Genomic DNA, 72089 nt, shown 5'->3' with positions numbered 1-72089 from the left:
ATTTTCCATTCGTGAAACAGATTTATTTGCTTCTATCCATTATGGTGGTGAAGCAGCTCTATCAAAAGATCATGCGGCTAGTCTGCTGCAAGCTACCAAATTGGTTTATTTTATTTGGGCATGCACAACTTGCACTGAATACGTGGACTAAAAAGGCTTTTTGTCCAGTGCAGCTAGCCACTCAATGGGTTCAACCCTGATTTTTGTTGGGTTCAGGCATCGAGAACCTGTAAAGCGCTACTTTATCAGCTAAATTTTGTTGGTGTCATCTGCACCAAATGTTTCTATGCTAGCTACGCCCCTGGTACTTACCCTTAAGAGCACGGGTGATGAGGATGATTTCTCATATATTCGGCGTAGCGGTTTACCCTGCAAAAAGAAAAAAGAAAAAAAGAAAGAAGAAAAGGTGGTTTGACACATTATTACGGAGATTATGGAACGTGCATGTAGGTCACATGTACAATGCGGTGCTGGGACAATATCTTATGATAGCTTTGTTTGGTTTTAGGATATCATCCCGGGATCCCCGTCGTTTCCCTGGGGTGGGAATGCCTTGAGTGAATTTGGGAATGGGTTCACTAAGAATTTGGGAATGAACTAACTATTGTTTGTAGTGGCAGAGGCTGCTAATAAATCCAGGCTCTCCCAAAATCCTTCACAACTTATGCAAGGTGGGGGCCAATGCCCCCCACACACACACCGACGATATGTACATATCTCTACCTTAGGTTATTTTTACAACCTCATACTAACACTCAAAGGAAAACATAAGGAATCGAGATATCATGCCACATATAATTGTTACATAAACTACATGATGAATAAATATCACTTGAATGAAAACATAAAACCCATTTTCACATGTTTCAAATAAAGTATTCAAACGCACAACTTTGTACTTTCATGGGAAGTTAGATTAGGTATTCCTTGTAAAAAAGAGAAATGACATGTTAATTTCGTACGTTGTAAATAAGTACTATTAAGCGGAACATGTAGAGTCACCATCATTTCTAAGTTTCTTTGATCGATCCTTCATGTTCTTACAAAGATCGGTCACATCATCGTTACTACTTACTAATGGTAAAAAAACTCCCATCCGTTAGCAAATTAGAAAATCACTCTTGGATTGATCACCCATTTTAATGCATATTTTATTGACAACAATTATATATCAAAAGCACCGGTCAATTAATTCCATGGAAACCGGCGATATAATTACTAGCTTTACATGTTGATAGACCAAAGTAAAAATAGTAAGTTTATTTGCCTTGCACCATTAATTTAGCAAGATCGGTAATTCCATCAGGACCACCATCATGTCGTTTATCTGAATCAAAATCATCTGGATAAAACTCAGATAGCTTCAGTAAGCTCCTCAATACATAACTCTTCTCCCAAACCCAATCTTGCTTTATTAAGACTGTATTCTGGAATTCCCTTCGGATTAGTCGGAATATGACAACTAATTTAAACATGTTTCTACCTGAATAAAGGCTATGTGGGACTAGCAGTAGCACATCATTTGTTTTCGTGCGTATAAGGGTGGCTGCTTTATTATCTTATCTTGATATAATGATTGTTCTTTTTGCAAGAAGATAATTAAGGTTGGATGAGATTTGTACAAGAGGGACAGGATATGCTATCGCTGGTAATAATATTTTGAGTAGCAATTGTTGGCTTGCCGCTGTTGGTTGCCAGCATGAGGGCGGTGAGAGAGATGATACCAATATTTTGATGTCAGCTTGCCGCTACCGTCTGCCAGCGTGAGGGCGATGAAAGAGACAAGAGTATTCAGATTTATTTTCCATTCGCAAAAAAGATTTATTTGCTTCTGTCCATTATGGTGGTGAAGCAGCTCGATCAAAAGATCATGCGGCTAGTCTGCTGCAAGCTACCAAATTGATTTATTTTATTTGGGCATGCACAACTTGCACTGAATACATGGACTAAAAAGGCTTTTTGTCCAGTGCACCTAGCCACTCAATGGGTTCAACCCTGATTTTTTTGTTGGGTTCAGGCATCGAGAACCTGTAAAGCGCTACTTTATCGGCTAAATTTTGTTGGTGTCATCTGCACCCAATGCTTCTATGCTAGCTAGCTACGCCCCTGGTACTTACCCTTAAGAGCACGGGTGACGAGGATGATTTCTCATATATTCGGCGTACTGGTTTACCCTGCAAAATGAAAAAAATAAAGAAGAAAAGGTGGTTTGACACATTATTACGGAAATTATGGAATGTACACGTAGGTCACATGTACAATGCGGGTGCTGGGACAATATCTTATGATAGCTTTGTTTGGTTTCAAGATATCGTCCCGGGATCCCGTCGTTTCCCTGGGGTGGGAATGCGATGACTGAATTTCACCTTGGTTTTGTGGAAGGTGCATTTGGGGCTAGTTTGGTTCATATCCTGGGCATGATATGTCTGGCCTAGGGCCTCCCTGGAAGTTGCCTGGGCAATGTTTTGTTCGAGTCCTGAGCCGTCCCCTACTAGCCTGGCTTGGGAAAGGGGATTAGTCTAGGCAAGTGATTAGCCAGGGCCAGGCCTCCGATTCCTAAGCCTGGACGCCTAGCAAGTGCTGCCTGGAACCTAACCACTCCCATATATATTACTCCCACCATTCACTTTTATAAGTCGTTTCAGACAAGTGAAATTGAGCTGTTTTGCACAGTGTCTGAAATATCTACAAAGCCTTAAAAATTGAACGGGGGAGTATTTTATTTGACTCACAACACATATAACTCATCCTAAGCATGTTACCACTCAGGCACCAACCGAACGCCCACATCCCAGGCCAGCCTTACTAGGAAAAAATCGTGAATATCTCAAGCTGTGGCCAGGCACTAGTTTTTCTCAGGCAGGGTACCCAGGACACAAACCAAATTAACCCTTGGTGCCGACCAGCAAATGCGTTTCCATCACCGAGCGCCGGCTTCTCACGTCAGAAAAATTCTCCCCGTTCTTCCCACGATGCGCTGCTCGCGACATTTTGCAATTGAGCTCCACCTTGTGACCTTCTCTGCTTCAAATCAACAGTGCCTCTCTCTCCTCTGCTGACCTCCTCGACCCTCCCAAGCAGACGTCGCCTCCTATCTGCCTCCTCGAGTAGTGATATGGCATCACAGGGCACTGGATGGTCATGGTCACCACCTCCGTGTACTGCGTCTTCCGTGCGGTCATTGGGCCTCTCTGTGGGTGAGCTTTGCACGTCGGCAAGAGCGGTGCACGCGTTCATCTTAGTTGCGGTGTAGTCCCAGAGCTCCCTCACGAGTCCAAAGATGTTGGTACTGTGGTTCGAGCTCCAGATGTGACGTGTGATCTGGGGAGATGCGATGTCGCTCAACCGCTCGCCGACGAGAGCGAGATGTGGTGGAGCGAGGCCTGGTGTGTCTAGATCGGCGGGCCCGCAGCTCGATCTGGATGTTGGTTCACCTCTCCAACAATGGTGGCTGCATGCTTTCACCAACAACATAAAATCGATCTCCTCCCATGCGATAAGCACACATCCAGCTCAGCTGGTCATCCCAACGCACCAAAAACCAGGAGATCATGGGATTGAGTCTCAGGCCGCCTAGTTTTGCTCTGTTTCCCATTTTTCTTTGCATGCACACACACTGTGCACTTGGGCTTGATCCCACTACTGGGCCGCCGCACTGTGATGCTTCGGGCCCATGTATGTTTTTTTCTGCCTGTAGATTTTAGCATTTTTCCGGAGCATTACATAATCACATAAATGCCCGTACTTTAACATGCCAATAATTAAATGTTCATGCATTGAAATAAAACATGTCTTATATGTAAAATGCTTAGAATTTTGTGTAGTTTCATAACATGCAACTTTCATCCATGTTAAAAAATGTTTAAAATTGTTGTTTGCATTAATTTTGCTAAATAACATGCTAAAATATTTTATTCCATAACTAATTAACTGTAGCTCCGATTTAAATAAATTATATATGTAAATAGCCTAGAAAAATGTGTAGATAAACATGGTGTATTTATTTTCCCTGTTTAAAACAATAAATATGGTTTATGACAGAACAATAGCAAATTCTAAAAATTATACATGAGGATTTTCCGGAATTGTTATTTGTTATTAGTGGCCTCATTTAAAATTGCCTAGATAGGTAGTTTATTCATGCTTCACCCCTTGTCATGTTTAACAACATTTAATATTTATGAGTAGCATAAACGGGAGTGAACTAAATAAATTGATGTGGAGTTTCGTCTATATACAACCTGTTGCATATTGATCTTCACTTAATGTGTAGTATTTGATTGTTGCATTTGTGTCGTGCATAACTCATTAAATCAGACATGCATCGTACTTGAATCATACCATGATTATGTGATGTTTGTTCACCGTGTTGTTTGCTTCTTTTCGATTGTGCTTCTTCTCGATAGTTCCCGGTAACATTTCGGAGTTGTGAGGATTCATTCGACTACAATGGTTCGACTACTTCATGGATTCGTTCTTCTTCCTAGCGGGATTCCTGGCAAGATGACCATTACCTTGGATATCACTATTATCTTTGCTTGCTCGTTGTCTTGATGCCTACCACTTGTTTGTCAGCCTTCCAAATTGCCATGATACGACCTCTAACCTCCACTACCCAACAAACCATTGTTTCGCTATGTTACCGCTTTGCTGAGCCCCTCTTATAGCGTTGCTATTTGTAGGTGCAGGTTATTCCATGGATATCTTGGGATATCACAATATCTCTTATTAGATTAATGCATCAATATACATGGTTGTGTGTGGAAGGCTCGTCCTTTTGCATGGTGTATTGTTACACTCATGCCCCCCTAGTTTCCGTCATACCGGTGTTATGTTCCTTGCTTAGTGTTCCTAACATGATTGGGGTTTATGGACCCCCCTTGAAAGTTCACTTTGAATAAAACTCTTTCAGCATTGCCCAACTTTGGTTTTAAATTTGCCTAATAACAACTAAAACTTGCATAGGGACTTGCCGGCCCCCATGGATAATTAATCAACAACCCGGCCCAGTGCTCCTCATGAGTGTTGGTCCAAACTGGGCGATGTCCGATGCCCCCGGGCAACCAGGGTCTTAGCCAACCCGACTGCCTGGCCCGTGGGACTAGGGTACCCAGGCCCGTCTGCCTGCGGCCCATCGCGTGGTGCATTGACTGGGCCCCTCACACGGACCATCTTCAGACTCATGGGCAAGCCCTCGAGAGGACCCCCTCCTTGCGAGGCGCGCATCTTCAGGCCTCACTGGTGGCCTCGCGAGGACCTCTCGCAAGGCAGCTTCCCGATGTCGGTGTCAAAACCGGCGGATCTCGGGTAGGGGGTCCCGAACTGTGCGTCTAAGGTCGATGGTAACAGGAGACAGGGGACACGATGTTTACCCAGGTTCGGGCCCTCTCTATGGAGGTAATACCCTACTTCCTTATTGATTGATCTTGATGAATATGAGTATTACAAGAGTTGATCTACCACGAGATCGTAATGGCTAACCCCTAGAAGTCTAGCCTGTAGGACTATCGTAATGAGTATCTGTCCTTTCCGGACTAAGTCCTCCGGTTTATATAGGCACCGAGAGGATCTAGGGTTACACAAGGTCGGTTACAAAGGAAAAGAATCTACATATTCGGTCGCCAAGCTTGCCTTCCATGCCAAGGAGAGTCCTATCCGGACACGGGTGCAGCCTTTGGTCTTCGTATCTTCACAGCCCATTAGTCCGGCCCATGGTTAACAGGCCGGACGCCCGAGGACCCCTTAGTCCAGGACTCCCTTAGTAGCCCCTGAACCTTGCTTCAATGATGAGGAGTCCGGCGCGCAGATTAGTCTTTGGCATTGTAAGGCGGGTTCCCTTCTTTCCAAACTCCAAGGTAGTCTCCAAACGCAATGATTATATCTGGACCTGTCACACACCACACACAGCCGTAGAGAGAATATAATACTCCGCGAGTCCAATCCACTGACAACTTTTTTACAAGGTGACATCACGTCTGCTCGGTCATAATTTCGGACCGTTTTGTTCTACTGTTCCATGTTTCGAGACGCGGTTGCCATTGACACGTCTTGTCGAAGCAGAGATCATGTCCCCTTATTGCGGAATTCTTTTATCGACACGGTCGTGGGTAACCCAACCGTCCTCAGGGTACAACTCCTTGGGAATAGGCAAATTTTAAGGCCTGGGTGATGAGGACATGTACCTAGGGTAGGGTCACAGGCCTGACCTAAATACCTTCCCCAAGGGCATCACTCTAAAGCCAGAAGCATTCGAGGGGTACCATCACCCACTCGACCAGAAACGTTTCCACTCGGAGGAATCAAGATCACTCGACCGTAACAAGAAACACTCGACGGACAAAAGACCTAAAGTCACTCTACACATCAACGGTCAAGCATTAACTCCTAGACTTAATAGCCATTTATAACACTTTATTACGGACGTTACCAGTAACGCCCCCCTCTTGATGTACCTTAAATCCCTTGTAACGTGGGCTGGCCGGGGTCCTGGCGCACTCTATATAGCCACCCCCTCCACATGCACAAGGGTTCGCACCCCCTGTAACACACACGCATATAATCCAGTCGACCGCCTCCGGGCTCCGAGACGTAGGGCTGTTACTTCCTCCGAGAAGGGCCTGAACTCGTAAAACTCGTGCGTACAGCTTCTCCATAGCTAGGATCTTGCCTCTACATCCCTACCCCCCATTCTACTGTCAGACTTAGAACCACGACAGTTGGCGCCCACCGTGGGGCAGGTGTCTTAGCGACTTGTTGGAGAAGTTGCAGTTTTTCCGATCCCCATCAGCATGGTTTCAGGCGGAGGATTGGCCGAGGGCCGCGAGATCCGTCTCGGCGCGCTCGTGTTCGTCGCCGACGACTCCGCTTGGCTCCAAGAAGCTCCACTCGACGTCGAGGCGCTCCCCGTCCTCGGGGCAATGCACTTTCGCGTGTGCGTCCGCGGCGTCCTCCTGCGGCAGCCGTCGACCCAGTATCGGTCGGCTCCGGTGGCGTCTTCACTCCCTGCTGCCCGCCGGCACAAGCGTTCCGGTCGGTTGAGGCTCCAGCGGTGGGTGAGGCACGCGGTGGCTCGCCAGTCGGCCACCCCCCAAGTCACGGCAATCGAGCCCGACGAAACTCTCTACGGCCTGTTCGACTGGTTCCGTTGAGACCGCATCCGAGTGCGACAGCAGTGACCCTGTGGCGGAAGTCCTGATGGTCAACGGACCGCGCAGTCCTCCTGGCTTCCCCCGCGATGACGGTGGTGATGGCGGAGGCGATCTGTCGCGTGTCCACGAGGAGTACCGCCCCGAGCCCCTCTCTTCGCGGCAGAGGGAAGAGCTTCGCCGCCGTAACATGGATACACTTCACACTCCTATCGTTGGAGAAACCCCCGAGGCCCGGGCCTTGGAGGAGGTGCGCCTGGCCAACTTGGCTGAGCGCACTCGACTGGAGAATCTCCAGCACGCACTCGACGAGCGTGCTCGGCAGCGAGTTCCTGAATCCAGTCGACGACAACTTTTTCCGCCTCCAACCCAGGTGTATCGAACTCCGATCCAGAATCTCACAGCTGCTGCCCGAATAGCAGAGTCGATTCAGCCTTCCCAGTCGGAGGCTGGTAGGGGTTTGATGCAGATCCGGCTTTGCTCCGGGCGGCGGGGGAGCAGAACACAGCAGTGTCACAGTCTCGGAATAGGATTCATAGTAGATCTGTAATGGCAGACACAGTTCAGTCGGCTCACAGCCCAAGATCACCTCCAAGGCGTGAAGGACGTGGAGATCGATAGGATTAGTACAGAAACCGTGAGCAGTATGATCGTCGTCGAGTACCCACGCCTCCCCCAAGGAGTGGGTCATACGCGCCTCGGCAACACGATGACAGGCGCCCTCACAGTGGTGGGCGAAGGATTCCAGTCGACCCCCGGGAGCCGGGCTTTGACGCGAGATCCATTCTCGTTCAAGGTCTGGTTGACAGGAACAGAGCACACAGAGATGGCCACGATAGGGATTACCCAACCGGCAGCAGGGTGCATGTTTCAGGTCCCGAGTGTTTCAGTAGAGCCATCAGAGCAGTAGTGATTCCTCCCAACTTCAGGTTGGCGACTGGAGTCAGCAAGTTCACTGGTGAGTCCAAGCCTGACACTTGGCTTGAGGACTACCGAGTGGCTGTGCAGATTGGTGGTGGCAATGATGAAGTGGCCATGAAGCACCTTCTTCTGATGTTAGAGGGCTCGGCCAGAGCGTGGTTGAATCAGTTAGCACCTGGCGGTATTTATAGCTGGGAAGAGCTTGCCCGAGTGTTTGTCAGAACATTTGAAGGTACATGCAAATGGCCAGCGGGGCTAACAGAGCTACAGTCCTGTGTGCAGAAGTCGAATGAAAATTTGAGAAGTTATATCCAGAGATGGATCACGTTGCACCACACGGCGGAGAATGTGTCTGATCACCAAGCAGTTGGTGCCTTCAAGGAAGGCGTCAAGTATCGAGAATTGAATCTGAAGTTCGGTCAGACCGGAGATATGTCTCTGAGTCGAATGATGGAAATTGCCACCAAGTATGCTAATGGTGAAGAGGAGGATCGGCTCCGGAGTGGCAAGCACAAAACAGTCACCCACGAAACCGGGGGAGGGAACTCCAGTCGGAAGCAGAAGCGTAAAGCCGAGCGAGCTGCTCCCGGAGAAGCCTTAGCCGTGACTCAAGGAAAGTTCAAGGGGAAGCCCAAAGGGCCATGGAACCCCAAGAAAGTAAAAGATCAAGATGGAAATGATGTGTTGGATTTACCATGCCACATTCACAGCAAAAAGGATGAGGAGGGTAATCTCATTTATCCGAAACATACCACTCGACAATGTCGGCTCCTAATCCAGCAGTTCCGAGAGAAACAACCCAAAGAAAAGGAGAAAGAATCGGACAAAGTTGAGGATAAGGAAGAGGACGATGATGGTTACCCCCACGTCAATTCCACTCTGATGATTTTTGCTGATGTTGAGAGCAAGAGTCGACTGAAAGTCATCAACAGAGAAGTGAACATGGTCGCTCCGGCGACGCCCAGTTATTTGAAGTGGTCCCAGACTGCCATTACATTCGACCAGTCTGATCACCCGACACACATAGCCACCCCTGGGAGGCAAGCGTTGGTGGTCGACCCAGTCGTCGAAGGCACTCAGTTGACTAAGGTTCTGATGGATGGTGGCAGTGGCCTGAATATACTGTATGCGGAGACCTTGAAAGGAATGGGCATTCCGATGTCCAGACTCAGTGAAAGCAATATGAGTTTCCATGGGGTTATTCCTGGCAAGAAGGCTGAGTCACTCGGCCAGATCACCCTCGATGTGGTTTTCGGTGATTCCAAGAATTACCGCAAAGAAAAGTTGACGTTTGAAGTCATCGATTTCCAGAGTGCTTATCATGCTATTCTGGGCAGGCCGGCTTATGCACGTTTCATGGCTTTACCATGTTACGTTTACCTCAAATTGAAGATGCCTGGTCCTAAAGGAGTGATCACTATCACTGGCAATCGGAAGAAGGCAGAAGAGTGCTTCTAGAAGGGCTCAAAGATCGCCAATGCGCAAATGGCAGTAGTGGAATTGCAGGAGTATCAAAAAAATGCAGATCCGAATGATTTGTTGCGAGCTAAGAAGCCTGCCACGGATTCAGCATTTCAGTCTTCTGGTGAAACGAAGCCGATTCATATTCACCCGACCGATCCCAATGCTGCTACGACTAACATTTCGACAACACTCGACTCCAAATAGGAAGAAGCGCTCATCCAGTTCCTCCGTGAGAACTGGGACATCTTTGCATGGAAACCTTCTGACATGCCAGGTGTTCCCAGGGGGCTGGCTGAGCACCGTTTGCAAGTCGACCCAAAAGTGAAACCAGTCAAAGAACATCTTCGACGGTCCGCCGTACAGAAGAGAAAAGCAATCGGTGAAGAAGTGGCTCGGCTCCTAGCAGCTGAGTTTATCCGAGAGATTTACCACTCCGAGTGGCTAGCTAATGTTGTCATGGTCCCCAAGAAGGACGACTCACTTTGCATATGCATTGACTTCAAGCATATCAATCGGGCCTGCCCGAAAGATCACTTTCCTCTTCCCCGCATCGATCAAATAGTCGACTCGACTGCAGGGTGTGAGCGCTTGCCCTTTTTGGACGCTTATTTCGGGTATCATCAGATCCGACTGTATGGACCCGATGAGATAAAAACAGCTTTCATCACTCCGTTTGGGTGCTTCTGTTATGTCACCATGCCATTCGGCCTGAAGAATGCTGGAGCCACATTCATGAGGATGATTCAGAAGTGTTTACTCACTCAAATCAGTCGGAATGTGGAAGCATACATGGATGACATTGTGGTCAAGTCACGTAAAGGTTCCGACCTGTTGGCTGACCTTGCTGAAACTTTTGCCAACCTCAGAAGGTATGATATCAAGCTTAATCCATCAAAGTGCACATTCGGAGTTCCGGGCGGAAAATTACTCGGTTTTCTCGTTTCCGAACGAGGGATCGACGCTAACCCAGAGAAAGTTGGTGCCATTCTCCGAATGAAATGCCCTGTGCGTGTGCATGGTGTCTAGAAGCTTACAGGTTGTTTGGCCGCCTTAAGTCGATTCATTTCTCGCCTCGGTGAAAAGGCATTGCCTCTTTACCGACTGATGAAGAAGTATGATAAGTTCGAGTGGACTCCTGAAGCTGATGCAGCATTTGCAGAGCTCAAAGCCCTGCTTTCCACCCAGACGGTGCTTGCTGCCCCAATCAGCAAAGATCCTTTACTGCTTTACATTGCAGCCACTGGACAAGTCGTCAGTACAGTACTTACGGTCGAGTGGGAAGAAGAAGGAAAAGCCTGTAAAGTTCAGCGCCCAGTATATTATGTTTCTGAAGTTTTGACTCCATCAAAGCAAAGATATCCACATTATCAGAAGCTTGTTTATGGGATTTATATGACCACGAAGAAGGTTGCACATTATTTCTCTGACCACTCCATTACAGTCATCAGCGACGCTCCATTATCAGAGATTCTGAACAACAGAGATGCAACTGGTCGAGTGGCAAAGTGGGCGATTGAACTCCTTCCCTTGGATATTAAGTTTGAGGCAAAGAAAGCTATCAAGTCCCAAGCAATAGCAGATTTCCTCGCCGAGTGGATCGAACAGCAACTGCCGACTCAAGTCCACTCGGAGCACTGGACCATGTTCTTTGATGGTTCCAAGATGCTGAATGGTTCCGGTGCTAGGGTGGTACTGGTATCCCCCCGAGGAGACAAGCTCAGATATGTTCTCCAGATTCACTTTGATTCCTCCAATAACGAAGCGGAATATGAAGCACTCTTATATGGGTTACGTATGGCCATCTCGCTCGGCGTCCGTCGCCTCATGGTCTATGGTGACTCAGATTTGGTAGTCAATCAAGTGATGAAGGAGTGGGAAGAAGCCCAACTATGACTGGTTACTGCAATGCGGTGAGGAAGTTGGAAAACAAGTTTGAGGGGTTAGAGCTCCACCATATACCCCGACTGAAAAATCAAGCAGCCGATGATTTGGCAAAGATAGGCTCCAAGAGGGAAGCCATTCCCAGCAACGTGTTTTTGGAACACATTCATACACCTTCAGTTCAAGAAGATCCTTTCACTGAAGAGCCCCCGCAGCCTAAGAGTGCCACAGATCCGACTGAAGTCGAAGTCCCAGCCATGGTCGACCTGATCATGGAGGTTTTGGTCATCACTCCCGACTGGACAGTGCCATACATTGCGTATATCCTTAGGAAGGAACACCCAGAGGATGAAGAAGAGGCTCGACAGATCGTCCGTCGATCCAAGGCCTTTACTGTGATAAGAGGACAACTGTTCAGGGAAAGCGTAACCGGAGTCAGCCAAAAATGCTAACACCAGAAGAAGGTCGAGTGATCCTCAACGACATCCACTCGGGGACCTGTGGTCACCATGCGTCCTCTCGGACCATTGTGGCCAAAGCATACCGAGCTGGATTTTATTGGCCACGAGCAAATGAAATGGCGAAAGATATAGTCGACAAATGTGAAGGCTGCTAGTTTTACTCCAATATGTCCCACAAGCCTGCGTTAGCCCTGAAGACTATTCCACTCGTCTGGCCCTTTGCTGTTTGGGGATTGGATATGGTTGGACCCCTGAGGACTGGTAGGAGCAGCTTCACTCATGTGCTTGTAGCAGTCGACAAGTTTACCAAATGGATGAAGCCAAGCCTATCAAGAATCTTGAAGCCAGTACTGCCATCAGCTTCATCAGAGAATTGACATTCAGATATGGAGTTCCGCACAGCATCATCACTGACAATGGGTCGAACTTCGATTCTGATGAGTTTAGAGCCTTCTGTGCTTCCCAAGGCACACGAGTCGACTATGCTTCAGTCGCCCACCCCCAGTCGAATGGACAAGCAGAAAGAGCAAATGGCTTGATTCTCAAAGGACTGAAACCCCGACTGATGCGTGATCTCAAGCACGCATCAGGCGCCTGGGTCGATGAACTTCCATCAGTTCTTTGGGGATTGAGGACAACTCCCAATCGGTCGACTGGCCGAACTCCATTCTTCTTGGTTTATGGAGCTGAAGCTGTTCTACCGAGTGACTTGCTTCACAATGCACCCCGAGTCGAGCTCTTCTCTGAAGATGAAGCAGAACAGGCCCCGCAGGACGCAGTCGATCTCCTAGAGGAGGAAAGAGAGATGTCCTTAATCCGGTCGACCATTTATCAGCAAGACTTGTGTCGATTCCACGCCAGAAACATGAGGGGCCGAGCCTTTCAAGAGGGAGACTTGGTTCTTCGAGTGGATCAGCAGAAACCACACAAGCTCACCCCTGCTTGGGAAGGTCCCTTCATTGTCACCAGAGTTCTCCACAATGGAGCATACCATCTTTACAATGTCAAGCATCAGAAAGACGAGCCACGGGCTTGGAACGCGGAGCTGCTCCGCCCCTTTTATACTTAAGTACTCATTCGGATGAGATGTAATAAGAAATACCTTTGTAGTTTGTTCATCAAAGACAAGAGCTTTACAGTCTTCCTAAATGGTTGTTGTTGCTTTTGTTTGCGTCTGAAATCCCCCAGTGGGTGACTTTGCCGTGAATCCGTTTCGCCTAAAGTTTGAAAAATCCTACCGAGTGATGAGCAAGCCTCTCACTCGGGGGCTTAGCCGCGAATCCGTTTCGCCTAAGTTTGAAAAATCCTACCGAGTGATGAGCAAGCCTCTCACTCGGGGGCATAGCTGCAGTCCAGTACTCGCCTAAGTTTGTAAAATCCTACCGAGTGGTGAGCAACCCTCCCACTCGGGGGCTTAGCTGCAGTCCAGTACTCGCCTAAGTTTGTAAAATCCTACCGAGTGGTGAGCAACCCTCCCACTCGGGGGCTTAGCTGCAGTCCAGTACTCGCCTAAGTTTGTAAAATCCTACCGAGTGGTGAGCAACCCTCCCACTCGGGGGGCTTAGCTGCAGTCCAGTACTCGCCTAAGTTTGTAAAATCCTACTGAGTGGTGAGCAACCCTCCCACTCGGGGGCTTAGCTGCAGTCCAGTACTCGCCTAAGTTTGTAAAATCCTACTGAGTGGTGAGCAACCCTCCCACTCGGGGGCTTAGCTGCAGTCCAGTACTCGCCTAAGTTTGTAAAATCCTACCGAGTGGTGAGCAACCCTCCCACTCGGGGGCTTAGCTGTAGTCCAGCACTCGCCTAAGTTTGTAAAATCCTACCGAATGGTGAGCAACCCTCCCACTCGGGGGCTTAGCTGCAGTCCAGTACTCGCCTAAGTTTGTAAAATCCTACCAAGTGGTGAGCAACCCTCCCACTCGGGGGCTTAGCTGCAGTCCAGTACTCGCCTAAGTTTGAAAAATCCTACCGAGTGGTGAGTAACCCTCCCACTCAGGGGCTTAGCTGCAGTCCAGTACTCGCCTAAGTTTGTAAAACCCTACCGAGTGGTGAGTAACCCTCCCACTCGGGGGCTTAGCTGTAGTTCAGTACTCGCCTAAGTTTGAAAAATCCTACCGAGTGGTGAGCAACCCTCCCACTCGGGGGCTTAGCTGCAGTCCAGTACTCGCCTAAGTTTGAAAAATCCTACCGAGTGGTGAGCAACCCTCCCACTCGGGGGCTTAGCTGTAGTCCAGTGCTCGCCTAAGTTTGAAAAATCCTATCGAGTGGTGAGCAACCCTCCCACTCGGGGGCTTAGCTGTAGTCCAGTGCTCGCCTAAGTTTGAAAAATCCTATCGAGTGGTGAGCAACCCTCCCACTCGGGGGCTTAGCTGCAGTCTAGTACTCGCCTAAGTTCGAAGTCCATCCCCATCCGCAAGGACGACGAGGTGCGGGTCGACTGCAACTTTCTCCTTTGGAGCTGCGCCACAAGTACAACGTGTGCTCCACCCTTATCCGCAAGGACGACGAGGTGCGGGTCGACTGGAGCATCAACCTCAGAGCTGCATCTCGAGCACAAAGATTATTCCGTGTGAAGAACAAATTCCACTCGAAGACAAATACAAGCATATTCAGAGATAAATCAAGTTCAGATAAATCCTAAAGTTCAAGACCACGGATCAAAGTACTCGGGCATTCAGCCCGAAGGAGTTTAACGGTTACAAAATCACTCGGCATTCCGAGGCAAATTTAAGGCAGAGCATAAAAGTTTGTTCACTCCGCAGGAGGAGGGCTGGCTGGCTCGACGAATTCGTCCAGGTCGATCCCGTCAGCAATCCGAGTGGCGGCAGCAATGAAAGTCTCCATGAAGGACTGGAAGTCGTGTCTCTTGGTGTTAGCAACTTTAATCGCCGCCAGCTTCTCTTCCCGAGCTTCTCGACAGTGGACGCGAACCAGAGATAGAGCCACATCAGCGCCGCACCGGGCAGAAGACTTCTTCCATTCTTGAATTCGACTGGGAGCTTCATTGAGCCGAGCCATCATAGACTCGAAGTCATTCTGAAGTGTTGCCATGGGCCAGAGAGCTGTGTCAATCCGCGACATCGCGACTTTCAATCGGGCGAGATAATCAACAACACCAGTGATGCGGGATTCCAGTCGGAGTACGTTCATGGCAGCTTCATCCTTCACTGGAGAGTTGATGGGGTCCAAGCTTGGTTCAATTCGCCCGGTCTCTTCCTCGAAGTCCAGGCAAAACTCTGCATACACAATTCAAGGGTAAGCCAATGATCATATATCGAGTCGACAAGAACAAACAAGTCGGATCAAAGGAAACACCTTCAAGCATGACGAACAACTTCTTAGCAAGGCTTCCCAGATAATTCTCCAGATCGTTCCTCCTGCGGGCAATACCTTCCATATTCTCATTCAGATTTTCCTTGTCCTTCTTCAGGCGAGTCGCTTCCTTATTGGCTTCGTCAAGGGCAGTTTTCAGCCTGGAGTTTTCTTCCTCCAATTTGCCGACTGAAGCCAACTTCTGTTCAGCGAGCACGGTTTTCTCATCATCTTTTTTCTGCGCGGCCGCCAGATCTTGATCCTTTTTTGCCAGAGCTTGGTTCAGTTTCTCTGAAAGAAATAATGTTGGATTCAGAAAAAGCAGAATGAAATCCGGTTCAGGGAAAACTCAGTCGACAGGTCTTCCTTACCAGCGGCGTCATCCTTGGCCTTCTGCAGTTCTGTCTTGGCCAGCTCCAGATCGAGGTTGAGCTGAATCTGCTGCTTCTCCAGGTCAGCAAAACGAGCTCCAAGGTCACAAGATTTCTGCAACCAAAGAACAGGTCAGTCGACTGGTGAAAAGATTGGTTATTTCGGAGAGGTAAAAAGATAAAGCCAACAAATTCTAAGACTACTGCCGAATCAAACATCCAACAGTAGTCTCGGGGACTACACCCAGTGGGTGCACTTAGCGTGCCCCCACTGGTTCAGTTTACACTTGACAAGGCCTGTCCAGCACGAGTGCAAAAAGAAGAGTCTCCAGACCATAGTCGACTGCCAGCAGCCGACCACAGTCTCGAGGACTACACCCAGTGGGTGCACTCAGCGTGCCCCCACTGGCTCAAAGTTCCACTCGACATGGCCCGACCATACCGAGTGAAGAAATTCAAATTCTGATGCTCAGACCATAGTCGACTGCTCACAGTCAATTATGGTCTCGGGGACTACACCCAGTGGGTGCACTCAGCGTGCCCCCACTGGTCAAAAGATTCAATCGACAACAACATTATCAGCTCAAAGTGCGAATCTGTTCAGTGACAAATCAAAACACCTAGTGGGTGTACAGATGCAAGGCACAGACAGATGCAAAGATTCTTGGAAAGAAAGTTTTTAGGTACCATATCCTAACAGAACAAGCCAGAAGAGTCAGTCGATGATCTACTAACCTGGACGTTGCTCTGGAGAGCGGAGCTGGCATCATAAGCAGCTTGGCTGGCTTCCCGCACCATCTTCATCTTCTCCATCATAATGCCCGCCTGGCGTATAGCCTCCTTTGCAGCACCCACTTGGTCCTCTGGGACATGATGTGTAGCAAAAAGTGAAGGTGGATCGGTGGGAGTCTGTGCAGCTGACGAGGAAGGCCGAGCACTCGACAGCGGTATGGCGAAGGAGATGGAAGTCTGATTGGCATCGCCGGTGTCCTGAATTACCGGCTCCGCCACCGGTGTCGATTGAAGCGTCTTGCTAGCGGAAGTTTTCCTGTTTCTTCTCCCCAAGGGCCTCTGTGGCTCGTCCTCGTCGTCGTCGGGGAGGTCAATGACGTTGAGGGCTGTAAAAAGATCAGTCGCCAAAGTTTCATCACCCGATTGGATATATCGCAGTTCAATCAACAAATCAAAGCCAAAATCACGAGGATTGTACCCGGATTGGAGGTCACCGCATCTTCCATTTCCTCATCCTCGTTCTTATAAGCAGAGGTCCCAGAGGTAGCGGCATTGCCAGTTTCAAGATTCATTCGGTCAAACCAAGGGAAAAATAAACAACACAGAACGTCGAGTAAAAGCGAAAGAAGAACACTCACGCAGAAGCAACAGGAACGTCAATTTTGATTCTCGGCAGCGCCTTCCGAGTCTTCTGCACTACAACCTTGGACTGCTTTGGAGCTTTTTCAGTTGGTGCCGGAGAGGACGTCCGTGGACGCTTTGACGACTTCTCGGTCTGAACGGTCGCCTTGTCACGGGCGCTCGCCAGGTCGTGAGTAAGTTTGGATTGCCTTTCCCTGCGGGGAGCAGAGTCGACCTCTTCTTCGTCACTCGGGTCGTCGCTCTCCTCGTCCCCCTCTCCGTCGGAATGCCACTCGCCGCTTTCACCTCCGCTTGCCTCCCCCTCCGGGTCCTACTCCTGCTCTCCGTTGGGCATCGAGTACATTTCAGTAAGGGCCTAGAAGAAAACAAGCAAGACAAAGTCAGTCGGTGAAGCATAAAGAGTTGCATGTCAAATCAAGATGACACTCGGTAATTCAGAATCGGACCTTGTCTGGTTCATAGGATTGGTCAAGTGGAGGGATTCTCCTGGCCCCTCTGGGGTTATCCTTGTTGCCAGTGATACTCCTCAACCACTTCTCCACCGTATCCTCGTCGACTTCTTCTGGGTGCACCCGAGTGGAATCTTCAATGCCTGAATACATCCACATCGGATGATCGCGGGCTTGAAGTGGCTGAATGCGTCATCTGAGGAAGACTTCCAGCAGATCCATTCCAGTTACACCCTCACGGATGAGATAGACCACTCGCTCAACCAGCAATTTCACCTCCGCTTTCTCCACTGAAGTCACTTTCAAGGCGGAGGGCTTCTCTACGCGAGCCATAGAAAAAGGAGGAAGTCCAGTCGACTGACCTGGAGTCGGCTGGTCTTTGCAGTAAAACCAGGTCGACTGCCACCCTCGTACTGACTCAGGAAGAATTATGGCTGGGAAAGAGCTCTTACCCCTCATCTGAATCCCAAGACCCCCACACATTTGGATCACTTGAGTCCTCTCGTCACTCGGGTTGGCCTTTTTGACCGACTGGGAGCGACACGTGAAAATGTGCTTGAAGAGACCCCAGTGTGGTCGACAACCCAAGAAGTTTTCGCACAGAGACACAAAAGCAGTAAGATATATGATGGTGTTGGGGGAAAAGTGATGAAGTTGTGCTCCAAAGAAATTCAAGAAAGACCGGAAAAAAGGATGCAGAGGCAGAGAAAATCCACGGTCGACGTGAGTGGCGAGGAGGACGCACTCACCCTCCCGCGGTCGAGGTTCGGTCTCATCCTCCGGGAGCCACGCCGATCCGTGAGGAATCAGCCCCTCCTCCGCCAGATCGTCGAGGTCATCCTGACTGATCGTCGACTGGATCCAGTCGCCCTGGATCCAGCCGCGCGGCAAGCCGGACCGCGACGAGGATCCGCCCCGGCTGGACTTTTTCCCCTTCGCCTTCGCCGTCGCCTTCTTCGCGCGCTCTAGAGCCATCGTCTTTTCCTTCCCCATCGCCGCGGACGGAGCTCGAGCGGAGCGGCGGCCCTGGAGGAGGAGCAGGCACAGTGGGGAAAACTGAGAAGAGAGAAGAAGAATGAGGATGCACTGTTCAAAAACCCCGGTCCGGTGCCTTATATGGGGTTGCTTCCGAGTGACTGACCTGTAGGCCCGGGCAATCTTATCAAATCCCACAACAGTCACGCACGTGATACGTGGCAAAAAAGGCGGCACGGGAATCGAGGTGGCCTTGCCTTATCCAGCCCGATTACTGCGGCCTCCTCCGCCCCGCGCGCTTCCCGAAATTCGAATCCCGCGAGATCCGCGGGCAGCAGAACAACTTGTCAGACGGAAGATCTCCACCACATTAGCACTCGAACCTCTTCCAGCAAAAGTTCACTCGACAAAACCAGGAATGGATCAAGGCGACTGAAAAAGAAGTTGGTGTCACCACCTCGGTTCGTTGATCCAAAACAAGACACACCTGATCGAAGCGTGAAAAATGAGTCGGAAGTATTTTCAACTCCTTCTCCACTCAAACCCTGATCCATTCAGGGGCTAATGATGAGGACATGTACCTAGGGTAGGGTCACAGGCCTGACCTAAATACCTTCCCCAAGGACATCACTCTAAAGCCAGAAGCATTCGAGGGGTACCATCACCCACTCGACCGGAAACGTTTCCACTCGGAGGAATCAAGATCACTCGACCGTAACAAGAAACACTCGACGGACAGAAGACCTAAAGTCACTCTACACAGCAACGGTCGAGCATTAACTCCTAGACTTAATAGCCATTTATAACACTTTATTACGGACGTTACCAGTAACGCCCCCCTCTTGATGTACCTTAAATCCCTTGTAACGTGGGCTGGCCGGGGTCCTGGCGCACTCTATATAAGCCACCCCCTCCACATGCACAAGGGTTCGCACCCCCTGTAACCCACACGCATATAATCCAGTCGACCGCCTCCGGGCTCCGAGACGTAGGGTTGTTACTTCCTCCGAGAAGGGCCTGAACTCGTAAAACTCGTGCGTACAGCTTCTCCATAGCTAGGATCTTGCCTCTACATCCCTACCCCCCATTCTACTGTCAGACTTAGAACCACAACACCGGGAGGAGGCGTTCGATATTCTCGGCCTTTATAAAGGGGCATAGACCCGCCTTTCCTCTCCATGCTTGCTTCTTCCTCGACTCTTACTACCTCGAGTTCCAACACCCAGGTTTCACCCTCCGTAAGCCTCAGTCATGTCCGGATCCAGCCGTCAAGGCCGGTGGGTGGCTTCTTCTGTCATAGAGGAGGATATCGCAAAGCTTCGGGCGGCAAGATATCTGACCGCAGAAATCCTCCATCGGCTTCCCGTGGAGGGGCAGGTTATCCCTACCCCCAGATCCGGCGAGAGGGTCGTGTTCGTTTCCCACTTCCTCCAAGGATTAGGGTTCACCCTCAATCCCTTCGTCCGGGGCTCATGTTCTATTACGGGTTAGATTTTCATGATCTCGCCCCAAACTCTGTTCTTTTCATCTCGACGTTTATCGTCATGTGCGAGGCCTTCCTCCGAACTCCTCCACACTTCGGCTTGTGGCTCAAGACCTTCACTATGAAACCGCAAATGATAGAAGGGGAGCAGGCGGAGTGCGGTGGTGGCTCAGTGAGCAAGCTTACCAATGCTGTCTGGCTAAAAGGATCTTTCAAAGAATCTTCCGACTTATGGCAGTAGGAGTGGTTCTATATCACCGAGCCCCGTGGTTCCAAGTGGGTAGCTGCGCCTGCGTTTCGATCCAGCCCCCCAATTCAGCTTGCATCGTGGATCAATAAGGGGTTGTACTGGGGGTCAGTTGACGAGGTGCGGACTCTGCAAAGTCGCATCCGAAGCCTCATTGAAAAGGATATCAATATTGTCAACGTTATTCAGGTAATGCTAGTCCGCCGGACCCTGCCGTGCCAGCGACAGCCTCTCTGCTTGTGGGAGTTTAACCCAGAATGGTCGCGGACTCTTTAGCACTTCTTCGGCACTACGCACGAAGGAATGTGGAAATTATTCTTCGGGAGACGAAAACAATGGCCGGACACCACCGAAGATACTGGCCTAGACTGTAACCATCCGGACACCCCGGTAATTACTCGCCCGCCGAACACCTCATAATCAGATATTCTGTGGTAAGACACTGAGCAAACCATCTTCTTCCGGGGCTGGATAAAGAAAGCGGAACGGATTAGGTGTCCGTCCCCTCTTCTCGAAGACTCAGCGGACCCCGTGTTAACAAGGATGCTGGCACCGGCACCGTACGAGGCGCCAGCAGGGGAGGGCAAGGTGGAGAGTGAGAAGACCCGGGGTGACCTTCGTTCCGGAGGTAAATTAGATACTGAGTCCGGAGAAATCGACATTTCCTCGCCCGAAGATGAAGGCAAAAGAGAAGCCAGTATCCCTTCTCCATTCAGGAGGAAAAGGGACGCCTCCGAAGGTTGGGAGGGGCGGTCTCCTAAGAGAGGCAAGATGCCACCGTCGAGCGGCTCGGGATTGGAAGGCGACGCCAGTGAATAGCTTCGGACAAGCCCTCAACCCAACCGTAAGTGAATTCGGGGTACTTTAATAGCATCCCGCTTCTTTCCTATTACCGAAGAGATACGTAACGTGCCTATGTATTTTTACAGTCCGGCACAGAGTTTTTCTGGGCAATCCTCTTCTTCGGGAGATCTCCTCCCAGAGATGATGGAAAGCGAGATGCCTCCCCCGACCTCCTCGCCCAATAAGGCGAACGACTCCGAAGTGTCATCTCGGAGGGTTCTTCTTGAACAAGCGGTGCAGAGGATGAAGGAGGCAGTACCCGAAGGTGGACCTCCAATTGTTCGAGATTCAGGGGCCGATAATGAAGGCCCCGGACTGTACGGTTTTCAGCCAACGATGATTCTGGAGACGGGTGAACGGGTTCCTTCAAAGGATGGTCGTGCTCCTTCAGCGGCTTCCGGAGATCCGGCGGCGCCGGATATCTTGAGGGATATGCTGCGAAAAGCATCTGTCTCGGGGGAACAGCATACCTTGATGGGTACGATGGTTGAGAAGATTCTGTCCGCGAAGAGCGGATTGAATGAAGCCTTCATGAGCCCGCTAAGAGGCTTCGAGGTTTGTAATGTAATGTTTTCGACTATATTTTATTTGCAAAGATGCACCTGTGTATAGGTAGTAGCCCCTGAGACTCGGGTTGGCTTCCCATGGGAGGCGAACGGAGGATCAACAACAAATACTCAAGGACTAATCTGATTAACTGGAACACAGGCTGCTTCCCCCCTGGCTACTTCCCAGACTACGGATATTGCCGAGCTGCAGCGGAAGCTTGATGCGGCAGGGGATGACATTGCGTTAATCAATATGCGTCTTGACGAGTCGCAAGGTATGTATTTAGGGCAGTCCCTTCACATACATTTTTGTGATATAAGCATGACGCTGAAGGTTATATACTGGAATATGCATGGCTGCAGATGGTGCTGCCGCCGTTGAAATTCTTCGGGCGGAGCTGGCCCGGGCCAAGGAGCAGGCCCGGTTTAGTAATGCGGCTGCCGAAAAGGCATCGGCTGAGTTAAAAGCCGAACAAGCTGCTCGGCGCCAAGACGAGGAGAAGATATCCACGATGGCGCTCGAATTAAAAAATGCTGCTAGCCGCTGTGAATTACTTGAGAAGGAAAATGAAGCCAAAACGGTTGAACTTGACAAGGCCTTACAGGAGGCGAGAGAAGCGCGGTCTGAATCCAGAGCAGCCTGTGAGGAGATCCGGCAAGCTGGGGGGGGGGATTGCGACCAGTAAGCCCTTTTTGCTACAGACTAAGTTCGGCGATCCGAACTATGCTCAGATGTCCCAATGGGCCGAGCTGAATGAATAGATGTCCCAATGGGCCGAGCTTCATAGGATATCCGGCTCTGCCATGAAGAACGTCATAATCCGGCTGTGGCCGACTGAGCCTGTTCCGAATAGCTACTTCGGCCTAGTGCAGCGGCTCGTTGAGGCGGTGCCACACATCGACGCTGTGAAGCGGTCGGCGTGCATTGAGGGTGCACGGATGGCCTTTGCCCGTGTCAAGACATTCTGGGGGAAGATGAAGGCCATCGATGTTGCGGCGAAGAGTCCACCCAAGGGCAAGGACCGTCACACACTGGAGCTTTATTTTTAAGACGTCCTAGAGGCCGCCCGCTTGATAGAGGGTCAATGCTCGAAAGACATAATATTCGAGTGAGGTGTATGAGAATTGTAAAAGATAATTTTATAGTTAATCTAATTTTATGTTTTGCTCGAAAGCTTATGTTCCTCCTGTGCGGCCGTTTTAATATAATCTGAAAGTTTTCCAGTCGTCGGCTTCAGCCCCCTCATAGGAAGTACGGGGGTGTTCGGAAAAGCATTTAATCACTCTTGATCCAACGTCTCGGTCCATGAAGGAGGTTATAATACGGCGAACCAGGCAATCAGACTATAGGGCGTTAACACTTTCACTTAGCCATAGAAGTTTTATAGGGGGGACTACGATATAGCCCCTGGTATGTGTACGACTTATTCCAATATGGTGCGTTACATATATGACCTGGAAAAAAAGGTCCTTCGTGTGATATGGAGGGAATCGCGACAGATTCTGATAAGTCATCGAGTGGTTGACCAGCTCTCGCAGCATCATGACAGTCGGTTTTCGGCTTTCTCTACTGAGGTGCTTGACTAGATGAACCGGAAGCACAATCGTAGTAGTTCTCCCTTTACTACCCTAGCCGATAGAGCAGAACATAAGGTAGCAAGCACAGGAGCCGGGCAACCCAACCATTGACCCAAGACATGATTCGGAGCTGATGCATATAAGGCCAAACTCGCGACGCCGAAGTACGCTGTAAAGCTGTTCGGACTTTGTTGGCAACTCATTTGTTCACATACCGAGCCCCTGCAGGATATGCTGAGGTATATCTGTGAAACAACCATAGGAGCCATATTCATTGGCGAAAAGACACGAATGATTAATTCGGATAATGTTTACTGGGACCTGAGCGATATGCCAATGATTACTTTATATATATAAAGGCCACAACCCCGGCTATTTGACATGCTCGGGGTCGAAGGCGGAGGAAAAAGGCATATTACAGGCTCGAAATAAAGAGTGCGGTCTACAAAAAGTTATTTTGGACCTCCTGTCGCACGTCTGCGCCGCCTGTCCTCGTCGAGGGGGGATCCTTGACGGAAGTAGCCCCTTAGGTGAGTGTATGGATCCGAACTCTGATAGAGTCAGTTTTAGATGTTTGCCCTTTGCGTCACCTGTTTTTAAGAGATAATGAAGAAAGAAGTAAAAAAGAAAGTAGATAAAAAATGTTACGGGAATGCTTGCAGGCTTATCCGTATTGTGCTTCTGCCAATGCCCATGGTATCTTGAGTGCGTAGTGATGTATGCGCGGTACAAATTTTGCGGGTATGTGAGGTGGGCGGCGGAAGCCGAACTGCTATTTCCGCTCTGGGATTGGTCGATCCTCGGGGGAAAATTGCTCTTGACCTCCGGTATTTGGTTGGTGAACCTCTCCGTCGTCCCTATCTCCTGGCGGCCTCCTCCCCTTGTGTTCGGCGTTGAGCTTGCCGGCCTGCTTGAAGACCCAACAGTTTCTGTTGGTATGATTAGCTGATTTATCGGGGTGGCCGTGAATCTGGCAGGGTCGGTCCAATATCATGTCTAGGTTGGATGGTTTGTATCGGTTCGCCTTGAATGGCTTTTTCCGTTGACCGGGTTTGGGATTGCTAAATCTGGCGTAGACCGCTGTGTCGCGTGATTTTTCATTATCATTGCGACTGTTGTGTTTGCTTCGTCGTGGCTTGCCGTTGCCGTCTCGGATTTCGGAAGTGCCCGAGTCGCCGGCGATGTTGCTTCTACGAGCGATCCATCTGTCTTCTCCCGCGCAAAAGTGGGTCATTAGAGCGGTAAGGGCTGTCATGGATTTAGGTCCTTCTTGACCGAGGTGGCGTGCTAGCCATTCATCCTGGACGCTGTGTTTGAAGGCCGCAAGGGCTTCCGCGTCCGGACAGTCAATGATTTGGTTCTTTTTAACTAAGAACCTAGTCCAGAGCTTCCTGGCTGACTCTCCGGGCTGTTGGACAATGTGACTTAAGTCATCGGCGTCCGGTGGCCAGACATATGTTCCTTGGAAGTTGTCGCGGAAGGCGTCTTCCAAATCTTCCCAGCTGCCAATAGAATTTTCCGGCATTCTGTTTAACCAGTACCGAGCTGGTCCTTTGAGTTTTAGTGGTAGGTATTTGATGGCATGAAGGTCATCTCCGTGGGCCATGTGGATATGGAGGAGGAAGTCCTCAATCCATACCGCGGGATCCGTTGTCCCGTCGTATGATTCGATATTCATGGGTTTGAACCCGTCTGGGAATTCATGCTCCATTACTTCGTCTGTGAAGCAAAGAGGGTGTGCGGCACCTCTATGCTGGGCCACACTGCGGTGTACCTCCGATGGAGTCCATTTGCGGTTTTCTGCCCGGGCGTGGCTAGGTTTGTCACGTCCGAATAGGTAGCCGTCGTCGTGTGTCGAGGCACGTCCTCGCGATCCGTAGATCGATCTTGCGTGTCCTGCTCTACTGTCCAAGTCCTGTCGAAGGTCGTATGTACAACCCTGAGCTGTTTTATTCTTGCCTTTACAGCGAGGTGGGGCGGTCTGGTGTTCGGCCTGAGTTGCCGCTTTATCCGGACCAAGTTGTGGTCGGCCTGCCGCATTGTGCGATGATGGTACGGGCTCTAGTGCCTCGTCATCGAACTAAGGTAGCAATCTACGCTTCGGGTAGCTTTTGGCTGGGCCACTAAGGCCGTATTCTTCGGCGGCCAGGACTTCGGTCCATCTATCATTGAGCATATCTTGGTCCACTTGAAGCTGCAGCTGCTTCTTTTTCAGGCTTCTTTCAGTGGCTATTTGCCGGCGTTTGAAGCGCTCCTGCTCGAGAGGTTCCTCGGGCACGATGAAATCCTTGTTGCCGAGGCTTTCCTCTTCCTCGGAGAGCGGAAGATAGTTACTGTCCTCCAAGTCTTCTTGTATGGCCTGTTCATCCTGTTCGGAGGTTGCTCCAACAGGGTCTTCATTGTCTTCGGCATCGTCCGGAGTATTGTTTTCTCCGGTGCCGGTGTTGTTGTCTTTTGTACGACGTGACTTAGAGCGGCGCCGCTGACGCCCGCGACTGAGCTTTGACTTAGGAGGTTTGTCTTCAACTGGATCCTCTTTGTCATCGTTGTTAGTTTCTTTAGGCGTATCCACCATGTATACGTCGTGGGAAGAATTGGCCGTCCATCGCCCAATGAATGGCGGGTTTTGGCCCTGCTCCTCGTCGGCATCGTCGTCCGTACTGACGATGTCTTCAGAGCCGTAATCAAGCATGTCGGTTAAGTCCTCGACAGTGGCTATGGAGTGGGTGGCGGGTGGGAAGCAAAATTCCCCATCATCAGCCCCTAGTTCGAACCGTACATAGTCGGCTGTGAGTCCCCCGCCAGGGACAAGTTCTTTAATGAGTTCAACACATCGCCCAAAGGCGAGTGCTGGAAGATGTCTGCGGTGCTGAACTCGAAGATCGATAAGCGATCAAGTTCGGTATCCGCGGACTCACATGGTTCGGAACTTATACCCAGAGAAGAGTCCGGAGTTCCGGTGACACGAGTATTGCATGAGGTTAAGTCCATGTGCGGCTCCAACGCCGGAGAATCTGTAGCCTCCGTGGTGGGGTTGAACCTCCAATCCTTGGATGCCCAGTGTGCTCTGGATCTAGGGGTGGACTAACGAGCAGCTCGGCTCGTTAAGCTCGTACACATTAAGCTCGTGCTCGTTAAGGCTCGGCTCGTTAAGCTCGTTAAGATTAACGAGCAGAAAACCCTGCTCGGCTCGGCTCGTTTGAAGCTCGTTAAGCTCGCGAGCGCTCGTTAACAGATCATAATGTGTTATGATATACATGATGAATGTGTAGGTGTGGTTTTCAAGATGAAATATGGTGACTATAAAAAAATTGCAGTAGTTTGTTGCCTCATATGTCGATTAGATTGAATAGATGCGCTGAGGTGCTATAAAAAGTTTGTCATGCAAGATGAAAATATGTGTTATGTTGTTACTAACGAGCTACTCGTGAAACTCATTAGCTCGCTTGTTAAGCTCGTTAAGCTTAACGAGCTGAAATCAATGATTGGCTTTGTTCATTAAGAAGCGAGCTACGAGCTAAACGAGCCGAACTATCGAGCGTTCATTAAGCTCGCGAGCTACGAGCTTTTGGTCCAGCCCTATCTGGATCTAAGGCCGGAGTGGTCACAGGAGCTATCTCCTGGATGCGGTCCGACGACAGATTTAGGTCATGTTCGTCAAGGTGACCGGGAGCGGTCGCCGTGGTCTTGAATCCGGCGAAGATCAAATCTCCACGGATGTCCGCGACGTAATTCAAGCTCCCAAATCTGACCTGATGGCCAGGGGCGTAGCTGTCGATCTGCTCCAGGTGGCCAAGCGAGTTGGCCCGCAGTGTGAAGCCGCCGAACACGAAGATCTGTCCGGGGAGAAAGGTTTCTCCCTGGATACCGTCATTGTTGACAATTGAAGGGGCCATCGAACCTTTCGTCGACGGCACAGTGGAACTCTCAATGAAAGCACCAATGTCGGTGTCAAAACCGGCGGATCTCGGGTAGGGGGTCCCGAACTGTGCGTCTAAGGTCGATGGTAACAGGAGACAGGGAACACGATGTTTACCCAGGTTCGGGCCCTCTCTATGGAGGTAATACCCTACTTCCTGCTTGATTGATCTTGATGAATATGAGTATTACAAGAGTTGATCTACCACGAGATCGTAATGGCTAAACCCTAGAAGTCTAGCCTGTAGGACTATGGTAATGAGTATCTGTCCTTTCCGGACTAAGTCCTCCGGTTTATATAGGCACCGGGAGGATCTAGGGTTACACAAGGTCGGTTACAAAGGAAAAGAATCTACATATTCGGTCGCCAAGCTTGCCTTCCATGCCAAGGAGAGTCCTATCCGAACACGGGTGCAGCCTTCGGTCTTCGTATCTTCACAGCCCATCAGTCCGGCCCATGGCTAACAGGCCGGACGCCCGAGGACCCCTTAGTCCAGGACTCCCTCACCCGAGGCCATCTCCTGAGGTCCCCTAGGGAGGCGTATATTCCAAGGAGCGAGCGGAGGAGTCGCCCTGCCCCGCGCCTTCACGTGGGTGACACGCGTGGCGACGAATGGAGCCAGAAGGGCGCCAATGGGCGCAGATGAGGAGGATTACCTCTTTTGTGCTAAGGGAGCAAGGACAGCGCACCGGTTCCCAAGGCATCCCCAGATGTTGCCTCTTTGGTGCAAGAATACCAAGACGACGGGCTCGCCAGGATGGAGGCCATCACCGAGCCCACCCATACGTCACGGTAGGAAGCTTTGGCAGGTGAAGACCACCTTTAGTTAGGATAAGCTATACTCTTGCCCCCCTTCAAAATTGGCCATTGTGGCAACCCTTCGCGCCTAGAGTTTTCGGGGGAAGAGGACCAGGGGCATTATAAGTATAGGTAACGCTCCACCATAGAGGAGGGCCGGATCCAGGAGTCATTCTCTCTCTTGTACTCTGATGTTCTTCCTCCCTCGCGAGGCAATCCACCCACCAAAGCAGGAGTATGGTTTTACACCGCAAGGTGGCCCGAACTTGGGTAAACTGGTGTGTCAGCCGTTTTTCTTCTTCCTCTCTCGAGCATGCCGGAGCATCGCCGTGAGATAGCGTGTAGCTAGAAAGGGTTTGCGGGAGATTCGTGCGCACACCCCAATGTTCAAACCTTTCTTGGGTCCCTGAAGCCCCGATTCCGACATTTGGCGCGCCAGGTAGGGGTGTGCCACAGTCCTTCCGCTTCGCTCTGGTTCCTGTTTCATCGCTTCCACGGCCGCCGCTCGCCGTGCTCGGGCCGAGCGCTGGGCGGCGCGCGTCGCTCAGATGGAGCTCGCGGGCCGTGGCGACCGACGTCGCTTCGCCTCCGCCGCGACCCATGTTGCGACTGACCCTTTGCAAAACTTGCATGTGTGGCTGCTCTCTCTGTACCTTGTCGGGGGAAGTTCTCCTTGTACTTGTGCTCATATACATTCAATAAACAAAGTAGGAGTAGGGTTTTACACCTCACGGTGGCCCGAATCTGGGTAAAAGCTTTTGCGTTCTCTGCTGATTCTGCTCTCTGTGCTTGTGCATTTCCCTAGTCGAATCGCAAAGGGGCAAGATGGCCCCATAGATAGTCGTCCGCACGACAGAGACGTAGCAGGGCCATAGGTTCACTAGAGGTATACCTCTTGAAAAGAAGGCAAACGACATGGTCACAAATTATAGTTGGATAATTGACAGAATAGCAACGAGTATGACTATGATCATTCAGGGCATAATCTCATATATGCATTACGTCCGAGACAAGTAGACTATTAATCCAACAGCATATACTACTATTACTCCATCCCAAGACCGCTATCCTGTATGCATCTTAAAGTTTTAAGTTTAAAATAAACGGAGTAACACTTTAAACAAGATGACATAATGTAGAGAGGAAGAAACCTAGCAATAAGATAAAACCCCATCATTTTCTCCTCAGTGCCAACAATATAAAAACGTGTCTTGTCCCCATTCTGCCACTGGGATATAGAAATCACCGCAAGATTGGATCTACTACTATGCACCACTCCCTCTGAAGATCTACAAATCAATCTTGGACAGAGAATGACCGGAAAGAATACGTAGCTACTTAATTACACATCAAATAAATCTCAAGAGATTCAAAGAAATAGATTCAATGAACAATCTGATCGTAAACTCACAATTCATCATTACATCGGATTAATCCCAATTAAAGAAGAAATAAGGGGAACATGGTATGGAAGATCCAAAAGATATATATATATATATATATATATATATATAGAGAGAGAGAGAGAGAGAGAGAGAGAGAGAGAGAGAGAGAGAACCATCTAGCTACTACTATGGACTCGTAGGTCCTAAAGGAACTACTCACCAGGGGCGGAGCCAGAAAATTTAGCCATTGGGTTCACTCATTAAATAATGTAAAGTCTAATTTTACAACATCTTACAACGCGAGTACAACACTCAAAACCAACATAACGAATAGAAATGTGTCACTCAAAACCATCATAACGAATAGAAATATGATAGATGACATCTATTGTCTTACATTAAAGACAGAGCATGGCGGGACATACTTATTGGATTAAATTGTAAAATCACATGTTTACATAATAGAGTAGTACTCAAATTACTTCGTAGCTTGAGGTGTAGCTTCTCATCTTCTTGAAAACATTGAAAAATGTCAACTTAGTCACTTTGGAAAATATTGATCTATAATCTAGATCAATCAAAGATCTTATAGAAAAAACAATTAAAAAATTAGGGAAAAGAAATAAAAACCATTACCGTCTTATGCTGGATAGATAGAAAAATGTGCAAGGGAGTACTCCAAGATGTGGCAATGTAATCTCACTACCTCAAATTTAAGTTACAATTGTTGGCTTGCCACTGTGGTCTGAAATTATCTACTTGCCATTGTGCGACGAAGCGATCGGAACAGGAGAGATGAGAGAGAACCGAGTTGAGAATCGAATAGGAAAGATCAAGGGTGAGCAGCTGCCGTGTATAATACATCTCGTATGAGAACAGGTCACTAACAATCAAGGGCGCGAGACAATTAGCTTGTGGGCTTGTAGCCTTTTGATGGGGTCAGCTACGATTTTCTACTGGGTTCACGCCACTAAATTCTTGTACTTGTGTACTGTACGTAGTAGACAAAAGTCGTTGGGTTCAGCTGAACCCAACAACAATAAGCTGGCTCCGCCCCTGCTACTCACACATGGTCATGAAAGGGACAAGGTTGATGGAGAACCACCCGATAATGGCTTCCCCCTCCGGCAGAACTCCAAAACAGGGCTCAGATGGGATCTCTTCAGAACAAAGACTTGCGGCGGCGATAAAATTCTTCTAGACGTACGACAGATGGTTTACGTATTTATAGAAAATTACGACGGCAAAATTGGACTAAGGTGGTATCCAGGGGCCCCACAGGGTCAGGTGGCGCGGCCACTCTTTGGTCGCGCCATGTGTTCATGTGGGAGCCTCGTGGCTCCTCCCGTTGCTTCCCGAAGCTTTCAGTGTTTCTTGTTGCCCAAAGAAAAACGTGTTAAATCAACAACGTATTTTGATCTCGGTAGATATTGTTTTCCCGCTAAACCAAAAACAAGAAGAAAAGAGGAACTGACACTGGGCCTTAAATTAATAGGTTAGTCCGGAAAAATAATATGAATTGATATAAAAAGTATATGAAAGTGATAGCATAATTGCATTTAACAATAAAAAGTTACATATACATTTGAGAATTGTGACGTATCAGATTCGTCAAAAACTCAATCTACCAGATTTAGCTCCATCAGTATTTGCATATCGCCGGAAATTCTGAAATAAATTCAGGATAAATGCGAGCACCAGGACTTGAACCCTAGTGGACTGAGGATACCATTATCCATCTAACCATCCAACCATAAGTTGGTTCACGATTTTTGTTGTTGTTGTAAGAGTTATTTAGAGTGATCAACTCCTAGTTTTTCTCTCCCCCCCCCCCCCCCCCCCCTCTCTCTCTCTCTCAAAAAGCCCTGTGTAGATGATCGACTCCACTTTAGCCCTTAAAATAAGCATACGAAGTGTAAGAAAGAAAGCGAAGGTTTAAAACGCAAAAGCTACACGCTGCCAAGGAAGGACCGCGACCGCCCGATCCCGCGACAGACCATTCCGTTCCGGTGCCGGCGAGGCGACGACAGAGCGACAGAGCTGTCATTCCTCTTCCGGATGGCGTCGACGGCCGGGGTGGTCCTCTCCATCAAGGACTCCTTCCTCGCCCTCCCCACCAAGACCGGCGACAGGGTAATAATCGCCTTTCCCATCTCCGCCGCCTCATATAATCTCGCCCATCCTATGCTAGAAGATGAGGCCGGAGTCCATTCGTGCGTGCCTGCTCCAGTTATTCATGGATCGCACAACTGAGAGTAAAAAAGGTTACGATCAAAAGAAGGTTTGCATAAATTGGTGAAATTGGTCGATCGGTAGGAAAAGCCTGTTTCAGGGTGAGTCTTCAGGGGTTTGTGTGATTCTGTGTGCATGATCATATTGTTTCTTCTCTCAGCTTGTATTCTTCACTGCTCTGGAAAGCTGCAAGCTCTAGAATCTAGATCATAATAATGCATGATGATGATGATGATGTTTGCAATTTGGTCATGTTGTAGAGAAGAAGTCATATATATTTCTGGTAAGTTGTTCAACGCAGTTGTGATGTACAAATGACTCCTAATTTGTGTATCTTCTCAGGCTCTCGAAGAGGTTGAGAAAAACATCTCCTCGTTGCGGCAAGTGCTCTCTGGTGATGGAGAAGCAGGAGCGAATCAAGAGCAAGTCCTGCAAATAGCACTTGAAATTTGCAAGGAGGGCGTGCTTTCCCTCTTTGTTCAGAATCTGCCTTCCTTGGGTTGGGGAGTATGTCGTTTATCAACTAAATGTGTTCATCTCTGCTTTTTTATCTATTACTACCTCCGTCCCATATTAATTGACGCTCAAACGGATGTATCTAGATGGGGCAGAGCGAGCATTACTCAGGTACTGAACTCACTAGCTCTGAATTGCAGGTAAGAAAAGATTTGGTTATTTGCTGGTGCATTTTGCTTGGGCAGAAAGTTGATGAGAATTATTGCTGTGTGAAGTATATTGAAGATCACGTGGAGCTTTTAGATTTCCTAGTTGTTTGGCAAGTCATCTACTTCTCCAGTTAATTCCAGTTGGAACAGTGAACATGAATGCAGAGATAGTTTACAAGATATCCTCTGTTTGCATGTATATCAAATTGCTTTTCCTTACCATTATTTATTTTACTTGATTTCCTGTATCATTAATATGGACTTCTGTAATTGCCACTTTCCAAAGGGTCTTGCACTTGAAGCCTTGCAGTCCATGATTTAAATCTTCTGTGACAGTTTTCTAATAATAATTGCTTGGTATCTTTGTAAGCTTGATTGGTAAACTCTTGCAACAGCTACAAGAAGTCGGACCTTGCACTAAACTGTGGGATTATGGTGAGAGAATGCATAAAACATCCAACCCTTGCCAAGTAAGGCTTCAAAATTTTCATCTAGTTGGGACATTATTTTGTTTGGGACTACATGATATATGCACCTAACTTTTTCTTGGTAAATAAGTGCTGAGCTAATAAATGTAGCACAAGACATACGCTTAAAATAATATAACATGAAGAACAAGTTGATGCATTTTAATTTTCCCATGCTAGGAATCTTTGGCTATGTATGATTATGTGCATAAAAATCGATTGCAGTCGATAGCATTAACTACGAAAAAAAGATTTAACAACCATAAAGCTGTTTGCCTTAGATGCATTATTGCTCCTTTCTTCTGAAAAAATTGTAAAATACTTTAAATTTACTAATTCAAATTCAATATCTACCAGACACGTCCTTCTTTCTTCACCACAATTATTATGTTGTTATCCAGTTAGCCTTCGAAACAGCTTTGTCCCTCACATTTACCTTACCACAAAAGTATCTCGGTGAATCATTTTGTTCATCTCCGATGAAGTGGTTATTAACCATAATAGCACAACATATTCTGACATAGAAAATAGTTAGATAACTAGTTCATTTAACTTAGTTTAATTAATTTTGCACATATATGATTTTGTAGCGCCCTTTCAGATATATCTTGGAATCCAATAGCTTTGAGCTGTTTTTCGAGTATGTTGAGCTGCCGAACTTCGACATTGCTTCTGATGCTCTAAACACCTTCAAGGTAAATCCATATTTTCAGATTTATCTTTGTGTAAATTTACTCTTTATCAAATATTGAATGGTCGCTCTTGACAAGATGTTTGCAGGATTTGCTTACCAAACATGAAACTGTTGTCTCTGTGTACTTGAGCTCCCACTACGAACAGGTCACTCTCTTTTTCTGAAAAAATTCTGTGTTCATGCGATCAACATGAAACAACATCTCTTATTGTTGAGTTCATATTTTTGTATGCCATCATTGTCGGATTATTACCTCTCTGACTCTGCTTTCTGATTTTGTGATACACTTAAAGAGTTGCACTTTCATTGTTGCTTGCCCTGATGCCTACATAAATACTTTTACTACTCAGCAAAATCTGAGCCAGGTCACTATCCAGTGGCAGAGGCACGCAAGAATCTCCCCATGCAATTTTTTTCCCTCGCAAAGTTTTGCACAGCTGGGGGGCGGCAGCCTGTGAACCGAACGTAGCTCCGCCAACCAGATCACTAAACAGTTTAACATAGTGGATAGTTCCATTCCTCTTGTAACTAACACTGTAGAATATTTTGTTCAGTTCTTTGAACGGTACACAAGGATCTTAACATCAACTAACTATGTAACAAGGCGTCAGTCGGTGAAGGTCAGACTATGTTCAGATGCTCTAGCTAATCATCTCATTCACATGGAAAAGAAACTAAAATTGGTGTCTGTATTTTCAGTTCCTTTCAGAATTTCTATTGGAGCCTTCAAACTCTAAAATAATGAAGCGATACATTCAGGAAGTTCGTTTCCTAAATATTATGATTGGTCTACTGAAGGTATCAGTTATAGTATATACTTTACCGTTCATCTGGGAATTACGCGACTATGAGATAGCTTATGTTGGTTATTCAGTACTCTGTTTCTTGTTAAGTTTGTATCTAAATGCCTCACTAATATGATTTTTCTATGGATATTATGGAAATTAATAGATTGTAATATTATTTAGATTCCATTTCAGTAGTTGTTTTTCCACCTTGAACTTAATAAGACATAAAAGGTAGTCAGCGTTTTTCTAATGAGGAACTGGCAGTGATCTGCCTATATTAAAAAAAATGAGTTTTACAGAGTTAGCATTACAAGGCGAAAGGCCAATGGCCGCCCACAACGCACCCTGAAGCATAAGTAAACATACACTAATCAGACCCAGGGGGTGGTTCATTCTCACAGTCAGAGAAGGTCCTGCTTGATCAGGGGAAGAACTCCAGGACCTAGCAGTGTAGAATGCTCGAAGACGCGCATAAATGACTCTTAACCTGTATGAAACTATACATTTTGAGCGTAAAACAGCAAGGGGGGCATATGTACAAGCTTTTTTGGTAGCTACGTAGATTGGACTACAGAGAGTAACTACTTGATAACAGTATTTATAGGCTGCTAAGTTAAGGTCCATCATTGTAAATCTCAAGCACTATGTTACTCTTTTGAACTGGGCATATCTTCTATATGAGTGCGCAAGAGCTCCCTGCCCTCTTTACGAGGTTCTGTAAAAAAAAAGGTTCTGTCAAAAAAAAAACTGTCTTAAACACTCTTATCTCTTATGCAAAGGTTCCAGCAGTTCTCTGGAAGTTGAGACGTGAATATACATCTGAAAGGCTTCATTTATGAGAAACACAAGCTTGCAGCTTTTTTTGACGTTGATTAAATACATATTTTTTGCGTGAAAAGATTCTAAAAAATATTACTAATATTATGTGTGTACAGATCCTATCTATTTGTAGGAGTGTTACTACTAACCGGCATTTTTTTTAGGATTCAAGCAAAAATATCAAAATATGCGCCTTCCACGTTTTTAAGGTACCATCGTTATATAAGTGCACGTACGTTGTATTTCCTCGTCAAACAAATTCCTTCTAACAATTTCTGTTGGTCCATTTTCCTGTGCGGAATTAGGTGTTCGTTGCCAATCCAAACAAGCCTCCTGGTATTATTGAAGCTTTGCGAGACAATCGCAAGGAATTGTTGAAACTACTCCACAATCTTCCTGCAAGTAAAGGTAGTGCTGTGAAGTTTCCATCTTAGAGCCCATTACACACCAGCTTAAAATTGCAAAAGAAGGATGGAGTAGTCAGGAAACCCGCTTCTGGTTGTTCTGAGTTTAAACTTGAAGCCATGATGTCAACCACCACAAAAACTCGCGTATGTAATTTTTTTTTGTTCCATTTTACAGGCGAAGATGAACTTGACGAGGAGAGAGACCTGATCATTCACCGAATCGAGAAGTTGTAATGCTGATCACCTATCAGAAGTTCTGACTTGTTTGGCATATCAGAAGTTCAGAACAAACCTATCAAAAGTTCAGAACCAACACCCTGTAAGCCTCCAAGAGCTGCGTCAATTTGGAGGACATTGCAGTTCGGCGAAGGATGGTATAATAAAGTCACAATAAATAGATCTGTTATTCGTTCTTGAGTGAGCTTTTTTATGTGATTTTTTTTTGAGACAAAGCTTTTTTATATGATGTGTAGCATCAACGAAACTTGAGCCAAGAATATTATTGCCGGTACAATCCGGCCCAGTTTCTGTGACTTTCCCTCCTGGTGATCCCCCAAGTGATAATTCATCAACAAGAAAGAAAATCTGAAGTTACAGCAGAACGGAGAGCCTAGCTCAAAAATCGGTAAATAAAAAATAGCACACTGGTAGCAGAGAATGGCTTTGGAGAGGCGTAATTCAGCTAGCTCCGTTCTTGGCGCGCACCCTGGCGATTCAGGTGATCATCCCTCTACTTGGATGAGGCCAAGGCCTTGCGGACCCTGGAGCTCACCCTGATCTTCCCCTTTGTCTGCTGCGCCTTGTCCCCAGCCTTCGCGTCCGCTGCCGGCCTTCCAGCCATGACTGCCGGCGGTGGCACCGGTACCGGGATCCCCCCTGCCGCCTTCTCGGCAACCTTGCTCCTGGTTGCAGCGACGGTAGGAGTGCTCCCGAGGACCTGCCCAGGCTTGCCACCTCCCTTGGCAGCAGCCGGTTTCTGGGGCGCCGCTGGCACGATCGCCGGTGTCGCCGTAGGTGCGGGAGCTTTGCCTGCTGGAGACGGCGCCGGTGCACGTGCCGGCAATACAACCGGTGGCGGTGCACCACCGTGCGTCGTGGCAGGCGCTCCCCCGGGTACGCCGGTAGCGGCAGCTCCGCCGTCGTGGGGTTGGCCCGTGAGGCGGCGAAGAGGCCCGAAGACCGGCCGGGCGTGGAAGGCTCTCTGAAGCCTGCTACAGATGGTAGTCGGCGACTTGCCGTCGGCGGCCGGCTCCTTGTTGTTCATCTGCATCACTGCTGTACGAAGGACAGGACAAACTTCGGATGCAGCGAAGTGGAGAAAGAACTGTGCTTCATATATAGGCAAATGACATATACTCAGCTTCCCGGTGAAGGGAAAGAGATGGGGACGCATTTCGCTACATCTTCGCTTTCCGTCAGATGAGATGCTCCGCGCACGAACTCAACAGATGAGCCGACGAGAGACGGGTATCATATTCCTCGAGAATTCTAGACGGAAAGGCGCGCTTTGCCGCGCAGATGAACGGTCCTTAATAGTGTTGCGGATATAGACCACTAAATTTGGCTAGCTTTTGACTCGTTTTTTGTATGGACTTAATTGTGATGAATTTGCACTATATGATCAACGTACATGAACTTGAGGGGTAAGGAGTGTGATTGTTCAATAGGACATTTGAGGGGCCGTCCATCGCTCTTCAAGGTCACGTCTCACGCGTCCGCGGATGTTTAAGGGGTCGAATTTGGTTCGGCTATAGATGCTCTAAAGCAGATTGAGTAGTGGACCAGGAAAGCAAACGCGAAAGAAGGAAACAACGGAAGAAAGGGGGCAGAAAGATAAGACTGGGTTACGACCACCAGAATTGGCTGCTAGTGGGCCTAAAACGCTGCACCTACGAGGCACCCACTTACATGTGGGGCCACCAAAGTTGCCCAAAGCCTTGGGCCACCACATGCCAGCATTTTGTGGGAGCTTAACTCATGACTATCTAGCATGTCATCGACTATCCCCTTCTTCTTCTACTTTTAAATGGAGACAAAAGATTTGCCTCGTATATTAATTAGCCTAAATGATAAGTGCCACATGTGTGGCACAAAGCAATATGATTCAAACGCCCTCATTATTATCTATTTTACCACATCAAACAGATGACACAGCGATTTTTTTTTGGTTTTTCGGACTTAAAAATATTTTATCTTTTAAATAAAAAATACGATTAAAAATCCATTTTCAACATTAAATCCGTCTCGACAAGATCTTCAAAACTAAATACAATATTAACATGTTTTGACTTTTTCTTGGGCCAAAAGTTGCCATGATTTTACACTGAAGTTGCCATAGTGTTTACACTAAAGTTGCCATGATATGTCCCATTTATTTTTTTCTTCTAGATTTAAAACTATTATTGTATTTCAACTACTTTTCACGACAAGTTTTATTAATTGATCATGGCAATTTTAGTAATTAACCACTGCAAATTTAACTCATGGATCATGGCAACTTTTAGTAATTCATGATGGCAAATTTAGTATTTTGACCATGAGAATTCTAGTATTTTGACCATGGAAAATATTTTTTGTATGAACCATGGCAATTTTTTGTGCATGTATCATGACAAATTTAAGTAATTCACCATGGCAATTTAAGTTTCTGGTTCATGGCAAATTTGAGCCATTGACCATGCATTTTAAAAATAACCGACGGATTCTTTTTAATTATGAACCATGTCAAAATTATTTCATGGATCATGGCAAATTTTAGTAATTCACCATGAAAAGTTTAGTTTTTTAATTTGTTTTTTTAACATGTCAAAATATCCTTTAAACGTAGAAGAAAAAGTAGTTGAAAGATATCATGGCAACTTCAGTATAAACACCATTGCAATTTATACGCAATAGACATGGCAACTTTGGACCGCCAAAAAATATTGTCGAAACATATCGATATGGGATCTGATTTTGAAGTTCTCGTCACGACGGATTTAGTGGTGAAAATGGATTTTCAATCAGATTTGTCATTTAAGAGATAAAACATTTGAAAGTTTGAAAAACCCAAAAGATCCCTGCTGACATCATTTGTTGTCTTCCCTGTTTGCACGCATGCCGAAAAAAAATAAAAAGACTGACGTGTCATAATGGGTGGCTAGAAGGCCATGTGGCCCGAGCTCCTTCAGCCCACACGTGTGACGCTTATCATGGTCCTTAATTAAGGTAAGAAGAGTTCTACAAATATCCCATAAACGCCACATGAAAATTACTCTCGCGATACAATTTTTCCTAGGTTTTTTTCCTACGGTGGACCATAACCCTGCCTCGTTCAAGATGATGTCGCGCAAGATTGATGGTGGAGCACTCTTGTAGCGGAAAATACGAGTTTCTCTCATTCTATAAGAGTCCAAGAGACGAGCATGGTGAGGGAGGCCAAGGCCTTTCTATTGTGGTTGTTCGTGCTTAACTCTTTGACCACTATTTTTTGACGAATTCCTCAAGATGCCATGCGAAAGTATCCATCTGTGACAGCCCAAGATTTTCTATCACAAATTTGCAAAGCCTCAGGGTGTACCAGCATTTGTAGAAAAGGTGTGCCCTAGATTCTTGCACCCTCTTGCAAAGGGGCGAAGACCACAATTTTCTCAACCCCTCTTTTCCAACGTATCGGCGGTCCAAATCCGGTCTTGCAAAGGCAAGGCAACCAAGCGAAGAACTTGACTTTTGGAGGTGCCCAAGCCTTCCAAATCATGCGGTCCAAAGGAGATATGACCATGCCCAAGAATTGGGCCTTGTATACTGTGGCTGCCGAGTAAACATCATCGTTGGAGTGCTTCCACACTATTTCGTCCTCGGTGTGCACATCTAGGTGGAAGTCATGAACGAGCATCCAAAGAGTGAAGAACTCCCGGATGTGGTCAGCGGTGACAACTATGGAGGGATTGATCTTCGAAATCCAAGTGTTGTCCTTAAGGGCCTCACGTACCTTCCAAACATTTTCTCGTCGAGGCCTCAAAAATTAGAGGGGCGGTGTCCTTAGGCTTTCATCCAAGCTGCCAGGGGGAGCCCCAAAAGGGTGTTTCTGCCCCATCTTCAACCGTGATGGTGGTGGAAGCATAAATCAAGATCCTGTTCATCACATGGGTTTTCTAACCCCACCCACAATTTGGTCGGTTCTTTCCACTCATAACAAGGCCAACGAAGTCTTAATGTCTGCGCAAACTTGTCCGTTTTGAGCACCCCAAGTCCACCATACTGGGGGGGCATGGCCCTCCCTGTGTATGAAGTTTTCTTTCAGGGAGGGCATAGATAAGAGATAGTGAACTGTTTAGATCTCTACTCCTAATGTCTCAGTTGGTAGTCCGCGTTCCGGGTTTATTTTCGTCCCACCACTTTCGTCCGGTTTTTTTTCGTCCATTTTTTTTCGTAGGTTTTTTTTCGTCTGCTTTCACCACCTGTTTCACCCGAAAAAAACCCGACCCGCAGTTGTTCGCATCCTTCCTCTCGTCGCTCCTCGTCTCCACTCTCTCTCTCTCGTCTAAATCTCCGCCGCCCCTCCTCTGATTCTGGCCAACGCCATCCGGCTCTCGCGTCGGCCACCATGCGGACGAGGCGCAGCCGCAGACGCCGCCGCCGATCCGGGGACACGCCTCCGCGACGCCGGCAACCGCCGCCGCCGCCGTCGCGGATCACCAGGACGCCGCCCCCGCCGGTGCTTCGGATACGTCGCGGATCTGCAGCCCACCGTCTTTGCCCGCCTGCTGCCGCCCCTTCGCCCGACCTTCCTCCACCGGTGAGGCCTACCCACGTCCAGATTTTTCGTTCGTAGGTATCTGTATCTTCCTTTCCTTTTCCCACCCTCGCTTGATCTGGATTCAGAGGAGGGGTTGCTCTGTATGGCGGCGGCGTCAAGCGCCGGCAGCGTCACCTGGATCTCCTCGAGCCAGGGCCCTCCGCGCGGCAGCACCTTCCCCATCGCGCGCGATCTGTCCGCTCCGACGCACGGTGAGCGCACTGCCGCCGCCTTGTCACCGACGTCCTGATCCATCGGCGGCAACGGCGGCTCCTTCTGGCCGGATCAAGGCGCGGAGACCCGTGGGATCCCCTCCTTCGGCAGGACCTCCTCATCTGGTGAGATCCCCTTCCCATGTCTAATGCCTCAAACCGTTCGGAAAGCACCAGCAGGTTTTTTTACTGAGTAATTAATGTATTGAATGCAAGATTGCATTCTTGCACGGACAGAGAGTGGAACACCACCTTCAGTTTCTCATCTGATCCCACTTGTGGACTCCATGAATGAAGTAAGATAACAATCCATTGGTCAATTACATTGCCTCTTTAGATGGTTTTTAGTGGGCGTCAGACTTGGTTTAGATGGCTTTTGTTGTGAAAGAAAACTTATCTTTCTAAAGACTGTACTCTGAATCTTACATCTCATACTTGAATTTTTTTTTGCATAATTTTTTTAGGCCTGATGTGTATCCAACGGCATGGGAGATTAAAGATTTTCATGAGACTGACGATTGTGATTTTGGCCCTGTACTGAATAATTTTGTGAGCGACTGGGTGATGATGATTACAAGCCAGGTAACCGAAAGAGTCCTTCGGCCGCTGGCTAGCTAGCTGTTCTTATCTTACTATTATATGTCTTCCTCAGTATTGATTTGTGAGTTATTTCTTTTTTCGAACTATGCAGGAGGACTGCATGTGATGAGTTAAGGCACAAGAACTACGACCATTTTAGCTCCAGCAGTAAGTACACAACTAATCAACAATGCATTTTCACGACCCAGACTTCTGCATTCTGACTGACAGGCTCGCTGGCACAGCCACATAATCTCATGCATTCAAATTGCTAGCTACACGAAATACGCCCAGATCTACGAGTAGGAATCCAAGGTAACACTTATTGCTTACAAGTATTTACTTCATTTTTCTTCTTGTAAAAAGAGAATGCAAGCTGAAATATAAAGTCTGCAGATTCCTCATGTATGTTCAATTTCCAGAATAGGAAGAACCATACCAACAACATACATACATATTACAGTTCTGCATTTTAAATTTGAAGGCCAACGCAAAGCCCGATCGATGTAATTGGAGGTGAATGTTTGTTTTCTTGCTTGTATTTAATCTTAGAAAACAGAATCTCATCAAGTGAAAATCCGCAGGCATTGCAGTCCAATTGTTCTAGGGATTGGAACCAGACGTGTGACTGAATACTGCTTGGAAGATGTGATTCTGCAAAGTTGAGGAAGTTGAGGAAGTATGGACTCAGATCCTTTAAGGGTTTGTTTCCATACTGTGGGGCAGCAGGATCTGAGTCCCACTATGAGGGATCAACCTTCATAGATCAGCTACCGGCGTCATACTGCCCCCACAAGGTAAACCCGCCATTTATCTGGGGTCCCAAATTGCAGTGTTTGTCTCTCTTCATTTGTTATTAGTCTCTGCGATTTCATTCTTTAGCATCTGATGTGGTAGACCGTTTAATCAAGTTTCGTGGACAGTCTAGCTCATGTGTTTGTGATCTAAGTGGTGCCACATGTTTCTTCATGAAGCCTCACAAGAAAGTTAGATTCTTCTCCATATCTTCAAATTGGTTGTTTATTGATGAGCTAGGTTGACTTGAGCCGTCTTCTGCAAGTGCTCAATTGCAACCTTAAAACCAGTCGCAAAATTGTTTTGGTCCATGTACGACTTAAATAACCTACTGTGTATTTAACTATTGATGTGTATACGCAATTATTTACTTCTATATACGGATATCTTCGTTACATAAAAAAAGTTACGGTGTACTAATTGGTAAGTAAATAAATTTAAAATAGTCAGTATGATAGTTCTTCTCTCCTCAAGTCTCAGATCTATTTAGACCTATTTTGTTTTTGTACTGACTCTTGAATTTTCTGCTTTCTATTTCCGAACCCTTTTGATATGTTCCTTACTCTTGATTTCAGCCTTTTAAGGTATGTTCTTCTTCAGGGATTGCAGAGAGCATGGACCACCGTATGGAAGAAGGAGATGCCATCCTTGACTATCGTTGTCTTTGGTGTGTTGCTGCCATTTTTCTAATTCTTGCACTACAGAGACCTTAGTCTATCCATGTAGGTCATGCCTTCTGATCAGTCTTTTGACTCTTATGTACGTGTGTGCTCTTGCATTACTTAATAGATCTTGTTGTATACGATGATCCATTGTCAGTTATACAAAGGTTCTGATTTTAAAATTTTGTAATGTTCAGTTTAGATTTAATTTTATTCCACCTCATTTTGAATGGACAACGTGTGTGTTGTTTAAACGATCACATGTGAAATTCATAGGCATTGTGAGGGCATGGAGAAAGGATTCGATTTTTGAATCTTTTTTTCAGGGTTCAGAGCTATTACCTGCTACACCTACACACATGGAAAACTTAAACTTAGCAGTCCAAAATTAAGCAGCAAACTTTATTGCCAGTCATCTGAAAATTCAGTGACAACTGCTGACACATGAGCTTCATTTTTTAGTAGAGTAAGTAGATGATGCAGATGACAGTTCTACCTCTCTGACAGAAACACGAACTTTCTGACCAAGGGCATACCTACAGGACAGCAGGAAGTCCTAAGGCACGCATCACACATTCACAAAAGATATGGAGCTGATATTTTAGATTAGTCTGAAGCTTTGAACCTTACCAACGCCCGTGATTTGACTCTTGGTGCTTGTGAAGTCTGAATGAAGTACCAGCAGCCAATCTATGAATGATTTCTCATAGTATGTTACATGCTCTGATGTGATTTATGGCAGTTGTGTTCATCGTTTAACCGATCTAGCAATCTATCTTCAGTTCGCTCGAATTGTTTCTTGTTTTGTGGTTACATCTTACATGCATGGTTTGTAGAAGTAAGGGTCCATCTAGCAATCTATTTTCAGTTAGCTAACTACTCCCTCCGTTCCGATTTACTCGTAACCACGACGAGTAAATCGGAACGGAGGGAGTAGAAGAGAATGGTATTATTATTCTTAATTTCCTATATTAAAGAAGTATGTTGCCAGCAACCTACTCGGGTCCTCCCTGTGCACATCTGGTGGTGGCTCCTCCTTCTGCTTCTTCATGTGCAGATCTATTGGTGGCTCCTCCTACCCTCCACAGATCTTTATATTTTGCCACTGCTAAAGGTACATGCCTTCATCCTAGAAGAGCCTGATTTTTCTTTTGATTGCATACATCATTAGCTTGCCAGTTTAATAGTCAAATAGGAAATCAAATTCTTCCTAAGATCATGAACGGATTTTCTATAGTTTGGTTGCAAACTTAATGAACCGGTTCCTCAACATTCCAGATTGTGATGATAAGGTTCACAGGAGATGCAAGTACGTCTTCTGTCCAGAAAGGATAAATTGGTGTCCGATTTGACCACAAGCATATGATCGTTGCTCCACAAGGTTGTACTTTGATAAGGTGTGATGCTCTTTTTTGTGTAAGTTTGCCGAGGAGCAGGTCGTGCGCTGCCGCAGGGACGGGAGAGCCGGCGCCGGCTCCAAGTACGCCATCGTCCAAGTTGCGCTTGGGCTTCCCTCCAGCAGGTCCACACCGTATCTTAGGTCGTGATCGGGCTGACAGCGGTTTGGCCACTACACTCGACCATGTGCTCTGCTGACCTCGATGCCCATATTTTCCTAGACACCATGTCACGAGTACCTACCTCACAGGCTGAACTGATGGATGTTGGTATTTTGATCTTGCTATGTCAAATAGTACGACGTAATCTATGGAGCTGAAGCTATAGCTAGATCTTGATCTTACTGTCATATCCGTGTCAAGCACAAGCCGACGCCTCTATTTCCGGTGAGGCCAACCATCTAAAATACCTCCTCCATCTTAAATCCATTGATATACTTTTTTGTTACAGGCTTTTTATATATAGATATTAGAATTGGCACTATTTGGAAGTATCACTTAACTGTTGGACCCTTTTTGCAGTATACATCTTGGCTGGCCTCAACATATAGTTTTTTCTCAAATTATGGGTTTTCTTCTTCTCTCTGTTCATGCATGGTTTGCTTCTGGTGATCCGTAATGTCAGTGGTGTTGCTGCTTCTAACTTCTACTGATCCATAACAAGTGCATACTATTTCGTTTGGATAGATCTTTATATATTTCACATTTAGCAGAAAAGTTTAGTATGTGAACAGATGGTACTATTGCGGATTCTTTAACCTTTTCATGTCTGATGGCATGAACTTATCCATAGTAGGTACATGCAAAGGAACTTGACAAGAGAACAATACTCTTTTGAACAAGGCTAATTTGTTACCTTTAAATATCAGGTCCACACCACACACACACACACCGTAAAAGAGAGATTTATATGTATCTTTTGCAGGATTGACAGCACACGATGAGAAGAAGACATGGTTTACCTCAGAGCTGGGGACTACAGAGGATAGCGTCTTCGTGGATTCAGATAAGAATAATATTGTAAGAGGGCAAGGTATCATGTATACAATCAAGCATTGCAAAGGACTAGCTACTGCCTTGTTTATTTGTTTTATGATTGCCCAAAATTTTCTTACTAGAATTTTGAGAAGTTTGGCCATCGGTTCTACTGCTTGGTCATTTTGTATATCATGTTGCAGTCTTTCTTTTAATACAAGGTAATATTATACCATCCATGTACTTTTGTGTTTGTTGTCCTGTACATGGTGACTAATTTTCATATACATTTTGTTTCATATTAACCATGAATATGTTTTTTTATGCATGTACCCTACAACTGGGTTATTATATGTGTGTGAAGTTTTTTTCCTTTTCACTTGATTACCATCTTTGGGCTGAGACTTTATAAATTATTGCAAGTATGTTGAGAGTGTGTTAGAAACTAAGGGCAATCCTAATTGGATATGTCCAGTTCGACATGGCATTTGCAATTGCAGTATCCGTAGAACTAAGAAAGGACCGTTCCAACTGGCAATGAGTATTGGAAAGTATAAATACTACATTACATATGGTTTCAGAAGTATAATAACAAGCTCATTGCTCATATGGTTTCTGAAGTAGAAAACATCTATACCCTTTGATGTTTGAAGTGGAAATGTATCCATGACTGTTAGTTGTTGTTGTCAACGATTTTTTTTGGAAAAGAATTAATAAAGCCATTTTTGTTGAAGAATAACTGGGGGGTAGCACCCAACCGGTTTGTAATATTACTCGCAGGACGATATATTTTCATCGAACTGATAAAAACAACTAGATAAAGAGCTAAAACAAAAATATGGGGGACTGGTCAACATGCTAGGTCAGAGCAAAGCAAAAACCCGTATAAATGAGTCCCAAGGAGCAAAGATCATTATGTAGAATAGAATATTTTTGCTCCATGAAACCTTTCCTGGGCTCCATAAATTGTGTTTTTGTGCTCATGCTTGTGCATATTCTATAATTTTGATTCGTTGTTCAGGCATTTGGAGTTCACAGTTATCTAAGTTTCTCTTATGTGTGTTTTCGAAGAATTTGGTACTTTAGAGTTTTCTATTATATTATCTTTGAATCTACTTAGAATAGATTAGTGGTATGATATAGTGAAGTAATCTAATTCAATTTCCTTTTTCATTGCAACCACTTAATTTCAATCGGGTCAAAATAAAAAAAATCATAGACAATTTTTTTCAGCCATAAGTAGAACACCAGAGCTAATTGATACACCATTTTGAAAATTGATACACTGTTGCAGGGAGAGCAGTGCACGCAGCGGTGGTCAAGGGCTTAGTGCCTGTTGACCTCGTCCGTGGCCGCTGTTGGTTGGTGAAGGAGGCATGCATGAGGTGGTGCAAGGGCATGCTGGTGACGGAGTCGCGCATCATGAGGCCGGGTGAGTAACGCTCGGGAACTGCCGGGCGCTCAGATTGACGCGGGATGGGGTTGGCGCGGTGAGTCAAGGAGGAGGATGTAGTTATGGGGGAGGGAGTGATGACGGAGGGGCTTCGATGGCCCGACGAGACCCTACATCATAATCAAGGAGGACCCTACATCTAAAGGAAACAGAGCAGTCTATATCATTAGTCTATTACTGGATTTCTAGAAGAAGGAAAAAGGGAGAAATGGTTGTTTCTGCTACTCTACATTTGCTTTAAAATTGGTGTACATATATCAAGAAGAACTTGGTTGCAAAAGTGATCAAACATAACATTCAACACAAACACATTGGTTTTGTAATTAAATGCCTAAGATCTTATAATTTTGAATTAAATTGTTTGATTATACAATCAGTTCACATTATTTGGTGTAGCATGCTGTTTAACATTTTAGAGTTCCATCCTTTTTAGTAACAAAATAATGACGAACTCATATTAGTGGATCCATAAAAGTGTATGATATTAGTTTGACGAGGTTATATAGCAAGGCAATTCTTGTTTGACGAGAATAATGAAAAACGAAGCAGCAAAAGAAGATAAATTTGGAAAGAAGGGATAATTTTTCGCTCGAGGGTGGGGCTGTAAGGAATCTGTGGCATGAGTAAACAAAACCATCTTGGTCGCCATATAGAAAAACATCTTGGTTGCCTCTTCTCTATCTCGCCCATTTTGTTGCCTGGCATGGAAGAGAGGAGGAAGAGCTGAGGAGCGTGGTGGCCTCTGGCTGTTGCCCTGGAAAAGGCAAAGGCCATGGCACGACTGCCCGTCGCAATGCCGCTGCTCCTTGCGTGCTTGTTTCCCTCCTTACACCCCCATGTCCAACTCGATCTTCGGCTGCCGCAACGCCGTAGATGACCAAGTCTAGCGCCCGTGCCCGCGCCCGCCGCCCTCTTGTGAATGGCCAACTGATGGCCGAAGGTGGGGAAGGCTTCGATAGTATGATAGTATGATGTTTGTTAGCTGATTGTCAAGAAAAAGATGTGAGTTAGTTGAGACGGCCTTATTCTTGGTTATTTTAGCTCCATGAGTAGCATTTTAAATTTTTTTCAAAAGCCCGTGCAACGCACGGGCGTTTTACTAGTACAAACAATTAAGTAGTAGTGCACTATATGTGATGGGTGCATAACGATTGGCTACTTATTTTTTTCCCTAGCGATAATGCCCTGATCATGCATATTGGGGCCAATAATTTGTAAGACAATCGATGAGAGATTCAGAGCTCGTCATTGGCACTGGCATGCTTCGGGTTGGCTGAGGTCTTGACGGGGTAGGACGCCTCCATGGCGATGCCGCAGAGCCCCTCCTTGTCTTTCACATCGCGCTTCATGCGGATGTACCCCTTTTCGCCCCACTCCGGCCCCCACGAGTTCTTCACGATCCAGTACTTGGTGCCGTCCACGGTGGCGCCGTACCCCACCGCCGTCACGCCATGGTCCAGCTCCGTCCCGCACTTGCCCGCAAACACCCCCTCCGAGTAGAACTGGAAGTGCGACCCGCTAGCCTCGATGGCCACGGCCACCGGCTGCGCGGCCACCGCCTTCTTCAGCGCCGTCTCGTCGTTGGCCGGCACGTCCTCGTACCCGTCGATGGTGACCACGGCGGACGGCTTCTTGTTGCAGGAGGAGGCCTGCCGGGCCTTGTAGGGGTACGCGTCCTCGGCGGCGACCCCGCCGTGCTTGGCGATGTACTGGAAGGCGTAGTCCATGAGGCCGCCGTTGCAGCCGGCGTTGGACTTGGTGTCGCAGTCCACGAGCTGCTGCTCGGACAGAGACGTGAGGTTCTTGGTGCGGATCGCGTTGACGCCCTCCACGGCCGCGATCGTGGAGAAAGCCCAGCAGCTGCCGCACTGCCCCTGGTCCTTGACGGCGGTCACCGCGCCCTTCTGCCGCCAGTCCACCGAAGGCGGCACGTCCCGAGCGCTCCCGTGCATGAAGCCGCCATCGCCCTCCTTACGGCTGAACATGCGGTGGTGAGAGACGCGGGAGGAGGCGTAGGCGCGGCGGAACTCGTCCGCGGTCATGTCGCCGAAGCGGTTGAGGCGGAGCTTGTAGGGGGCGTCGCCGCGGTTGAACTCGTGGATGAGGCGGACGTTCTCCCTGAAGACGTTGAAGCGGCGGGCCTTCTCGCCGAGGTCTCGCGCCACCGTGTGCTGCTCCCGCCAGCGCTCGTACAGCGCCCACAGGGAGTCCTCCGACGCCAGGTCGTGGTCGCCGAAGTCAATGGCGCTCGCCGGCGCCGGCGCAGCGGCCAGCAGCACGAACAGTGCGGCCGCGGCCATGACGGCCGCATGCACGATCGCTCTCGCCATTGATGATTGGAACCTTGGCAACGCTAGCTAGGTAGTCTGGACTCGTGTATGCTGGCTAGCTTATGTTGTGAGATGGCTGGCCGTGGTGTGGTGGTGGTAGCCATGGCGATATCGGCTGGTTCTTATATAGCGGTGGCGAGCAGGAGTGATCACACTGGCAAGATGGATATGTTCCATGCAAGAATCAATTGCAGGTGCACGTTGCTTGCCGGCAACAACTTACTGCCTACTGCTCATGCATTCTCATCGGTGGCCACGTACGTAGTACATCAAAATGGTGGTTAATTCATTGATGCTCCATCGTACTAGTAGTAATACGCATCATACTAGTTGTGGATGCCGTCAATTCGCACGCAGTCTTCTTAGTTAGGTTGTGAGATTAATGTGGCGCGCGCTCGATCGTACGTACGCAGCGAGTGGGAGTGGGACGACGAGACGATGCATAAACAGATGAAGAAGTAGCGGGGCGTTTACGCTAAGGCCATCTACAAATTGACACATGCATTGTGCGTTTATGCGGCACCCTCTTTCACCGTACCCTTGTTTCTAGGAACCAGCTTCCCGTCCGTCGCATCATCTCTCGTATTTCACCGGAAAGATGTGAATTGCGTCAACAGGTAGAAGACCACAATCATCGCAGCGTGGACCGGTTGCCTTGCTTCTTTATTAATATAACTGATGAACATTAGTTGTGCAAGTATTAAACAATGACGTACCAGAGTAATTAAACATGTAGTGGTAACAGTGAGGGAGCACACGCAAGCGTGTTGCACCCCTGCCCGCGTGATTTTGATTAGTCGATGGCGATCGATCGATGGATCGACTAGCTAGGTTTCCAATTATTTTTTCGACACGTGTCGTGTGTCATCGACCCGTCTGTACGGTGCAACGCTAAGCTTTACGCATGTCATCGACCCGTCTGTCCGGGATGTATAGATGTCGCAAGCAACTAGATTTCTCAGAAGCAGTTTAGCAGTTTCTTTCCTGGTACATGGAACTCTTTTGTGAGTGAAAAGAGGAAAGAGAGCCAAAAACGAGCAGTGCGTACGTGCACCGAGAAAAACAAGCTTCACGCATGAGTCACGTCGACTGATGGAGACCTAAATTTAATTCCGGCCACCTAGATTCCAGACGTGGTTGGACTGCATCTATTTCCTGAATCGTTTGCAACATGGGGAAGGAGAGGACAGACAGATCGATGGACGGAACGGTTGATAATCCATGGATCAACAGACGGGTGCATGTGTGGCTTCGCACGGCGTACGGTGTTAAATTGTCAAGCAATGGAAAACTTGCAAGCATGCACAAAAGTAACTATCTAGCTAACTCGGGTAATTAGCCAAGCACTTGCACATGAATGGTTGTCATGTGCGGCTTGGACAAGAGCACACTGGAGTACAACCGATTGGTTGCTTCATGCCAAGGGAAACCAACATTTTTGGGCGTAAGGTAGTGAGTGCTACGTGTCGCCTCTGTTACCAAGATCTTCCACCCACCGATCATTGCAGTGGTTGCCGTAGCTAGAGAAGTTAAACAGAGGAGATATCCTATATCTGGCTGGCCCAAGAAAAGATTCAGCGCAAGAACATCGCAAAGAAAAAACATGGGCGCAAGGATGCAAACGACGTCATCATGTGTGATGCCAACAAGGGCACACTCCGGGCTCGTGCCTATTAAATTTCGCATCTCCGGCTGGCTATGTTGGTGCTCCATATCGTGTGACAAATAGGCCGATCCTAGATACGTACTGTATGTGTCATCAAAGTGTTTCGATGCGTGACGCGACAGAGCACGCTGGCGGAAACATGCGCGCATATGTGTGTGTGTGACTCCATCGCACAGACTGCGCCCTACGCGCGCACTCGCACACGTGACCACACGCTGCATCGCCAGCTGGTTCATCCATCGCTCGGGTCGGCCGCCTCCGAGTCCCATCCCAGAAAAACTCTAAGAGCATCTCCAGCCGCGTCCCCAACAGGCCCCCCGAGGCGACTTTTTCGGCGCCGGCGTAAAAAAACGGGCCAGTCACGCCCCCAAGACGACGAAAAGCGCCGGTTCGGCCCTTTTTTTCGCCCGGCGGCCGCAGGCTGAACCCGGCGCGCTGGGGGGCGCTTGGGGGCTCCGGCGCAAGGGAAAAGCGCGGCTGGCCCACGCCGTCAGGTGAAAAGTCAAGATTTTCTTCCCCGACTTGCCTCCCACCCCCCGCGCTCTCGGCCGCCACTAGGTATATCCCGGCGCCGCCCCGCCGCCCTTCACCGGTAGATAGCCATTCCCCGCCGGAAAAATAGCAGAGGTTCGCCGCGGCAGCCCCTCCGACACCAGCTGGGCGTTTCCGGCCGCCGTTTCCTGGGATGCTTAGAAGCACCGACTGCATGCATTGGAAATGGAAGAATTGCCCATTTGCTTGGCAGGGGATGTACAACGGCGCCAAAGACGGTTGCAGTGTGGTACTTGAGGCGGTGGCCACACAGGACCTCTGGATTTGGCACTCCTTTTTGGTATGCCAGGAACTCACAATGACATCAACGTGCTGCAGTGCTCTCCTGTCTTTGCCAAGCTTGTTGAAGGTCATTCTCCTCCGGTGAACTTCGAGATCAATGGGCGGCACTACAACAAGGGGTACTATCTAGCTGATGGCATCTATCCGAGATGGTCAACATTTGTGAAGACCATCAAAAACCCTGTGCCTGGAGGCAAGAACGCCTGGTTTGCGAAGATTCAGGAGGCTTGCAGGAAGGATGTCGAGCGGGCATTTGGTGTGCCCCAATCTCGATTTGCCGTTGTCCGGTACCCCGCTCAGACCTGGTCGAAAGATCAAATGTGGGAGATCATGACCTGCTGTGTCATCTTGCACAACATGATCACTGAGAGCGAGCAGGAAGAGCCAGTGTTTGACACTGAACCATACCACAGGCAGGGTCCTCTTGCCCAAGTTGATCACCAGCTACCGGCAACCTGGACTGCCTACCTCAGTATGCGTCAGGAGATCCGAGACCCACAGGTGCATCATCAACTGCAACAAGATCTGATAGAGCACCTATGGAGGCTCAAGGGCGACACCGGGCGCGACGTGTGATGAAATATGAGTTTTTATTTGTGGAACTATATAATTTGTATTGAACTATTTCTTGTTGAACTATTTTGTTGAAGTATTTGAATTTTTTATGATAAAAAATATTTATGTTGATAATTGAACGCCGAGCCACGACGAACCACGCCGAATATGGGCCTATTCTCGCCCATATGGGCCTTTTTCGCTGAAATGGGGCTTCAAAAGTGGGCCAAAATCGGCGACTGGGGGCGACGACTGGGCGCAAAACCGCCCCAGCGCCGAACGAATCGCCGGCTCGTCCTCAGGGGGCAATTTTTATGCGTCATGGAGAGGCCAACGGCTGGAGATGCTCTAATCTATCGCCAAAAGAAATGTAGCCGAGGGGCATTCTCGATGACTACCTCAACCGTGTAGCCACACTCATGTCATTCATTCAGGTTTGGAGGCCAGCCAGAGAACATTTATGTGTTGCGCCGGCTCTTGCTCCTCCTGCGCAAGATGCCATCCCGCTGGCTAAGAGCAACTCTAGCAGACCCCGTAAAACGCCGGCCCGCAAAATGCGTATGCAGTTCGCGTAAAACAGCTTTTGCGGGCCGGCGTGGGCTGGCACAGATGTAGACCCCCCAAACAGATCCGTAAAAAAGTATATTCGCGGAATATGCTTTTTTACGGGTCGGCTATGCGGGTTCTGCTCTTTGCGTCGCTGCATCCCCGCAAATCATCAGCCCGCAAATCTCAAATCCAACATAATTTCAACAATCGAAAACAAACTGAATTATTTAAATCAAACATAAAACAATAATCATCCGCATTACAAATAATTATTCAAATCACCGTAGCAAACTTAAAATAATACAATACAAAACTTGTCATGAATACAAATACAAATGAATACAAAAATTAGTCATTGTCCAGCCCTTTGTCAATGGTGCTCAATGAGATCTTTCTGAAGTTGAAAGTGTGTGTCTGCATTTTCAATCTCCTTTGTATGTCTGAAGAAAAGCTTTAATGCGGTTTGGGTCTCTAGCTGGTTTGACACGGCTACCCACATTATCGTAAAAGAATTCTAAGTCCATTCCTCTCTCATCTTCAAGAATCATATTGTGCAGGATAACACAGCAAGTCATGATGTTCTTCAGGGTTTTCTTATCCCAAAAACGAGCAGGACCTCGGACAATGGCAAACCTAGATTGCAAAACACCGAATGCTCTTTCAATGTCTTTTCGGGCTGCCTCTTGCACCCTTGCAAATTCACATTGTTTTTTTGTTTTGGGTTCTTTGATGCTCTTGACAGATGTGCATCAAGGAGGATATATACTATCTGCAAGATAGTACCCCTTTGTGTATTCATGCCCATTGATAGTGTAGTTACAAGCAGGAGCATCACCACTAGCAAGCCTAGCAAACAAATGAGAGCGTTGCAACACATTGATATCATTGAGTGTGCCGGGCATACCAAAAAAGCAATGCCAAATCCATAAATCCTCGGATGCTACGGCCTCTAGCACAATTGTTGCATCACGAGACTTGCCATAATACATTCCTTGCCAAGCCTTGGGGCAATTTTTCCAATTCCAATGCATACAATCAATGCTACCTAGCATCCCAGGCCAACCTCTCCTCTCATTAGCTGCCATCAATTTCTTTGTGTCATCTTCATTTGATGCCCGAAGATACTCGGGACCAGAGACACGGACGATCACTTTCGCAAATCTACGCACAGACTCAATTGTGCTATCTTCACCAATGCGAAGATACTCATCGGCATACTCAGCCGGAACGCCATATGCAATCACCCGCATAGCTGCTGAGATTTTTTGATATGCACTAAATCCCTTTAAGCCCGCGACATTCCTTCTCTTAGTGAAATACCGGCAATTTGCCTCGCAAGCTTCAACAATTTTCACAAAAAGGGATCGACGCATTCGGTACCTTCTGCGAAAGAGGTGTGCAGGATATGTAGGATTCTCCGAAAAATAATCTTGCATCAACATCTCGTTTCCAAGATGGCGATTCTGCGGAATGCATAGACGCCCGATAATAGATCCTCGCCTCCTCTTTCGGTACTCGTCTTCATGCTCCTTCACGGCAAGCGCCATGACCAATGTTTGCTGCCGAAAGGTCGCAAGCATGGTCTCCACATCCGAGTCGTCCGAATCGGACGAATCGGATAGCAAGAACTTCTCGCAGGGGTCAACTCCATCTACACGCACGCCGGCGCGTCAATCTACTACACAGCTCGCGAAAATCACAAAAAATGGACTAACCGGTGGCGAGTGATCCCGGGCGGCGACGAGGGTGGTGCGCTCGGCGGTGGTCGATCCCGGCGGCGGCGGCGACTGGGGGGCGGCTCTTCTCGCCGGATCCGGAGGGGCGGTGCAGCGGCTCGGCGCGGGAGGGTGTGGGGCGGCCCCGCGGAGCGATTCCGCCCGCAGATATGGCCGGAATCGCCGCCGGCGGGCGGGCGGCGGCAGAAGGAAGGGGGAAAAGAGCGCGGGCTGAAATGTCCCTCCCGCCAACTGCTTCTCTGTGATGCAGGGCACCGTAGCCGCGAGGAGGAAACCCGCGTTTTCCCGAGTTGGGGCCGGAAATTTGCCGCGCCCCCTAAATTTTTTTGCGGGCCGAGGCGGGATGCGGGGTCTGGTCGGGCAGGCTTTCCGGCCCGTACCCGCATTTTGGCGGTTATTTTGCGGGTCGGGGACGGATACGGGGTCTGCTAGAGTTGCTCTAATCCTGTGCCGGAGCTTGATCCGGATGAAGCTCCCCATGAGTGCATCCTGCGCCGCAACAGCCGGCGCGTCAAGGCCAGGAGAAGTGTGCGCATTCCGAGCGTGAGCAGAGTTCTGCGCCGCCGTGACCACGAGGGTCATGCTCATGGAGGCCAAATCCAAGAAACTCGACATCTCATCGGCGTCAAAGGACCTGCCGGAGGCCATCGTTCACGCTCGGCTCTGCGACAATAATGGCTTCCACGACGTCGACCACCCCGGTCCTTCCTTCCCCACAGCCTTCGCAGACATTGCCAGTGCCTGGCTGCCTGCGACACACCATCTACTGACGCGGACGGGTGTTTTTGTTGCTCAATCCAATCCCATGTTGGACTCAGCACGGTTGCCCCAGCTCCTCTCTTTCGGACGGTGACCACCAAAACCCGAGTGATCAGCGCTAGTAGCAGTAGTAGGATTAGTTTCTGCTTGTTCTTCAATCTGTGTGAGCCGGAATGGCTAGAACCAGTAGCACGCGTAGGTTGGCCCTTCAGGCACTGTCATGCAGATCATTTGGCTCTCAATGAACTCCCTCTTTCTAGACTGACAATTTACTTTATTATTATTATTTTCTTTTAGAAAAGGAGGATGACCCCGGTCTCTGCATCTGGACAATGCATACGGCCACTTTATTGATTATTCTCACAAGACCTTACAAAGTCATACAAAAATAAGACTAAAGCCGTCGTCTAAGCAACAAACTGTCGCTATACCTATCCAGTTGATGAAGGGGTGCAGATAGCCTGGGCCTAATACCAAACAGACATCGCACCTAAGCCTAACATCTAAGGCCTGAGACCCCAACCTAGCCTCTTGCCGGGTCTGGGGCACACACTGGTCCGGCGTGCTCTCAGAGGCCGCCGCCGCCAACTGGCACCGCTCCATCTTCAGAACTGTACTGATGCATCAACCTTGCTCGGTCTAGCTATCGTCGACGCCACCACGGCGCCAAACGGCACCTCCTCCCTGCGCGCAAACAGCTGAGCACGTCGCGGTCGCCACTGATACACCTCAGCGCCATGCTGCCAGGTATCACCAGCCGACACAGCTTGAAGTCCTTGGAAGATCTGTCGTGCGTAGCACCCGCCGACCAGGCATGACAAAGCGTAGCACCTGTCGGTCAGGCATGACTTGACATCACCACCGAAGCTCCGTGCAAGACGAAGCCGCTCCACCTCCTGCCTCTGACTTCCAGCGCTGCTCCGCAAACGATGCTCACAAGAGAGAAACGACACCGCAGTGCCGCCATCGTCTGATCTGGAACACCAGATCCTAGGGTTTCCCTCGGAGCAGCACGAGTGGGTCGACAGTAGTTACACGACGATGCCTCCATCAAGGTAACGGCGAGAACGCCGCCATCGCCTGCCGTTGGCTCGGTTTTCACCGGCAACCATGTCTCCCCTACTCGCAGCCGGGACAAGATGATGGATCTCGAGATCCGATCACCAAGACTCTGGCCGGCCATCTCTGGAGAAGATGACCACCACGTCCACCAGAGTCACCACGTCGGGCACGCGTCGCCGCCGGCACCCCCATGGTGCCTAGAGGCCGACAAGCCCCGACGAACACCACGCCTCGCCAGCAGCCATGGCCCAGACCCAAGCACCACCAGATCCAGATCGGATCGGGGTCGAGGGCCCCAAGCCGCAACCGCCGCGGAGGCAGCACCACTGGACAGTGCCCAGCCCTCCAGCCCGCCGTATGACCGAATCATCGCCGGAGCTCCACGCGCCACGCCGCCAAGCCGCCGCCGGGATAACTCGCGCCACCGCCAGAGAAGCCGCAGCCGCCGCGCGTCGAAGGGGCCCCAAGCCGCAGCTGCACCGCTGCCAGGCAGGAGCGCCGCCACCCAGCACGCCCTCCTCCGCGCCGCTGGGCCCCGCCCAGCCCAGCGCCGTCTCGCGCCGCGTCGTCCCGCGCCGGACGCCAACCGCAAGGAGAGGGGCAAGATCCCCGCCGCCACCAATGCTGGCCGGACTTTGCCCGGCGGCGCTGCGCGGTGGCGGCGGGGGGAGAGATCGACGAGGGAGGACGAGGGGCGGCGCGCTAGGGTTTCCCCCAAGGACGCTCGCGGGAGCGGCTCGGGGGTCACGGGCTAATCCCACTCTCGATTTTCTTTTGAAAAGAAGGTCAATCCCACTCTCGAATGGCTGGACAGAGTCTTCCATAATCACTCTTGGGTGAGCTTTTCCCTAATACTAACCTCTAATCACTTGCTCGTTTCGCCTCAGATCATGTGCCGCCTGTCACCATTTCCTTCCAAATGTTGTATTCCCGCCTTTTTCCTGGACCTCGTTCCTGTCCTGCATCCTCAGCCCAGACCCAGGTGGTTGCCTTCTAGAAAAATGAAAAAAGAAACTGAACAGGAGTCAAAACATGGGCCAAAACACTACGGCCTATTTATCGGCACAAACAAATTGTAAATTAGTAATACATATTCTTGATAGGAGTATTTTAGAAGAATTATGTCCCCTGGTGGACTTGGAAAGCAAACTTAGAACCATCACCTCAAACACGGGTGCTCCTATAGGGCGTCTTCAGCCTTGGCTAGAGAGACCGGCGCCCACGCGCCCGCGAACTGGGCGGCCCAGATTGCCTGGTTTGTTGTCCCACATGGTCTGGTTCGCTCGATCGCAGTCAAATGGTCGACGGTTGACCATTGAAAAAATAACAAAAATTAAAAAAAACATCCGGGAAAAATGGGGAAAATGAAAAAAAAATCATGAATTCAAAAGTGTTCATGAATTCTGAAAGAGAGTTCGCAAACTTTAGAAAAAAAGTTCATCAATTTGTAAAGTAAATCATCCATTTAAAGACACCATCGAATTTTAAATAAAGTTCATCATTAGAAAACAAATTCATCTTTGGACAGATAGTTCATCGTATTGGAAGAAGTTCATTGAAATTGAAAATAGTGCATTGATTTTGAAAAAAAAGTTTATCGAATTTGAAAAAATAAATTATTGGATTTGACAAATTTCATCGATATAAAAAACATCTATTTTGAAATAAAATTCAAGATTTTGAAAAAAGTTCACAATTTTTTAAAAAAGTTCGCACACTTAGCAGAAAAGAAGAAACGAAGAAAAAAGGAAAAAAATCAAACAAAAACTTTTCCAAGAAAAAAGAAAGAAGAAAAGGGTGGAAAACCTCTAAGTAAACATGAACAGGTGAGTTGGCAGAATGGTTAGTGCAGCGCGCCTATAGTTGCGAGATTGCCAGTTCGAATCGCGTCCTCGTTAGTTTTTTGTGTTTTAAAAATAGAAAGAAAAAAGAGAAAATGGGCTGGCCCAGTGCGGTGGGAGGGTGTGCACTCGATTGCATAAATACCTAAAACTAAAACTGGTGCTTAAGGCGCCGTTTAGGGATTGCCCACAAACACACTCCAAAGAACAATCCAACAGAAAATTGCCATATGGAAACAAAGGGGCAAAGTTCATACCGCCATTGATGGCAACGAAAACAAATGATTATTTCATGCTTCTACCACTCATTGCTTTACGAACAACAAAATTCCCATCCTCCTCGACCAAGGCATTGAAATTTTCTTACATGAACAAAAAAGATCCTCAAAAACCTCTTTCAAAATCTAGTTGGGGATGTAAAAAATGTTCAATGCAATTTTGATCTACTCTCACTCTATGCCCTCTGCCTCAACTCCAGACCCTGGTCCTAGCTTTCACCGAACAATAAACAGACAACGCTTTCTTTTACATGAACCCTGATGCAAGTCCATGTGAAGGGAATATGCCCTAGAGGCAATAATAAAGTTGTTATTTATATTCCCTTATATCATAATAAATGTTTATTATTCATGCTAGAATTGTATTAACCGGAAACTTAGTACATGTGTGAATACATAGACAAACAGAGTGTCCCTAGTATGCCTCTACTAGACTAGCTCGTTAATCAAAGATGGTTAAGTTTCCTAGCCATAGACATGTGTTGTCATTTGATGAACGAGATCACATCATTAGAGAATGATGTGATGGACAAGACCCATCCGTTAACTTAGCATTATGATCGTTTAGTTTATTGCTATTGCTTTCTTCATGGCTTATACATGTTCCTATGACTATGAGATTATGCAACTCCCGAATACCGGAGGAACACTTAGTGTGCCAAACATCACAACGTAACTGGGTGATTATAAAAATGCTCTACAGGTGTCTCCGATGGTGTTTGTTGAGTTGGCATAGATCGAGATTAGGATTTGTCACTCCGATTGTCGGAGAGGTATCTCTAGGCCCTCTCGGTAATGCACATCACTATAAGCCTTGCAAGCAATGTGACTAATGAGTTAGTTGCAAGATGATGCATTACGGAACGAGTAAAAAGACTTGCCGGTAACGAGATTGAACTAGGTATGGTGATGCCGATGATCGAATCTCGGGCAAGTAACATACTGATGACAAAGGGAACAACGTATATTGTTGTGCGGTTTGACCGATAAAGATCTTCGTAGAATATGTAGGAGCCAATATGAGCATCCAGGTTCCACTATTGGTTATTGACTGGAGACATGTCTCGGTCATGTCTACATAGTTCTCGAACCTATAGGGTCCACACGCTTAACGTTCGATGATGATTTGTATTATGAGTTATGTGATTTCATGACCGAAGTTTGTTCGGAGTCTCGGATGAGATCACGGACATGACGAGGAGTCTCGAAATGGTCGAGGCGTAAAGATCAATATATTGGAATGCTATATTCGGACATCGGAAAGGTTCTGAGTGGTTTGGGTATTTTTTGGAGTACCGAAGAGTACGGGTATTCGCCGGGGGAAATATTGGGCCTTCATGGGCCTAGTAGTGGAAGAGAGGAGGCAGACCAAGGTGGGGCGCGCGCCCCCCTAGCCCAAACCGAATTGGACTAGGGGGGGCTGGCCCCCCTTTCCTTCTCTTCTTCCTCTCCTTCCTTTCTCTCCTACTTGGACTAGGAAAGGGGGAAACCTACTCCTACTAGGAGTAGGAATCACCCCTTAGGGCGCGCCCCTTTTGGCCGGCCCTCCTCCTCCTCCTCCCCTCCTTTATATACGGGGGAGGGGCACCCCATAGACACACAAGTTGATTTCTTAGCCATGTGCGGTGCCCCCCTCCACAGTTTTCCACCTTGGTCATATTGTCATAGTGCTTAGGCGAAGCCCTGCGTCGGTAACTTCATCATCACCGTCACCACGCCGTCGTGCTGATGAAACTCTCCCTCGGCCTCAGCTGGATCTAGAGTTCGAGGGACGTCACCGAGCTGAATGTGTGCAGATCACGGAGGTGTCGTGCGTTCGGTACTTGATCGGTTGGATCGCGAAGACGTTCGACTACATCAACTGCGTTACTAAACGCTTCCGCTTTCGGTCTACGAGGGTACGTGGACACACTCTCCCCGCTCGTTGCTATGCTTCTCCTAGATAGATCTTGCGTGATCGTAGACAAATATAGAAATACTACGTTCCCCAACAGTGGCATCCGAGTCAGGTCTATGCGTAGATGTTATATGCACGAGTAGAACACAAAGAGTTGTGGGCGATAATAGTTATACTGCTTACCAGCATGTCATACTTTGATTCGGCGGTATTGTTGGATGAAGCGGCTCAGAATGACATTACGCGTACGCTTACGCGAGACTGGTTCTACCGATGTGCTTCGCACACAGGTGGCTAGTGGGTGTCTGTTTCTCCAACTTTAGTTGAATCGAGTGTGACTACGCCCGGTCCTTGTTGAAGGTTAAAACAGCAAGCTTGACGAAAAATCGTTGTGGTTTTGATGCATAGGTAAGAACGGTTCTTGCTAAGCCCGTAGTAGCCATGTAAAACATGCAACAACAAAGTAGAGGACGTCTAACTTGTTTTTGCAGGGCATGTTGTGATGTGATATGGTCAAGACGTGATGAGATATAATTTGTTGTATGAGATGATCATGTTTTGTTGAAGTTATCGGCAACTGGCAGGAGCCTTATGGTTGTCTCTTTATTGCATAAGATGCAGGCGCCATATAATTGCTTTACTTTATCGCTATACGATAGCAATAGTTGCAAAAGTAATAGTTGGCGAGACGACCATGTGACGACACATTGATAGAGATCAAGATGATGGAGATCATAGTGTCATGCCGGTGACGATAGAGATCATGACGGTACTTTGGAGATGGAGATCAAAGGCACAAGATGATGATGGCCATATCATGTCACATATTTTGATTGGATGTGATGTTTATCTTTTATGCATCTTATTTTGCTTAGTACATCGGTAGCATTATAAGATGATCCCTCGCTAAATTTCAAGGTATAAGTGTTCTCCCTGAGTATGCACCGTTGCGACAGTTCTTCGTGCTGAGACACCACGTGATGATCGGGTGTGATAAACTCTACGTTCACATACAACGGGTGCAAGCCAGTTTTGCACACGCATAATACTCAGGTTAAACTTGACGAGCCTAGCATATGCAGATATGGCCTCGGAATACAGAGACTGAAAGGTCGAGCGTGAATCATATACTAGATATGATCAACATAGTGATGTTCACCATTGAAAACTACTCCATCTCACGTGATGATCAGACATGGTTTAGTTGATAGGGATCACGTGATCATTTAGATGACTAGAGGGATGTCTATCTAAGTGGGAGTTCTTAAGTAATATGATTAATTGAACTTAATTTATCATGAACTTAGTCCTGATAGTATTTGCATAACTATGTTGTAGATCAATAGCTCGCGATGTAGCTTCCCCGTTTTATTTATGATATGTTCCTAGAGAAAACTAAGTCGAAAGATGATAGTAGCAATGATGCGGACTAGGTCTGTGATCTGAGGATTATCCTCATTGCTCCACAGAAGAATTATGTCCTTGATGCACCGCTAGGTGACAGAACTATTGCAGGAGCAGATGCAGACGTTATGAATGTTTTACAAGCTCGGTATGATGACTACTTGATAGTTTAGTGCACCATGCTTTACGGCTTAGAACCGGGACTTCAAAAATCTTTTGAAACACCACAGAGCATAGGAGATGTTCCAAGAGTTGAAATTAGTATTTCAGACTCATGCCCGAGTCGAGAGGTATGAGACATCTGACAAATACTTTGCCTACAAGATGGAGGAGAATAGCTCAACCAGCGAGCATGTGCTCAGAATGTCTGAGTACTACAATCGCTTGAATCGAGTGGGAGTTAATCTTCTAGATAAGATAGTGATTGACAGAGTTCTCTAGTCACTATCACCAAGTTACTGGAACTTCGTGATGAACTATAATATGCAAGGGATGACGAAAACGATTCCCCGAGCTCTTCGCGAAGCTGAAATCGGCGAAGGTAGAAATCAAGAAAAGCATCAAGTGTTGATGGTTGACAAGACCACTAGTTTCAAGTATAAGGGCAAGGGAAAGAAAGGGAACTTCAAGAAGAATGACAAACAAGTTGCCACTCCCATGAAAAAGCCCAAAGCTAGACCCAAGCCTGAAACTGAGTGCTTCTACTTCAAAGGAAATGGTCACCGGAAGCAGAACTGCCCCAAATACTTGGCGGATAAGAAGGATGGCAAAGTGAACAAAAGTATATATGATATACATGTTATTGATGTGTACTTTACTAGTGTTCATAGTAGCCCCTGGGTATTTGATACTGGTTCAGTTGCTATGATTAGTAACTTGAAACAGGAGTTACAAAATGAACAGAGACTAGTGAGGTCGAGGTGACGATGTGTGTTGGAAGTGATTCCAAGGTTGATAAGAACACCATCGCACACTCCCTTTACCTTCGGGATTAGTGTTGAAACTAAAATAAATGTTATTTGGTGTTTGCGTTGAGCATGAACATGATTGGATCATGTTTATTGCGATACGGTTATTCATGTAAGTCAGAGAATAATTGTTGTTCTGTTTACATGAATAAAACCTTCAATGGTCACACACCCAATGTGAATGGTTTGTTGAATCTCGATCATGGTCATACACATATTCATAATATTGATGCCAAAGGATGCAAAGTTGATAATGATAGTGCGGCATATTTGTGGCACTGCCGTTTAGGTCATATTGGTGTAAAGCACATGAAGAAACTCCATGCGAATGGAATTTTGGAATCACTTGATTATGAATCATTTGATGCTTGCGAACCATGCCTCATGGGCAAGATGACTAAGACTCCATTCTCCGGAACAATGGAGCGAACCACTGACTTATTGGAAATAATATATACTGATGTATGCAATCCGATGAGTGTTGAGGCTCACGGCGGGTATCGTTTTTTTCTGACCTTCACAGATGATTTGAGCAGATATGGGTATATCTACTTGATGAAACATAAGTCTGAAACATTTGAAAAGTTCAAAGAATTTCAGAGTGAAGTGGAAAATCATCGTAATAAGAAAATAAAGTTTCTACGATCTGATCGCGGAGATGAATATTTGAGTTACGAGTTTGGTCTTCATTTGAAACGATGTGGAATAGTTTCGCAACTCACGCCACCTGGAACACCACAGCGTAATGGTGTGTCCGAACATCATAACTGTACTTTATTAGATATGGTGCGATCTATGATGTCTCTATCGTTTTGGGGTTATGCATTAGAGACAGCTGCATTCACGTTAAATAGGGCACCATCTAAATCCGTTGAGACGACACCATATGAACTGTGGTTTGGAAAGAAACCTAAGCTGTCATTTCTTAAAGTTTGGGGTTGCGATGCTTATGTGAAAAAGCTTCAACCTGATAAGGTCAAACCCAAATCGGAGAAATGTGTCTTCATAGGATACCCAAAGGAGACTGTTGGGTACACCTTCTATCACAGATCCGAAGGCAAGATATTCGTTGCTAAGAATGGATCCTTTCTAGAGAAGGAGTTTCTCTCGAAAAAAGTGAGTGGGAGGAAAGTAGAACTTGATGAGGTAATTGTACCTTCTCTCGAGTTGGAAAGTAGTTGATCACAGAAATCAGTTCCGGTGATGCCTACACCAATTAGTGAGGAAGCTAATGATGATGATCATCAAACTTCAGATCAAGTTACTACCGAACCTCGTAGGTCAACCAGAGTAAGGTCCGCACCAGAGTGGTACGACAATCCTGTTCTGGAGGTCATGTTACTTGACCATGACGAACGTACGAACTATGAGGAAGCGATGATGAGCCCAGATTCCGCAAAATGGCTTGAGGCCATGAAATCTGTGATAGGATCCGTGTATGAGAACAAAGTATGGACTTTGGTTGACTTGCCCGATGATCGGCAAGCCATTGAGAATAAATGGATCTTCAAGAGGAAGACGGATGCTGGTAGTAGCGTTACTATCTACAAAGCTCGACTTGTCGAAAAGAGTTTTTGACAAGTTCAAGATGTTGACTACGATGAGATGTTCTCACTCGTATCGATGCTTAAAGTCTGTCCAAATCATGTTAGCAATTGCCACATTTCATGAAATCGGGCAAATGGATGTCAAAAACTACATTCCTTAATGGATTTCTTAAAGAAGTGTTGTATATGATGCAACAAGAAGGTTTTGTCAATCCTAAAGGTGCTAACAAAGTGTGCAAGCTCCAGCGATCCATCTATGGACTGGTGCAAGCATCTCGGAGTTGGAATATACGCTTTGATGAGTTGATCAAAGCATATAGTTTTATACAGACTTGCGGTGAAGCCTGTATTTACAAGAAAGTGAGTGGGAGCACTACAACATTTCTGATAAGTATATGTGAATGACATATTGTTGATCAGAAATAATGTAGAATTTTCTGGAAAGCATAAAGGAGTTTTTCAAAGGAAGGCCTCGGTGAAGCTGCTTACATATTGGGCATCAAGGTCTATAAAGATAGATCAAGACACTTGATAAGACTTTCGATGGGTACATACCTTGATAAGTTTTGAAGGAGTTCAAAATGAATCAATCAAAGAAGGAGTTCTTGCCTGAGTTGTAAGGTGTGAAGTTGAGTAAAGACTCAAAACCCGACCACGGCAGAAAATAGAAAGAGAATGAAAAGTCATTCCCTATGCCTCAGTCATAGGTTCTATAAAGTATGCTATGCTGTGTACCAGACCTATTGTGTACCTCACCATGAGTTTGGCAAGAGGGTACAATAGTGATCCAGGAGTGGATCACTGGATAGCGGTCAAAATTATCCTTAGTAGAATAAGGATATGTTTGTCGGTTATGGAGGTGACAAAGAGTTCGTCGTAAAGAGTTACGTCGATGCAAGCTTTGACACTGATCTGGATGACTCTAAGTCTCGATCTAGATACATATTGAAAGTGGGAGAAATTAGCTAGAGTAGCTCCATGCACAGTATTGTAGACATAGAAATTTGGAAAATACATACAGATCTGAATGTTGCAGACCCGTAGGCTAAAACTTATCTCACAAGAAAAACATGATCACACCTTAATGTTCTTGGGTGTTAATCACATAGCGATGTGAACTAGATTATTGACTCTAGTAAACCCTTTGAGTGTTGGTCACATGCCGATGTGAACTATGGGTGTTAATCACATGGTGATGTGAACTATTGGTGTTAAATCACATGGCAATGTGCACTAGATTATTGACTCTAGTGCAAGTGGGAGCTTGAAGGGAATATGCCCTGGAGGCAATAATAAAGTTGTTATTTATATTTCCTTATATCATGATAAATGTTTATTATTCATGCTAGAATTGTATTAACCGGAAACTTAGTACATGTGTGAATACATAGACAAACAGAGTGTCCCTGGTATGCCTCTACTAGACTAGCTCGTTAATCAAAGATGGTTAAGTTTCCTAGCCATAGACATGTGTTGTCATTTGATGAACGAGATCACATCATTAGAGAATGATGTGATGGACAAGACCCATCCGTTAGCTTAGCACTATGATCGTTTTTTTATTGCTATTGCTTTCTTCATGACTTATACATGTTCCTATGACTATGATATTGTGCAACTTCCAAATACCGGAGGAAAACTTAGTGTGCTATCAAACGTCACAACGTAACTGGGTGATTATAAAGATGCTCTACAGGTGTCTCCGATGGTGTTTGTTGAGTTGGCATAGATCGAGATTAGGATTTGTCACTCCGATTGTCGGAGAGGTATCTCTGGGCCCTCTCGGTAATGCACATCACTATAAGCCTTGCAAGCAATGTGACTAATGAGTTAGTTGCGGGATGATGCATTATGGAACGAGTAAAGAGACTTGCCGGTAACGAGATTGAACTAGGTATGGTGATACCGATGATCGAATCTCGGGCAAGTAACATACTGATGACAATGGGAACAACGTATATTGTTGTGCGGTTTGACCGATAAAGATCTTTGTAGAATATGTAGGAGCCAATATGAGCATCCAGGTTCCGCTATTGGTTATTGACCGGAGATGTGCCTCGGTCATGTCTACATAGTTCTCGAACCTGTAGGGTCCACACGCTTAACGTTCGATGATGATTTCTATTATGAGTTATGTGATTTGATGACCGAAGTTTGTTCGGAGTCCCGGATAAGATCACGGACATGACTAGGAGTCTCGAAATGGTCGAGACGTAAAGACCGATATATTGGAAGGCTATATTCGGACATCGGAAAGGTTCTGAGTGGTTCGGGTATTTTTCGGAGTACCGGAGAGTTACGGGTATTCGTCGGGGGAAGTATTGGGCCTTCATGGGCCTAGTAGTGGAAGAGAGGAGGCAGGCCAAGGTGGGGCGCCCCCCCCCTTGCCCAAACCGAATTGGACTAGGGGGGCCGGTCCCCCTTTCCTTCTCTTCTTCCTCTCCTTCCTTTCTCTCCTACTTGTACTAGGAAAGGGGGAAACCTACTCCTACTAGGAGGAGGAATCCCCCCCTTAGGGCGCGCCCCTTGTGGCCGGCCATCCTCCTCCTCCCCTCCTTTATATACGTGGGAGGGGGGCACCCCATAGACACACAAGTTGATTTCTTAGCCGTGTGCGGTGCCCCCCTCCACAGTTTTCCACCTCGGTCATATTGTCATAGTGCTTACGCGAAGCCCTGCGTCGGTAACTTCATCATCACCGTCTCCACGACGTCGTGCTGACGAAACTCTCCCTCGGCCTCAGCTGGATCTAGAGTTCGAGGGACGTCACCGAGCTGAATGTGTGCAGATCGCGGAGGTGCCGTGCGTTCGGTACTTCTTCGGTTGGATCGCGAAGATGTTCGACTACATCAACCGCGTTACTAAACGCTTCCGCTTTCGGTGTACGAGGGTACGTGGACACACTCTCCCCGCTCGTTATAATGATTTTCCTAGATAGATCTTGCGTGATCGTAGGCAAATTTTGAAATACTACGTTCCCCAACACCATGTCCTCACAAATTTGAATCTGCATTCTTTCGCAGATACTGGCGCAAAGTCAAACATACTCTTCTACCCTTCTTCTCGCGGTTCCAGGACCACTCCACAAACCTTGAATGGTTTAATTTTAATATATTAAGCCGCACCAATGTCACCACGGGTAGCCACACGTATTATACTACGTAAACGTACTTTATCTATTGAGTCACCCCAATGTGCCACGGGTCTTTCCAAAAATTATATTAGATACATCGTGTAATCTCATTAACTCCCAAAGTTCAAGAACATAACATGAATAAGATCTAATCCATAAATATACTCATCACAAGAGGTACATCATACAATATTACTAACCGTCAAAGCCCTAGTTTACATTTATGGTGGCAATTCATATGATCAAAAAAGAGAGATACTACCATAAAAAGAGGGAGGTACATGACACATAGCTACTAGCACAAACCCTCAACCTCCACCGTGCACTACTCCCACATCACCATGGGAGCATTAAGTGTTGATGTAGAGGTCAAAGACGGAGATTCCCCCCTGGCAGAGTACCGTATTAGGGCTAAAAACTAAAATTGCCTCGGAACAAGGAGTGGTGGCGATGTAGAAAATCCGTAAAAAAAAGGGGCATAAGCCATCGAGCAGCCGAGGCACCAGAGAGGAGCACCAAGGGTCATACACCCCTAGGCGCCCTAGGGCTGAGGACGCCTACACTAGGCATCTACGGCCCCTGGGCCTCCCTAGGTGTTGGGCCTTCTCCCCTGGTCTTCTTCTAGCATAACACTTGTCTCCTTAGAATTTTTTGAGGACTATTGGTATTTTATTTTCCTAAAATATAAAACTAGCCTAGGGTGCCTACACTAGCAATCTACGGCCCCTGGGCCTTGTCCCCTGGTCTTCTTCTAGCATAACACTTGTCTCCTTCTCAGAATTTTTCGAGGATTGTTGGTATTTTAATTTTCTGAAACATAAAAACAACGAAAAATAGGAACTGGCACTGGGCACTGATACGTCCATTTTGCATCATGCTTTTATATCGATATTTATTGCATTATGGGTTGTTATTACACATTATGTCAAAATACTTATGCCTATTCTCTCTTATTTACAAGGTTTACACAAAGAGGGAGAATGCCGACAGCTGGAATTCTGGGCTGGAAAAGGAGCAAATATTAGAGACCTATTCTGCACAACTCCAAAAGTCATGAAACTCCACGGAAGTCAGTTTTAGAATATATAAAAAATATTGGGCGAAGAAAGCACCAGAGGGGGCCACCCACCGTCCACGAGGGTGGGGGCGCGCCCCCTGCCTCGTGGGCCCCCTGGCAGGCCTCCGGTGCCCATCTTTGGCTATATGAAGTCTTTCGCCCTGGAAAAAATCAGAAGGAAGTTTTTGGGACGAAGCGCCGCCGTCTCAAGGCGGAACCTGGCGAAACCAATCTAGGGCTCCGGCGGAGCTGTTCTGCCGGGGAAACATCCCTCCGGGAGGGGGAAATCATCACCATCGATCCTCTCATCAGGAGGGGGTCAATCTCCATCAACATCTTCACCAGCACCATCTCATCTCAAACCCTAGTTCATCTCTTGTATCCAATCTTTGTCTCAAAACCTCAGATTGGTACCTGTGGGTTGCTAGTAGTGTTGATTACTCCTTGTAGTTGATGCTAGTTGGTTTATTTGGTGGAAGATCATATGTTCAGATCCTTTATGCATATTAATACCCCTCTGATTATGAACATGAATATGATTTGTGAGTAGTTACGTTTGTTCCTGAGGACATGGGAGAAGTCTTGCTATAAGTAGTCATGTGAATTTGGTATTCGTTCAATATTTTGATGAGATGTATGTTGTCTTTCCTCTAGTGGTGTTATGTGAACGTCGACTACATGACACTTCACCATTGTTTTGGCCTAGAAGAAGGCATTGGGAAGTAATAAGTAGATGATGGGTTGCTAGAGTGACAGAAGCTTAAACCCTAGTTGATGCGTTGCTTCGTAAGGGGCTCATTTGGATCCATATGTTTCATGCTATGGTTAGGTTTACCTTAATACTTCTTTTGTAGTTGTGGATGCTTGCAATAGGGGTTAATCATAAGTGGTATGCTTGTCCAAGGAAGGGCGGCACCCAAGCACCAGTCCACCCACATATCAAATTATTGAAGTAACGAACGCGAATCATATGAGCATGATGAAAACTAGCTTGACGATAATTCCCATGTGTCCTCGAGAGCGTTTTCCTTTATATAAGAGTTTGTCCAGGCTTGTCCTTTGCAACAAAAAGGATTGGGCCACCTTGCTGCACCTTGTTTACTTTTGTTACTTGTTACTCGTTACAAATTACCTTATCATAAAACTATCTGTTATCGATAATTTTAGTGCTTGCACAGAATACCTTACTGAAAACCGCTTGTCATTTCCTTCTGCTCCTCGTTGGGTTCGACACTCTTACTTATCGAAAGGACTAGATAGATCCCCTATACTTGTGGGTCATCAAGACTCTTTTCTGGCGCCTTTGCCGGGGAGTGAAGCGCCTTTGGTAAGTGGAATTTGGCAAGGAAGAATTTATATAGTGTGCTGAAATTTACTGTCTCTTGTTACTATGGAAAGTAATCCTTTGAGGGGCTTGTTCGGGGTATCTTCACCCCGACCAGTAGAGCAAAGAGTTGCTCCTCAACCTACTGAACCTACTGAAAATGTCTACTTTGAAATTCCTTCGGGTATGATAGAGAAACTGCTAGCTAATCGTTTTACAAGAGATGGAACATTGCATCCCGATTTGCACCTAATCTATGTGGATGAAGTTTTTGGATTATTTAATCTTGCAGGTATGCCCGAGGATGTTATCAAGAAGAAGGTCTTCCCTTTATCTTTGAAGGGAAAGGCATTGACATGGTTTAGGCTATGTGATGATATTGGATCATGGAACTACAACCGATTGAAATTGGAATTTCATCAGAAGTTTTATCCTATGCATCTGGTTCATCGTGATCGTAATTATATATATAATTTTTGGCCCCGCGAAGGAGAAAGCATCACTCAAGCTTGGGGAGGCTTAAGTCAATGTTATATTCATGCCCCAATCATGAGCTCTTAAGAGAAATTATTATTCAAAAAATTTATGCTCGGCTTTCTCTCAATAATCGCTGCATGCTCGATACTTCCTGTACTGGTTCTTTTATGATGAAGACTATTGAATTCAGATGGGATTTATTGGAAAGAATTAAACGCAACTCTGAAGATTGGGAACTCGACGAAGGTAAGGAGTCAGGTATAGCACCTAAGTTTGATTGTGTTAAATCTTTTATGGATACTGATGTTTTCCGTGAATTTAGCACTAAATATGGACTTGACTCTGAGATAGTAGCTTCTTTCTGTGAATCATTTGCTACTCATGTTGATCTTACTAAGGAGAAGTGGTTTAAATATCATCCTCCCATTGAAGTAAAAGTAGTTGAACCTATTAAAGTTGAAGAAAAGACTATCACTTATAATGGTGATCCTATTGTTTCTACCCCTTATTGAGAAACCACCTTTCCCTGTTAGAATAAAGGATCATGCTAAAGCTTCAACCGTGGTTCGTAAGAGTAATACTATAACACCTACACCCCCTGAGAAAATTAAAGTTGAACCTAATATTGCTATGGTTAAAGATCTCTTGGTTGATAATATTGATGGGCATGTTATTTACTTCTGTGATGAAGCTGCTAGAATTGCTAAACCTGATACTAAGGCCCTGTTTGGTTCATAAGTCCTAGGACTTTTTTTAGTCCCAACTTATAAGTCCCAAGTCCCTAAAAAGTCCCTACCTGTTTGGTTCCTGGGACTTATAAATCCCTATAATACCATATTACAACTATAAGTCCCTATAAGACTCTCCTAGAGAGTCTTATTTCATAAGTCTCAAATGCCCACTTTAAGTCCCTATAAGTCCCTCCAGTTTGGTTTAGATGGGACTTATAGGGACTTTTTTAAGTCCCTAAACCAATAAGTCCCTGAAAACAAACACCCTCTAAAGATAAACATAGACCTATTTTTGGCATGCATGTTGTTTCGGTTAGAATAGGAGATCACTGTTATCATGGCTTATGTGATATGGGTGCTAGTGTCAGTGCAATACCTTATACCTTATATGAAGAAATTATGCATGATATTGCACCTGCCGAGGTAGAAGATATTAATGTTACTGTTAAGCTTGCCAATAGAGATACTATCTCACCGGTTGAGATTGTTAGAGATGCTGAAATCTTGTGTGGAAAAATTAAATATCCTACTGATTTTCTTGTTCTTGCTTCCCCACAAGATAACTTTTGTCCCATTATATTTGGTAGACCCTTCCTGAATACTGTTAATGCTAAGATAGATTGCAAAAATGATGTTGTTACTATTGGTTTAGGGGATATGTCTCATGATTTCAATTTTGCTAAATTTCATAGACAACCCCATGATAAAGAGTTGCCTAGTAAAGATGAAATTATTGGTCTTGCTTCTATTGTCGTGCCTCCTAATGATCCTTTAGAACAATATTTGCTAGACCATGAAAATGATATGTTTATGAATGAAAGAAGGGAAATAGATGAAGTATTCTTTAAACAGGGACCTATTTTGAAACACTACTTGCCTGTTGAAATTCTAGGGGATCCTCCTCCACCCAAGGGTGATCCCGTGTTTGAGCTTAAATCATTACCTGATACTCTTAAATATGCTTATCTTGATGAAAAGAAGATATATCTTGTTATTATTAGTGCTAACCTTTCAGAGCAAGAAGAAGAGAAATTATTGAAAACTCTAAAGAAGCACCGTGCTGCTATTGGATATACTCTTGATGATCTTAAGGCCATTAGTTCCCACTCTATGCCAGCACAAAATAAAATTGGGGAAAGACGCTAAACTGGTTGTTGATCACCAACGACAGTTAAATCCTAAGATGAAAGAAGTGGTAAGAAATGAAATACTAAAGCTTCTGGAGGCAGGTATAATTTATCTCGTTGCTGATAATCAGTGGGTAAGTCTTGTCCATTGTGTCCCTAAGAAGGGAGGTATTACTGTTGTTCCTAATGATAAAGATGAATTGATCCCACAAAGAATTGTTACAGGTTATAGAATGGTAATTGATTTCCGCAAACTAAATAAAGCTACTAAAAAGGATCATTACCCTTTACCATTTATTGATCAAATGCTAGAAAGATTATCCAAACATACACATTTTTGCTTTCTAGACGGTTATTCTGGTTTCTCTCAAATACCTGTGTCAAAAGAGGATCAAGAAAAGACCACTTTTACTTGTCCTTTCGGTACCTTTGCTTATAGACGTATGCCTTTTGGTTTATGTAATGCACCTGCTACCTTTCAAAGATGTGTGACTCCTATATTCTCTGACTTCTGTGAAAAGATTGTTGAGGTTTTCATGGATGATTTCTCCGTATATGGAACTTCTTTTGATGATTGCTTAATCAACCTTGATCGAGTTTTGCAGAGATGTGAAGAAACTAATCTTGTCTTGAATTGGGAGAAGTGCCACTTTATGGTTAATGAAGGTATTGTCTTGGGGCATAAAATTTCTGAAAGAGGTATTGAAGTTGATAAAGCTAAAGTTAATGCTATTGAAAA

At 46.8% G+C, this 72089-nt stretch overlaps 3 protein-coding genes across 3 annotated transcripts; 1 reads left to right on the top strand and 2 right to left on the bottom strand.

Moving 5' to 3' along the window:
* The first annotated feature begins 31100 nt into the window (after positions 1-31100).
* On the top strand, positions 31101-35753 carry LOC109743905 (uncharacterized). Its single transcript, XM_020302992.3, has 11 exons — positions 31101-31286; positions 31728-31892; positions 32042-32160; positions 32446-32520; positions 33119-33212; positions 33298-33357; positions 33766-33831; positions 33911-34009; positions 34983-35027; positions 35124-35226; positions 35401-35753. Exons 1-11 carry the CDS (start codon positions 31212-31214, stop codon positions 35457-35459), a joined length of 960 nt encoding a protein of 319 aa, XP_020158581.1. The 5' UTR covers positions 31101-31211; the 3' UTR covers positions 35460-35753.
* Positions 35754-35771: 18 nt separating this feature from the next.
* LOC109743906 (uncharacterized) lies at positions 35772-36641 on the bottom strand. Its single transcript, XM_020302995.4, has one exon. The coding sequence runs from the start codon at positions 36616-36618 to the stop codon at positions 35956-35958; it is 663 nt and encodes a 220-aa protein (XP_020158584.2). The 5' UTR covers positions 36619-36641; the 3' UTR covers positions 35772-35955.
* A 10484-nt stretch (positions 36642-47125) lies between these two features.
* Positions 47126-48505, bottom strand: LOC109743908 (thiol protease SEN102). The gene has a single exon (XM_020302996.4). The coding sequence runs from the start codon at positions 48403-48405 to the stop codon at positions 47311-47313; it is 1095 nt and encodes a 364-aa protein (XP_020158585.1). The 5' UTR covers positions 48406-48505; the 3' UTR covers positions 47126-47310.
* Between the last annotated feature and the right edge of the window lie 23584 nt (positions 48506-72089).

The sequence above is a fragment of the Aegilops tauschii genome, chromosome 3, assembly GCF_002575655.3.
Source record: "Aegilops tauschii subsp. strangulata cultivar AL8/78 chromosome 3, Aet v6.0, whole genome shotgun sequence".
Classification (NCBI taxonomy): Eukaryota; Viridiplantae; Streptophyta; class Magnoliopsida; order Poales; family Poaceae; genus Aegilops; species Aegilops tauschii.
Note: the sequence above shows the minus strand (reverse complement) of the source record. Positions and strands in the feature narration are given on the sequence as shown.

Bases quoted from the DNA above. Each gene is read 5' to 3' on its own strand.
- LOC109743908 (XM_020302996.4), bottom strand. From the start codon at position 48,405: ATGGCGAGAGCGATCGTGCATGCGGCCGTCATGGCCGCGGCCGCACTG.
- LOC109743906 (XM_020302995.4), bottom strand. From the start codon at position 36,618: ATGCGTCCCCATCTCTTTCCCTTCACCGGGAAGCTGAGTATATGTCAT.
- LOC109743905 (XM_020302992.3), top strand. From the start codon at position 31,212: ATGGCGTCGACGGCCGGGGTGGTCCTCTCCATCAAGGACTCCTTCCTC. The intron at 32,521-33,118 runs GTAAGGCTTCAA...GCGCCCTTTCAG, and splicing joins AAACATCCAACCCTTGCCAA to ATATATCTTGGAATCCAATA. The intron at 35,227-35,400 runs GTAGTGCTGTGA...TCCATTTTACAG, and splicing joins CAATCTTCCTGCAAGTAAAG to GCGAAGATGAACTTGACGAG.